Source organism: Palaemon carinicauda, chromosome 41, assembly GCF_036898095.1.
Source record: "Palaemon carinicauda isolate YSFRI2023 chromosome 41, ASM3689809v2, whole genome shotgun sequence".
In the NCBI taxonomy this organism is placed as follows: Eukaryota; Metazoa; Arthropoda; class Malacostraca; order Decapoda; family Palaemonidae; genus Palaemon; species Palaemon carinicauda.
In genome coordinates, this window is record NC_090765.1 from 39,131,307 (window position 1) to 39,203,395 (window position 72,089).

At 39.6% G+C, this 72,089-nt stretch overlaps 1 protein-coding gene across 1 annotated transcript; it reads right to left on the minus strand.

Moving 5' to 3' along the window:
• Positions 1-38,075: 38,075 nt before the first annotated feature.
• On the minus strand, positions 38,076-56,461 carry LOC137632266 (sialin-like). The gene is made up of 9 exons (XM_068364159.1): positions 56,032-56,461; positions 49,186-49,400; positions 47,775-48,014; positions 44,412-44,499; positions 43,542-43,768; positions 42,365-42,514; positions 39,901-40,033; positions 38,969-39,210; positions 38,076-38,364 (listed from the first exon to the last, which is right to left on the minus strand). The coding sequence occupies exons 1-9, from the start codon at positions 56,273-56,275 to the stop codon at positions 38,128-38,130; spliced, it is 1,776 nt and encodes a 591-aa protein (XP_068220260.1). The 5' UTR covers positions 56,276-56,461; the 3' UTR covers positions 38,076-38,127.
• Between the last annotated feature and the right edge of the window lie 15,628 nt (positions 56,462-72,089).

The following is a 72,089-nucleotide window of genomic DNA, read 5'->3' on the forward strand; positions in this document are numbered from 1 at the left end:
TCAATTCTATAAGCGAAAACCTATAGTTGTCTGTGTAGGTAATCTCCCCGGGAGATTTTGAACCACTTCTCAAACAGGGATGTAAGGTATCCCCTGAAGGGGAAGTGCTTGCCCTCTGTTGCCTCCTCTTGTGTTTACGAATGATAGGAATTAATCCTAACCTTTCCCAGACAGGGTCTTGTTCAGAAGGAGCCTTGGTTTTTAGGTATTCTTGATACCTGGACAAAACCTAAGGCTTAGGAGGAGGTAGATGAGGAGGTTGCTTAGCATCGCTACTGCTTCTAGGGTCAGACAGGCCTGCACTCCCTAGAGAGGATTCCAGCGGGATGAGAGGACTGCCAGGTGAAGAAACTTTTGGAGAACTGGTGGTTCATCCCAAAACCGCCTGTTTCAAAGCCTTAACAAGGTTGAGAAACCAAGGAGCATCCATCTAAAACGGAAGTGTTTCCAGTCGAGCTACTTGTGTTTGCTTTCTTGGGTTAGGAAGAGTCGCTTCGAAATGAAGGGGACGAGAAGATGGCAACTCGCGCCCCTGTCTATGCTAGTCTTCCCTTCGGAATGGGGTGCTGTCGACTTGTCTAACGGGGAGATCGACATGAGAGGGAAAACCTACTCTTTTTTTTTTTTTTGATAGATGCCGAGCGTTAGTGAGGTGAGTACCGATAGCACGCAATGTCATCACTTTGCACAGATAGGTCAAATACTACCTCTACGTATTGGTCTACCTGCACGCAGTACATGTTAATGAGGTAGCACATGTTGAAAAGGCATCACTAGCCTTTGTTAGACTTGCTAGGAGCAGCAATGCGCATAGTGTTACAGGATTAACAGGTGTACTTGTAGATGTAGACTTGCTGTGAGGAGCAGAGTGCGTAGTACTAGCATGCATGCGTCAAGATGAAGAAGCTCGCTAGAAGTAATATGCGTAGCAACAGCGCACTCTCCTTCCAGCAGAAAAGCTTCTCCTTCCATCCTAGTGGATGATAGACTACGCAACACTGCACAAGACTCGTCTGCCGAAAGTTGGCCAGCGTGTCCGCTTGCTAATGCGTCTGGGAGAGAAACTCTCCTACTCGCTTTATTTACGGTAGGAAAATGGCACGTTGTTTTCCTTACCCATAAGGAAGAGGGAGAACAGACAGTTGCTGCACGCTTATGCAAAGACAGCAAAGCAGGTTTCTCCTTACGAGATGGAGAAACTAAGGGAGGCAAGCTCGCAAGAGCTTGTCCTCGCATAGTGCGTAGCCTATGCTGTGTCCCACATGCTATGTTGTCCTATGGACACAAGGACGAGAGAGGGGGATCACAGCCAATTGCCTCCCACCATCATCATCCAGCTTCAAAAAGCTGCGGTTTGATGGGCTACAGCAGCCCCTGCACGACTCCAATGCCCTTCAGAGGAATCGCCGGGAGGGAGACCACTCAGGAGAAGGCCATTTCTCCCCCAGGCGAGAGTGACGATCAACCCCTTTTGCCTCTGACAGCAAAACTCCTACTACCTCCCCTCCCACTAACTAGCGGAGGGTAGTTACACCTATCAAAATTTAATGGCTGGTTTCAGATAGCACCGAAATAATAATACTATGTACAGAGCATAAGGTTTGTATCTAATTTTGGAACAAATGTAGTGTTTGATGTAGGTATATCAATTCTCAAAATTGTCTGGGTCAAAAGTAAAAAAAAAATTGTTACAATAGAAAAGTTATAAAATGGCCAAGCTTTTATTTTACTTGACACATGGAAATGTGAGATTTGTGTCATTTCAATTTAACTACTTTATTGGGCTTTAGTTACAATTTTTCAAATTAACTCGCCTCTCTCTAACAAACTACTGTATAAGACACTAGTAACTGACTCATTCTACTTAGCATATTTTAAATAATTTATTTTCAAACAAGTTACATCAACGTTTTGTGTCGTACCTAACTATGGAATGAAGATAGAAAGAAACTGAAGATTGTATTAGAAAGCGGAATAGATTTCCAATACTGTATAAGAAATTGAGGAGTTATCGTTGGATTACAGAAAATTTACGATAGAGTTTTTATATACAGTAGACATCATTATATTTTCATAGAATTTCATATCCAATGTGAAAGAAAAAAGTGAAGTCCTTTCAAATAATATATAAAACATGAACATTACAATTTTTTTACACAAGCACAAACACGCATAGATGAAATTATCTTTACTGTACTGTACTTGCATAAACTGAGGCCAATCCATGGGGCTCAACAGGTACTACAGTATACACAGTACAGTATATACACAGTATACACTTACATTTTTTCTAATTTATCCGTAAAATATAATGTTATGAAGAAAGTATAAATGGAAAAAGAAAGCTGAATAAATTTATATAACGGATAATTTTTATTTTTTATGTAAAGTAATTGGTATATTTTCACAATTTGCCATATACCATGAGAATTTGAAAGTACAAAGAATGACCTTTCGAATAGTACATAAAATATGAACACTGTGAGCATTTACACATGGTCAAACACAAGTACAGGAAATCATTTATGCATGCATCAACTCAGGGCGAACAATGGGGCTCAACAGGTATATAGTATAAACAGTCGACTCTCATTATCCGTACTTAGTGTATGAAAACAGGTGTGTATACTAAAAATGTTATTTTCATTAGTAAAATAAATTTTTGAATATACTTACCCGATGATCATATAGCTGTCAGCTCTGCTGCCCGACAGAAAAACCTACGGGCGGAATACGCCAGCGATCGCTATACAGGTGGGGGTGTACATCAACAGCGCCATCTGTCAAGTAGGTACTCAAGTACTCGATGTCAACATAGAACCAATTTTCTCCTCTGTCCACTGGGTCTCTATTGGGGAGGAAGGGTGGTTCCTTTAATTTATGATCATCGGGTAAGTATATTCAAAAATTTATTTTACTAATGAAAATAACATTTTTCAATATTAAACTTACCCGATGATCATATAGCTGATTCACACCCAGGGGGGTGGGTAGAGACCAGCATTACATGTTGACATTATTATGAGCTAAGTATTCCGTATTTCATTTTAGCAGTTATTCAAAATAACAAGCATAAAATAAATAAGTACCTGGTAAGGAAGTCGACTTGAACAATTACTCTGCCTTTTTAAGTACGTCTTCCTTACTGAGCCTCGCGATCCTCATAGGATGCTGAGCGACTCCTAGGAGCTGAAGTATGAAGGGTTGCAACCCATACTAAAGGTCCTCATCAAAACCTCTAATCTAGGCGCTTCTCAAGAAATGACTTTGACCACCCGCCAAATCAAGTAGGATGCGAAAGGCTTCTTAGCCTTCCGGACAACCCAAAAATATTAATAAAACATTTCAAGAGAAAGATTAAAAAGGTTATGGAATTAGGGAATTGTAGTGGTGGAGCCCTCACCACTACTGCACTCGTTGCTACGAATGGTCCCAGAGTGTAGCAGTTCTCGTAAAGAGACTGGACATTCTTAAGATAAAAGACGCGAACACTGATTTGCTTTTCCAATAGGTTGCGTCGAATATACTTTGCAGAGATCTATTTTGTTTAAAGGCCACGGAAGTTGCGACAGCTCTAACTTCGTGTGTCCTTACCTTCAGCCAAGCTTGATCTTCCTCATTCAGATGGGAATGAGCTCCTCGTATTAACAGTCTGATAAAATAGGATAAAGAATTCTCTGACATAGGCAAAGATGGATTCTTAACTGAACACCATAAAGCTTCAGACGGGCCTCGTAAAGGTTTTTAAAATAGAACTTAAGAGCTCTTACAGGACATAATACTCTTTCTAGTTCATTTCCAACCATACGATAAGTTTGGAATATCGAACGATATTGGTCAAGGCCGAGAAGGCAGCTCGTGTTTGGCTAGAAAACCAAGTTGTAGAACATGTAGCCGTTTCGGATGAGAATCCGATGTTCTTGCTGAAGGCATGAATCTCACTGACTCTTTTAGCTGTGGTTAAGCATATCAGGAAAAGAGTCTTAAAGGTGAGATCTTTCAGGGAGGCTGATTGAAGCAGTTCGAACCTGTCTGACATAAGGAATCTTAGAACCACGTCTAAATTCCAACCAGGTGTAACCAAACGACGCTCCTTCGTGGTCTCAAAAGACTTAAGGAGGTCTTGTAGATCTTTATTGTTGGAAAGATCTAAGCCTCTGTGACGGAAGACTGATGCCAACATGCTTCTGTAACCCTTGATAGTGGGAGCTGAAAGAGATCGTTCTTTCCTCAGATATAAGAGAAAGTCAGCTATTGAGTTACAGAGGTACTGGTCGAGGATACGGATACTGACTTGCACCAGTTTCGGAAGATTTCCCACTTCGATTGGTAGACTCTAAGGGTGGATGTTCTCCTTGCTCTAGCAAACACTCTGGTTGCCTCCTTCGAAAAACCTCTAGCTCTCGAGAGTCTTTCGATAGTCTGAAGGCAGTCAGATGAAGAGCGTGGAGGCCTTGGAGTACCTTCTTTACGCGTGGCTGACGTAGCAGGTCCACCCTTAGGGGAAGTGTTCTGGGAACGTCTACTAGCCATCGAAGTACCTCGGTGAGTTATTCTCTCGCGGGCCAGAGGGAAGAAACTAGCGTCAACTTTGTCCCTTCGTGAGAGGCGAACTTCTGCAGTACCTTGTTGACAATCTAGAACGGAGGGAATGCATATAGATCTAGATGTGACCAATCTAGTAGAAAGGCATCTAAATGAACTACTGCTGGGTCCGGGATAGGTGAGCAAACTATTGGGAGCCTCTTGGTCATCGAGGTTGCGAAGAGATCTATGGTTGGCTGGCCCCAGGTGGCCCAAAGTCTCTTGCATACATCCTTGTGGAGGGTCCAATCTGTTGGAATTATTTGTCCCTTCCTACTGAGACAATCTGCTATGACATTCAAGTTGCCTTGGATGAACCTCGTTACTAGTGAAAAGTCTAGACCTGTTGACCAGGTGAGGAGGTCTCTTGCGAACTCGTACCATGTCAGAGAGTAGGTCCCTCCTTGCTTGGAGATGTACGTCAAAGCAGGGTGTTGTCCGTGTTCACCTCCACCACTTTGCCTTGAAGGAGAGACCTGAAGCTTTTCCAGGTCAGACGTACTGCCAGTAGCTTCTTGCAGTTGAAATGCATTGTCCTTTGACTCGAGTTCCATAATCCCGAGCATTCCCTACCGCCTAATGTCGCACCCCAGCCTACGTCCGATGCATCCGAGAAGAGAACGTGGTTGGAAGTCTGAACAGTCAGGGGAAGACCCTTTCAAAGGTTGATAAAGTCCTTTCACCAAGTCAGACCAGACTTTATCTTTCCGGAAACCGGGATCGAGACCGCTTCTAGCGTCTTGTCCTTTTCCAGTGAAAAGCTAGATGATACAGAAGAGGACGGAGGTGTAGTCTTCCAAGTGACACAAATAGAACCACGGATGACAGTGTCCTAACCAGACTCATCCACAGCCTGACAGGGCAGCGTTCCTTCTTCAGCATCTTCTGGATGGATAGCAGGGCTGGGGGTTGATCGTCTTGTTCAGTAATGTCCTCATCAGATTGTTCCTCATCCGAAACTGATGAGGAAACGGCAACGGAGTGGGCAACGTCTGACTCGCTGAATCCGGTCGCACTGGTGGATGCGAGACGGAGCCGGACACAATATCATGGTACTGCTGCACAGTCTGTGAACTGTCAACCATGGAGACGCGAGGAAGTACAGCGTCAACCCGAAACTGTCTAGACTGTCTGGGTTGTGCAGTCAACCCCCTACTGGGTTGCTGAGGTTGCCGCACTGCGTCACAACAAGTCACCTCTGCTGGTTGTTGAACGTCTTCCTAGTGACACACTGAACGTCCACAACTACCTCCGAGAGTCGCTTAACGTCAACGTGCGACTGGCAACCCACACTGGGTCGCATCGGTGGAGGAACCACCTCAACTGGCGGACGCGAGAAGGATACCTCAGCGTCAACAGGGCGCACAACCAACCGGTAGGAAGGTTGTTGGCCAGAAGGTTCTTCTCCGTAAAAAAGCCTCTATCAAGGACACAAGCTTGGACTGCATGTCTTGCAGCAAAGCCCATTAGGGTCTACGGGAGCAGGTGTGGCAACAGACGGGGTTAGCGACTGAAGCGGAACCATTTACCATCCCTGGAAGCCTTGTTACTCTTTAATTAAAGTCCATAGGAGGCTAAGCAGCTTAAGGCTCCTCTCCAAATGACAGAGTCCTCAAAGGAATATCAGTAGGAGGGAGAACAGCACTTTCTCATCAACAGGAACCATGTCCGAGAAAAGCTAGGTTATCTCAGTGAGGGTCTCACTGGTGCATAAGCAGCAGACCAGAAGGCAACGTTATGTAACTGCTTGACAGTCTGTGAACTGTCAAAAACTGAACTGTCAACCACAACAGGTGCGTGAGGACATACAGCACTGGTGCATTAGCAGCAGACCAGAAGGCAACGTTATGTAACTGCCTGACAGTCTGTGAACTGTCAAAAAACTGAACTGTCAACCACAACAGGTGCGTGAGGACATACAGCACTGGTGCATTAGTAGCAGACCAGAAGGCAACGTCATGTAACTGCTTGACAGTCTGTGAGCTGGCAACAACCAAAGCTGTGTGGGGAAGCCTCAACTCCTGACTGACTAGTCTGCTGCGGGCGAGTGGCGGTAACCACAGTGGGTTGCGGAGGCTGACACACCATGTCAAAACACGGCAGCTGGTGGTAGCTCACGCACGGCAACGGAGTGCTCCGTGTGTCTGTGGGAGTCAGCATGCGTCTGGCAGGGTTGACTGCGCATGGGTGGAGGAGCTCTCACAACAAGAGTGTGGGAGCAGGCAGCCGCAGCGTCTGCTGGGCGCACAACCGTGGCAGGTTGTAGGCAAACGGGTGCATCGTCAACCTTCTCCGCAGTCGGAGTGTGGGAGCAGGCAACAACCAAAGCGGAGTGGTGGTGCGTGGTGGGGACTGCCGTGGGTTGCGGAAACTAACGCATCGCGTCAAAACACGGCAGCTTGACTCCACCTTCCCACTGCTGATGCGGTAGCTCACGCATGTCAACGGAGGGTGCCGCACGTCGGCTAACGTCAACATGCGTCTGGCAGGGTCGACTGCGCATCGGTGGTGGAGCTCTCCGCAGCCGGAGTGTGGGAGCAGGCAGCCTCAGCGTGAGCTGGGCGCACAACCGTGGCAGGTTGTAGGCTAACGGGAGCAGTGTCAACCTTCTCCGCACGAAACTCCTGCATAACCACAGCTAACTGAGTCTGCATAGACTGCAGTAAAGACCACTTAGGGTCTACAAAAGCGGCAACAGACGGAGCTACTGTCCGTTGTGACTGAGGGTCTAAAACAGCTGGTGCGGCAACAGACGGAGTTACTGCCTGTTGCGGTACCACCTTGCCTCTCTTGGGAGGTGTGCAGTCGTCGGATGACTGCAGCGAGTCCGAACTGACCCAGTGGCTACACCTGGGCCGTTGGACTTGCGCGGAAGGGACCGACTTGCACTTAAAAAGCTGCGAGATGTGGTCCATGGTTTCTTACGAGAAACCTCTTCCGCAGACGAGGAATAAATGGGCTCTCTCGTCTTTGTGTGGGTGGGGCGATCTTGGGTAGATACGCCCGAAACCACGGAGGGAAAAACGTCTGTTCGTTGATCAAGGCCTGTGGAACCCATAAGTCGTTCGACATTACTTCTCCCCTGGGCTTGGGAGCTTGTAAGAGGTCCCAGACTAGGTGAACGACTGGCACGAACAGACGAACCCTCGGACGCAACACTGTAACACTTTGCGCATATCACTTTATCACTTTGATTTTCTGTTCTGCACTTATTTCACTGAAATCGAAACTTTAACTGATTTCTACCTGAAACACGCAATCCTATCCTTCATTAAAATGTAGTAATTGCGAAAACAGTCGTACAATGCAACAGAAAACATAAATAAAGATAAAGAATTCAGTGGCTGGGAAAGAGACTAAACACTAGATCAAATAAACTACGTTTACAATCTCTCACCGCACATAGCCTGGGAACAAGAATAAAACCCCAGAAACGTTTTACCTTCTTCCCCTACAGCGACTAGGGAGGAGAGTAAAAAAAAAAAACGAGAACAACATTACCAGCTTGAACGAAACGTTTATTCTCCTCTCTCTCCCTCCGTCTCTATCTCTCTCTCTCTTTCTCTCTTGATTTCGCACCTGAGAGAAGAGCCCAATTATATATCGTTAAAACATGTTATTTGCTAAAGGAAAAAAAAAACTGAAAGATTTTCCAAATAAAAAGTTCCTTTAATTTAGAATTTAAACCATTTAAGCTAAGAAAGAATGAACGAAACGCCAGAATCGGTTTACTCTTACTGCAAAGTGAAACCGTGATACACTCTCTCTCTATCGTAACGATAGAGCGCATGTTGAACGTCCTGACCGTCAACAACTGCGTAGACTAAAAACTAAACGTTAGTTCATCTTTGAAAACAGTACGAGACTATCAAAGAAATTCTTTCATAAAACATTAAAATTTAAAAAGTATTAAATTCTTTAAAGGTTAAATACGATATAACGGGCTCAATGTTAATTAACTTCGGTTCCAAGTTAGGACCGCCTACTATCAGGAAAGGTCGCATCGAAGAGGCCTATAAAGGCGGAGAGATATAAAATATATAGATCTATAACGTGTTAAGCAAAATCACCAAAAACCTAAACACACTTCCGTCTAAGGGAAGGGTCGGCCATTTAAAAGTGAAAGAGAGTCCATACTCTCTTCGTCACCATAATTAAATCTATCCAAAACGAGTTCAAGTTTTGAAATGAAGATAAAACCCCTGCATAGCGAAAGCTCAAAACCGGAATAGTGTACTTCACCAAATCGTTGTGAAAACAAATCCAGTTAGTAACAGCGTATTTAGTAGGTCTTGCCAGTGGCACGACAGAGAGAAAATTGGTTCTATGTTGACATCGAGTACTTGAGTACCTACTTGACAGATGGCGCTGTTGATGTACACCCCCACCTGTATAGCGATCGCTGGCGTATTCCGCCCGTAGGTTTTTCTGTCGGGCAGCAGAGCTGACAGCTATATGATCATCGGGTAAGTTTAATATTGAAAAAAAAAAAAAAACTTTAACTGATTTCTACCTGAAACACGCAATCCTATCCTTCATTAAAATGTAGTAATTGCGAAAACAGTCGTACAATGCAACAGAAAACATAAATAAAGATAAAGAATTCAGTGGCTGGGAAAGAGACTAAACACTAGATCAAATAAACTACGTTTACAATCTCTCACCGCACATAGCCTGGGAACAAGAATAAAACCCCAGAAACGTTTTACCTTCTTCCCCTACAGCGACTAGGGAGGAGAGTAAAAAAAAAAAACGAGAACAACATTACCAGCTTGAACGAAACGTTTATTCTCCTCTCTCTCCCTCCGTCTCTATCTCTCTCTCTCTTTCTCTCTTGATTTCGCACCTGAGAGAAGAGCCCAATTATATATCGTTAAAACATGTTATTTGCTAAAGGAAAAAAAAAACTGAAAGATTTTCCAAATAAAAAGTTCCTTTAATTTAGAATTTAAACCATTTAAGCTAAGAAAGAATGAACGAAACGCCAGAATCGGTTTACTCTTACTGCAAAGTGAAACCGTGATACACTCTCTCTCTATCGTAACGATAGAGCGCATGTTGAATGTCCTGACCGTCAACAACTGCGTAGACTAAAAACTAAACGTTAGTTCATCTTTGAAAACAGTACGAGACTATCAAAGAAATTCTTTCATAAAACATTAAAATTTAAAAAGTATTAAATTCTTTAAAGGTTAAATACGATATAACGGGCTCAATGTTAATTAACTTCGGTTCCAAGTTAGGACCGCCTACTATCAGGAAAGGTCGCATCGAAGAGGCCTATAAAGGCGGAGAGATATAAAATATATAGATCTATAACGTGTTAAGCAAAATCACCAAAAACCTAAACACACTTCCGTCTAAGGGAAGGGTCGGCCATTTAAAAGTGAAAGAGAGTCCATACTCTCTTCGTCACCATAATTAAATCTATCCAAAACGAGTTCAAGTTTTGAAATGAAGATAAAACCCCTGCATAGCGAAAGCTCAAAACCGGAATAGTGTACTTCACCAAATCGTTGTGAAAACAAATCCAGTTAGTAACAGCGTATTTAGTAGGTCTTGCCAGTGGCACGACAGAGAGAAAATTGGTTCTATGTTGACATCGAGTACTTGAGTACCTACTTGACAGATGGCGCTGTTGATGTACACCCCCACCTGTATAGCGATCGCTGGCGTATTCCGCCCGTAGGTTTTTCTGTCGGGCAGCAGAGCTGACAGCTATATGATCATCGGGTAAGTTTAATATTGAAAAATGCAGTTACAAAACTAATTTTTCTATGTTACGTGGTAAGTTTCTGTCTAACGAGGACCCCTTTTTCCATTTTTAATTATATGAACCTTTAAGAATGAAATTAACATCATGTAGTGAAAGGAACAAACAATAACACGACATTCGATGTCATCAGGTGGTCACACAATACATACATATAGGTACAGCAGAAGAAAAAATTCCTTTAAATACAGCACAAAATAACTTTATACTTTGTATAAATCCATTTTCAATCGTAGTTTAAAACACAGCATTTGATTTCGTCAAGTTACCACAAGTTTTAGCAAACGACATTATCGCTTCCTATAAAATCATAATTTTTGAAAAGTTAATTATGCTCTATTAAACTATTTTTGTACCTTTGTTTTAATATTTTTATTTTACTTTTGGTTATGATCAGCTCATCTCAAGCTGGCGCTATAGAGAATATGTTATATACGAATAACAGACTACTGTATCAGTATATATAATTTCTTGACTTATTCAAAACTTCTTAATGAATATTACATTATCACCAATGTTATAGCCTATTAAAAGTTTTTCATACAGTTTGTTTATAGCTATTATTATTATGAGTTATCACTTGGACATATAAATACATTTTCTCTCTCAGGATGCCCCAAAATAACATCCATATAGCAGAAAACAATTCTTTGATTCCTTAAAAAAAAAAAAAAAAAAAAAAAAAGAGGTATCAATTAAATGCTACACATAAAATAAATTTACACTTTGCTTAAATCTGTTTGATAGCAGGCCAAGCTAATACGGCATTCAATTTCATCAGATGAGCTCCAGTTTTAGCTAACAACATAACGTACATGGCCTGAAAGCCGATAACACATTGCATACGTAATGATTTTGGATGTTAACCGAGATTCATTTAAGGGATTTTGACGAAGGAAAAATCTATTTCTGGGCTCAACCTGTGCCGCCCAGTGAAATGCTCCTATAGCACCATTTCTAAGGAATATAACTGCTAAAATATTACCAGAGAAAAAATGCATAGGAATGCTAGGTTGAACTAGCTCGCTCACCTATTGGTGTCGGTATAATCTAGGGCGTAACAGACCAGAGGTCTCGTACCATTTAGATATCTCCTCTTCAAAATCCCTCAATAGTGAGGTACGGTTCAACCTCCCCTGCCGTGCAGACTAGTACTACTAACTCTACCCACGCTTGCCCAGCACTCCCTGTAGCACCCCTAAGTTTGGGGTCTGATCAGGGGGGGGACAACTAGGGTGGATTCACTGGGCGGCACAGGTCTCTCGCCCAGAAATAGATTTTTCCTTCGTCAAAATCCCTTTTCTGGGCTCAACCTGTGCCGGCCAGTGAAATATTACCGGAGAAACAAACCCAAACTTCAGTAAATATAAAGGAACGAATTAAAATCAACATAACATAACAGTAGTTTAATCAAGAGTTGTAGTAGTAGACGATAGTCTTTTATAACATCAAACACTGACAGGGTATAATATCCCAGGAAGGGATGACAAAATGTAAAAATAAAACTTCCATATCCATATACCAAAGGCACTTCCCCCAATTTTGGGGGGTAGCCGACATCAACAAGAACAAAACAAAAAAAGGGGACCTCTACTCTCTATGTTCCTCCAGCCTAACCAGGGACTCAGCCGAGTTCAGCTGGTACTGCTAGGGTGCCACAGCCCAACCTCCCACATTTCCACCACAGATGAAGCTTCATACTGCTGAGTCCCCTACTGCTGCTACCTCCGCGGTCATCTAAGGCACCGGAGGAAGCAGCAGGGCCTACCGGAACTGCGTCACAATCGCTCGCCATTCATTCCTATTTCTAGCACGCTCTCTTGCCTCTCTCACATCTATCCTCCTATCACCCAGAGCTTTCTTCACACCATCCATCCACCCAAACCTTGGCCTTCCTCTTGTACTTCTCCCATCAATCTTGCATTCATCACCTTCTTTAGCAGACAGCCATTCTCCATTCTCTCAACATGGCCAAACCACCTCAACACATTCATATCCACTCTAGCCGCTAACTCATTTCTTACACCCGTTCTCACCCTCACCACCTCGTTCCTGACCCTATCTACTCGAGATACACCAGCCATACTCCTCAGACACTTCATCTCAAACACATTCAATTTCTGTCTCTCCATCACTTTCATTCCCCACAACTCCGATCCATACATCACAGTTGGTACAATCACTTTCTCATATAGAACTCTCTTTACATTCATGCCCAACCCTCTATTTTTTACTACTCCCTTAACTGCCCCCAACACTTTGCAACCTTCATTCACTCTCTGACGTACATCTGCTTCCACTCCACCATTTGCTGCAACAACAGACCCCAAGTACTTAAAACTGATTCACCTCCTCAAGTAACTCTCCATTCAACATGACATTCAACCTTGCACCACCTTCCCTTCTCGTACATCTCATAACCTTACTCTTACCCACATTAACTCTCAACTTCCTTCTCTCACACACCCTTCCAAATTCTGTCACTAGTCGGTCAAGCTTCTCTTCTGTGTCTGCTACCAGTACAGTATCATCCGCAAACAACAACTGATTTACCTCCCATTCATGATCATTCTCGTCTACCAGTTTTAATCCTCGTCCAAGCACTCGAGCATTCACCTCTCTCACCACTCCATCAACATACAAGTTAAACAACCACGGCGACATCACACATCCCTGTCTCAGCCCCACTCTCACCGGAAACCAATCGCTCACTTCATTTCCTATTCTAACACATGCTTTACTACCTTTGTAGAAACTTTTCACTGCTTGCAACAACCTTCCACCAACTCCATATAACCTCATCACATTCCACATTGCTTCCCTATCAACTCTATCATATGCTTTCTCCAGATCCATAAACGCAACATACACCTCCTTACCTTTGGCTAAATATTTCTCGCATATCTGCCTAACTGTAAAAATCTGATTCATACAACCCCTACCTCTTCTAAAACCCCCCTGTACTTCCCAGATTGCATTCTCTGTTTTATCCTTAATTCTATTAATCAGTACTCTACCATACACTTTTCCAACTACACTCAACAAACTAATACCTCTTGAAAACAAAATATGATCTGAGGTCAGAATATCTTAGATAAAACCATATAAAACTGGATATAAAAGAAATATAGTTCGCAGGACAAAATGTAAATATGACAATTAATAATAGAGATAAACAATATCTAAGACATGGGGACACCCATGGGTGACACAACAAACTGAACTCAAGTAGGAACTGTAAGTGAGGCAGGTAAGAGGAAGAAGATGGCAAGACATAGTACATTCAGGAATTAATTAGGAATTAATTTGTTCGGGGGATACCACGCTCCCTGCGGCTACGGTAGCGAGCTGAAGGGCCTCTACATGTTTAAGATAATGCCACCTGAACACTGATGGGGATTTCCTTCCGGTATATTTAGTAAGATCTGCAAAGTTCATGTGATGGAAAAAATTTATTGAGGTTGCTACTGTCCGTATGTCATGGACGTGAGGGAAAGACTCAGGATTAGCCTGTTTGATAAAATACAAAATCTGTTGTCTGATCCCTTTTTAAGTTATAGTCCCTCCCTGTTCTCTGACGAACAAGGGTCCTGAGGTCTTATAGGAAGTCCTTGATAGAAAGGACTTTAGAGTGGTAACAGGACACAAGGAAGGATCCTGAGGGAGCGGGATAATTTTCCAGGAGGACCATCTGTTCTGAGGGTCTTCATTTTTGGCCAAGAAGACTTTGTCTGGGGAGAGGAGAACTTCTCCTGATGGAAGGAACTCGATATGGCCTGGATCTCTTGACAAGGCCGCTAATTCCGAAATTCTAGCGCCAATGCTAAACTCATAAGAAATAGAGCTTTTCTGAGTAGAGGTATATACTCACATGAGTCGTTGATGGTTTCTGACGCCAGTTTGAGGACATCATTGAGAAACCAGGAAACAGAGTTAGGACGAATGGATGGTTTCAGTCTGGCACAAGCTCTTGGAATTGAAGCTAGCAATGAGTCTGTTAGATCTATATTAAACCCGACCAGGAAAATTTTCTTCAAGGCAGATTTAATGGTAGTAATAGTGTTAGCTGCCAAACCTGACTCAAACAAGGTCCTGAAAAAGGTAACTGTTAGGTTTAATGTCATAAAGACATTAGAATCCTTCAAAAACTTTGCTAGTTTTTTGACTGCTGACTCATATTGACGAAGAGTGGAGTCTCTTTTATCTGATTCTAAAAATAAAGTATTCTGGGGATCTATGTTAGTCCCTTTGTGGGCCGCAAACTTCATGAAGTCCATAAAGTTAGGACGTTCCGAATGTTTGAGGAAGCGAACACAGTGCGCGTTTGTACTATTTGGGTCAAAGTCGGGTTGGGAATCTGGCGAGGGCGGAGACTCAGCTCCAGTAAAAGAGGAAACCAATTGCTCTTGGGTCAATTGGGGGCCACCAAGGCTACTTGACCTTTGAAGGTTCGAAGTTTGTCCAGCACCTTCATCAATAGGTTCACCGGTGGGAAAAGATAAATCCTTTCCCAGGTGTTCCAATTCAGAGACATGGCATCTGTGGCGTAAGCCCGAGGGTCCAGGTTGGGGGCCACATAACATTTCAGTTTGTGGTTGGACTCCGTCGCGAAGAGATCTACCTGGAGGTCCGGTACCTGGGAGAGGATCCATTGAAACGATTTTCGGTCTAGTGACCATTCTGACTCCAACGGTGTCGTCCTTGAGAGTGCGTCTGCCACAACGTTCCGAACTCCAGCCAGATGGACAGCTGATAGGTGCCATTGGTTCGAGGCTGCTAGGGAAAAGATTGCTACCATCATATGGTTGATGGTGCCTGACTTGGAGCCCCCTCTGTTTAGGCAACAGACTATAACTTCGTTGTCGAGAACTAGTCTCAGGTGTTGCTTCTTGGCCGGGGAAAGACGTTTTAGAGTTAGTAAGACCGCCATGGCTTCTAGGACGTTTATGTGGAACTGTTGGAACATTGTGGACCAAAGGCCCTGAACCTTCCTGTGTTGGGAATAACCTCCCCAACCTGATAGGGAGGCATTCATGTGGATGACTATCTTTGGAGGAGGGTACCGTAGCGGGAACGATTTCGACAGGCTCTTGGTGGTTGTCCATGGGAGAAGCCTCTTCCGAAGAATGGGAGGAAGACGGGTCTTCTCGTCTCGAAATTTGTTGTTCGCTCTGGAGCGCCAGACCCAGTTTATGTCCTTCAGTTTTGCTTTCAGAAGAAGGTCTGTCACTGAAGCAAATTGTAGGGATCCTAGGATCTTTTCTTGGTTCCTTCTGGATGTTATCTTTTCCTTGAGAAAGCGTCTGGTATTCTTCGCAATCTCTACTCTCTTGGACCTGGGAAGACATAGGGTGTGAGAGCGTAGGTCCCACTGTAATCCCAGCCACTGAAACTTGGTCTTCGGTGTTAGGCGGGACTTTTTGAAATTTATTTTGAATCCCAGAGACTGAAGATACTGGATCACTTTGTTTGTCGCTTTGAAACAATCCTCGACGTTGTCTGACCAGATTAGCCAATCGTCCAGATATGCGACGACTTGGACCCCTTGGGTTCGAAGTTCTTGAATGACTGATTCCGCCAGTTTCGTGAAGATTCTGGGCGCGATGTTGAGCCCGAAAGGCATCACTTTGAACATGTAAGCCTTGTTGCCTAGTCTGAATCCTAGGAATGGGCGGAAATGTCTCGTTATTGGAACATGATAGTAAGCATCGGTAAGATCGATGGAGGTGGTGACGACCCTACGGGGAAGTAAGGTCCGTACCTGCGAGACGGTAAGCATGTGAAACTTGTCGCATTGAATGAACAAGTTTAGCCGGGAAAGATCGAGGATGACTCTCCGGCTGTCTGAGTCTTTTTTCGGGACGCTGAATAAGCGACCTTGAAACTTCAGATGTTTTGTTTCTTTGATCGCGTTCTTGCGCAATAGATCCTGGGTAAACAGGGTCAGATCAGGTGTCGGGAGTTGATGGAATTTGTTCGGTGGAGGAGGCCCTTCTATCCAACTCCACCCCAGGCCCTTGGAAACTATGCTGAAGGCCCAAGGACTGAACCTCCAGCGACTCCTGAATGCATAAAGCCTCCCTCCTACCTGAAGAATCTCAGTAGGTGGAGGATTTTCCGCCACGGCCTCCGCGTGATCCCTTTCCACGGGAGAAATATCTCCCCTTGCCTCTGTTCTGAAAGGAGCCTCGTGTACCAAGGCCCCTGCCTCGCTGGTATCCTTGAGAGGAACCCCGGGACTCATAGGCAGGGTTATAAGCCGGTGAGGTGAATGAACTCGAAGCCACTTGGCTTTTAGGGACGAGAACATATTCCTCTTGGGGCTGAGGCTTGGAGGTGGAGGGTTGGATGGTCTGAGCAACCGGGACTGGCTGGACTACCTGGAGAGGTAGGCGGAGCTGGGCAGAGCTATAAGGACGTAGCCTTTTCCTGCCCCGGGATTGAACGTTCGACTGTTCGAACTTCCGTTTGGGAGTGAGACCCCAACGGACTTTGAGGCTCTGGTTCGCCCTGGCAGCTTCGCTTAACACCGAGTTGACCATGTCCTCCGGGAACAGGTCCGGGCCCCAAGCGGAGGCTTTAATGAGTTTATTCGGCTCATGGCGGATAGTAGCCTCTGATAGAACATGTCTACGGCAACGTCTTCTGGCTACCAAGAAGTCATAGCAATCCGATAACAAGGATTGTAAGGTGGCCTTTGTCATGACCTTAAAAGCATGTTCCTCATCATACTTGAGGGAAAACATCTCCGCCATTGTCGAGACGTTTAGGCTCCTGCTAAACCTAGACCGGGACTTGAACTCGAGTTGAATTAAGGTTTCAGGAAGTCTTGGAAGTCGTTCGCTAAATTGCGTCGACGCACAATCAGCAGATAACTTACCAGAGGTAAATGTTGACTGGAGTGATGGGCAAGCGTGGGTAGAGTTAGTAGTACTAGTCTGCGCGGCAGGGGAGGTTGAACCGCACCTCACTCTTGAGGGATTTTGAAGAGATATCTAAATGGTACGAGACCTCTGGTCTGTTACGCCCTAGATTATACCGACACCAATAGGTGAGCGAGCTAGTTCAACCTAGCATTCCTATGCATTTTTTCTTAGAAATGGTGCTATAGGAGCATTTCACTGGCCGGCACAGGTTGAGCCCAGAAAAGCATTTTTTATTTTTGATTATCCATTTAAGGTAAATTTTAACAACAGCAATTAATGATGGTTTTATTTATTTAGATTTGTTGTTAAGGTGGCAGTATCAATAATATGCTTACATTTAATAATTATCAGAGTAATGTTGAAATAATTTCCTAACTTTTACAATATTGCAGATTTATAGTGCTAAATTTCACGTTTTGACTTGCTTTCTTAGACAATTTTTAATAAGATGCTGTACAGTATTATTTGCTAATTTCTAATGCTAAATTTTATGTTGTGACTTATGCTTTTTATCATTACCCTGTATTTGGTGATTTTTAACTTTTTTTTTTTTTTAATCTTGTTCTCTGGTGATTTTATACAGTTCAAAAATTTGGTGTCAAATTTAGTCTTTTCTTGTTGTGAGAAAATTGCGAATACCAAAGATGTGGATAATACGAGTTGACTGTATGCGCTTATATGTTTCCTGATTACTCCTAAATAAATAATGCTATGAAAAAGTAAAAAAGGCAATGGAAAGCTGAATAAATTTCCTATTGAATGGTTAGATAAAATCAATAGGTATCCCAACAAACAATTGAGCAATTATAGCCAAAAGAGGGAAAGGATTTTTTTATGTAAAGTAAATTTTCAATAAAGGAATTTTATATACTGTACATATACCCATTCATATTTTTTACATTTTGCCATATATGTCAAAATACAAGAATAGCCTTTAAATGCTATATGAAACATGAGCATTGCAATTATTTACACAATCACAAACACAAAAAAAAAAAAAAAATGAAACGACAAGGCTCGATGCGCTCTTGGGTGTGCATATTTAAAAAAAAAAAAAACTATTAAAATAATGGTGTGGAAAAGTTAAAAAGTGGCAATAGAAAACCAGAATAAAATTCCTATGCATGCCACAGATAAAATTAGTAGCTGTTCTATTTTACAATTATAGATGAAAGATAAAGAATTTTTTTATATCCAAGTCAATTTTACGATAGTTTTTGGCCCTATTTCAAGATTTTTTCGTGTACTGTGAGAAGAACCTAAGAAATACTCTTTAAATGTTATATGAAACATGACCATGTGCATCTTTCTCTCATCTCCCACATTATGGGCAATTCTTACATACCATTTCAATCACATCATAACAGTAGAACATTCTCTTATCTTCCTTCGCTAAATATCTTTAGTTTTCCAGAGTTATTATTTTAGTTTGAGACATAAGGACTCTTTTGCCGTTTGTAAACTTTGTTCACTAAATTTTGATGTCTAAGCATAACTCTCAACCCATCTTCTCGAGATGATATTTTCTTTATGATATGAAAAATTGTTAAGGTATTTTTACATCTTTGAGCCAATTTTCATTTTTAGCCCTTTTGAATTTGGAATTTCCATGTTAATTGACACTTAAGGCACCTGTCGTCAAGCTGTATTTTACAAATATCTCACAGATTGACACACCAATATTTGCAAAGACTTTGTTAATTATTGAATATATCTTGCATAACTGGTAGCAAAATTTGGAGGACGTAAGTACTGTAAATATCTCTTGGTGGTAAATTGGGATTTCATTAAGCTTATTTTGCTTTAAATGAGGTCATGTGTCTGTTGGGAATACTTGTCTATAAATTTCTAAACAAAATATTTCTGTTATAACCTAAGTACACTGTAACTGCATTTTGAATTTGCATCAGTGATACTGTAGTTACATGGAATAGGTAAAAGCTCGAGTAAAAATGTCTTCATTGATAGTACAATAAGGTTAGAGTCACATTACGAGATAAAGTGATAGAAAAGAAAGGGATGGGTAAGAGTTTACAAAACAAAAGGAAAGATACATTTTCGTATTTCATGACTTTGTGAAGGATTTCTTCTTTATATACACTTATCAAGACATTCCATAGCTATGTATAAATATTTTTTTTTCTTTATTTACAGTATTTTGAAAGTGAAATTCTTGCACTACCTATTAAAGTAACTATAAGTAATTAAATACTACTTTACTTATTTACACAAGTTTGAGTTTAAATAATGTAAAGGTCATAATTGCCCTCACTTGCAAAAATAGAATTCTTGACTTGGAGCACAGAGGGTAGACATGTCTGCCAACCAGTGTTTTTTCAAGAACATTAATAAAATGTTATTTTCATTAGTAAAATAAATTTTTGAATATACTTACCCGATAATCATGTAGCTGTCAACTCTGTTGCCGACAGAAATCTAAGGTCGGGATACGCCAGCGATCGCTATACAGGTGGGGGTGAACACCACAGCGCCATCTGTGGTCAGGTACTCTAGTACTTCTTGTCAACACCACCTCAATTTTTTCCTTGGTCCACTGGTTCTCTATGGGGAGGAAGGGTGGGTCAATTAAATCATGATTATCGGGTAAGTATATTCAAAAATTTATTTTACTAATGAAAATAACATTTTTCAATATTAATCTTACCTGATAATCATGTAGCTGATTCACACCCAGGGTGGTGGGTGGAGACCAGCATACATGTTAACACAGAAGCTAAGTATCCCGTATTTTATTTTATTAGTTATTCAAAAATAACATAAAATAAATAAGTACCTGGTAAGGAAGACGACTTGAACCATTACTCTGCCTTTATTAAGTACGTCTTTCTTACTGAGCGTAGCGGTCCTCTTAGGATGCTGAACGACTCTTAGGTGCTGAAGTATAAAGGGCTGCAACCCATACTAAAGGACCTCATCACAACCTTTAACCTCGGCGCTTCTCAAGAAAGAATTGACCACCCGCCAAATCAACAAGGATGTGGAAGGCTTCTTAGCCGACTGTACAACCCATAAAAAGTATTCAAGAGAAAGGTTAAAAAGGTTATGGGATTATGGGAATGTAGTGGCTGAGCCCCCGCCTACTACTGCATTCGTTGCTACGAATGGTCCCAGGGTGTAGCAATTCTCGTAAAGAGACTGGACATCTTTGAGATAGAATGATGCGAACACTGACTTGCTTCTCCAATAGGTTGCATCCATAACACTCTGCAGAGAACGGTTCTGTTTGAGGGCCACTGAAGTAGCCACAGCTCTCACTTCATGTGTCCTTACCTTCAGCAAAGCAAGGTCTTCTTCCTTCAGATGAGAATGTGCTTCCCTAATCAGGAGCCTGAATAGGTAAGAAACTGAGTTCTTAGACCTTGGAAGAGAAGGCTTCTTGATAGCCCACCATAAGGTTTCTGATTGTCCTCGTAAAGGTTATGACCTTTTTAGATAGTACCTAAGAGCTCTAACTGGGCAAAGTACTCTCTCCAGTTCGTCCCCCACCAAGTTGGACAGGCTTGGGATCTCGAACGACTTAGACCAAGGACGTGAAGGAAGCTCGTTTTAGCAAAAAACCGAGCTGCAAGGAACATGTAGACGTTTCAGATGTGAAAACTATGTTCCTGCTGAAGGCGTGGATCTCACTTACTCTTTTAGCTGTTGTCAAGCACACGAGGAAAAGAGTTTTTAATGTGAGGTCCTTAAAAGAGGCTGATTGGAGAGGTTCAAATCTTGATGACATAAGGAACCTTAGGACCACGTCTAGATTCCAGCCTGGAGTGGACAACCGACGTTCCTTTGAGGTCTTAAAAGACCTAAGGAGGTCCTGTAGATCTTTGTTGGTGGAAAGATCCAAGCCTCTGTGGCGGAAAACCGCTGCCAACATACTTCTGTAACCCTTAATCGTAGGAGCTGAAAGGGATCTTACGTTCCTTAGATGTAACAGGAAGTCAGCAATCTGGGTTACAGTGGTACTGGATGAGGAAACTGCATTGGCCTTGTACCAGCTTCGGAAGACTTCCCCTTTAGACTGATAGACTCTGAGAGTGGATGTCCTCCTTGCTCTGGCAATCGCTCTGGCTGCCTCCTTCGAAAAGCCCCTAGCTCTTGAGAGTCTTTCGAAAGTCTGAAGGCAGTCAGACGAAGAGCGTGGAGGTTTGGATGTACCTTCTTTACGTGAGGTAGACGTAGAAGGTCCACTCCTAGAGGAAGAGTCCTGGGAATGTCGACCAGCCATTGCAGTACCTCTATGAACCATTCTCTCGCGGGCCAGAGCGGAGCCAACCAACGTCAGCCGTGTCCCTTTGCGAGAGGCGAACTTCTGAAGTACCCTGTTGACAATCTTGAACGGCGGGAATGCATACAGGTCGAGATGGGACCAATCCAGCAGAAAAGCATCCACGTGAACTGCTGCTGGGTCTGGAATCGGAGAACAATACAACGGGAGCCTCTAGGTTATCGAGGTAGCGAACAGATCTATGGTTGGCTGACCCCACAGGGCCCAAAGTCTGCTGCAAACATTCTTGTGAAGGGTCCACTCTGTGGGGATGACCTGACCCTTCCGGCTAAGGCGATCTGCCATGACATTCATATCGCCCTGAATGAACCTCGTTACCAGCGTGAGCTTTCGATCTTTAACCAGATGAGGAGGTCCCTTGCGATCTAGAACAACTTCCACGAATGAGTCCCTCCCTGCTTGGAGATGTAAGCCAAGGCTGTGGTGTTGTCAGAGTCCACCTCCACCACCTTGTTAAGCTGGAGGGACTTGAAGTTTATCAAGGTCAGATGAACCGCCAACAGCTCCTTGCAATAGATGTGAAGTGTCCTTAGCTCCTGATTCCATGTTCCCGAGCATTCCTGTCCGTCCAAAGTCGCACCCCAGCCCGTGTCTGATGCGTCAGAGAAGAGACGGCGGTCGGGTTTCTGAACAGCCAAAGGTAGACTTCCTTGAGAAGAAAGCTGTTCTTTCACCACGTGAGAGTAGACCTCCTCTCTTCGGAAACAGGAACTGAGATCGTCTCTAGCGTCATGTCCTTTATCCAGTGAGCCGCTAGATGATACTGAAGGGGGGGAGGTGGGGTCTCCCTAACTCAATGAACAGTGCCAGCGATGAAAGTGTCCCTGTTAGACTCATCCACTACCTAACTGAGCATCGGTTCCTTCTCAGCATGCTCTGGATGCAATCTAGGGCTTAGTATATCTTTGGGGCCGACGGAAAAGCCCGAAAAGCTCGACTCTGAAGATCCATACCCAGGTAGACAATGGTCTGGGATGGGACGAGCTGGGACTCCTCAAAATTGACCAGGAGGCCCAGTTCCTTGGTCAGATCCATAGTCCATCTGAGAATCTCCAGACAGCGACAACTTGTGGGAGCTCTTAAAAGCTAGTCGTCTGACAGAGCCGGACACAAGATCATGGTACTGCTGCACAGTCTGTGAACTGTCAACCATGGGGAAGCGAGGAAGTACAGTGACAACCCGAAGTTGTCTAGACTGTCTGGGTCGTACAGACAACTCCTTATCGGGTTGCTGAGGTTGCCGCACTGCGTCACAACAAGACACTTCTGCTGGTTGTTGAACGTCTTCCCAGTGACACACTGACTCCGTAAACAAAAAATCCTCTAACAAGGACTAAGCTTGGACTGCATGTCTTGCAACACAGCTCAAGGTCTATGGGAGCAGGTGTGGTAACAGACGGGGTTAGCGACTGAAGTGGAACCATTACCCTCCCTGGAAGCATGCTATGCTTAAATAAAAGTCCATAGGAGGCTAAGCAGCTAAAGGCTCCTCTCCAAATGACAGAGTCCTCAAGGGAAAATCAGGAGGGAGAATAGCACTTTCTCAACTACAGGAACCATATCCGAGAAAAGCTAAGTTCTCTCAGTGAGGGTTTCACTGGTGCAAAAGCAGCAGACTAGAAGGCAACGTATGAAACTGCTTGACAGTCTAGTGAGTTGGCAACAACCAAAGATGTGTGACTGAGAAGCATGCGGTAAGGTATGCAGAGCATGCTGTATGTAGAGCATGCTGTATGTAGAGCATGCTGTATGTAGAGCATGCTGTAAGGTAAGCAGAGCATGTTGCATGGCGTGCGGCTTATGCTGCATGGGATGAGGCTCATGCTGCATGGGATGAGGCTCATGCTGCATGGTATGAGACTCATGCTGCATGGGATGAGGCTCAAGCTGCAAGGGATGAGGCTTATGCCGCCTGCGTTGAGGAGGATGCCGCATAATATGAGGCTCCTGCCTCATGGGTTGAGGCGGTTGCCGCATAGCATGAGGCTTTTGCCTCATGGTTTGAGGAGGATGCCGCATAGCATGAGGCTCCTCATAAGCATGAGGCTGCCTCATGGGTAGAGGAGGATTTTTTAAAGAAATCTGAACCTGACACTAATCTAGCTGTCCGAGGATTTACCTGGTGAGACATCAGTCTCTTTACCAGCGAGTTTTACCAGATTTCCCCGGGCCACCACGAGACACAATTGGTAGTAATTCATTCAAATTACCCCTAATGAGTCAATATGGATAAATATCAACACAACATCGTGTTCAAATAGAAATAAATTTCTACCTCATACTTGGGATCGAACGCTAGCCCCTTCTAATGAAAGGCCAGGTCGAAACCAACCATGTCACGAGAGCCCATTCAAGAGTTGAGGTTCTTGCCTCAAGAGTGGAGGTGGCTGCCGCAAGAGTTGAGGTTGCTGCCTCAAGGATGGTGGAGGTTGCCGCAACGCAAGAGGTTGCTGCATAGCGCTGGTATCTGGCAACTCCCAATGCGGCAGCTCACGCGTGGAGGTAGGTTGAGGAACCTCAACATCATACGTCTGGCAGGGTGGACTGCGCAGAGGTGGAGTTGAGGTTGCTGCCTCGAGGATGGTGGAGGTTGTCGCACCGCAAGAGGTAGCTGCCTCGAGGATGGAGGAGGTAGTCGCAACACATGAGGCTCCTACCTCAAGGGTAGAGGAGGTTGCTGCAAAGTATAAGGCTCCTGCCTCAAGTGTTGAGGAGGTTGCCGCGTGGCAAGAGGCTCCTGCCTCAAGGAAAGTGGAGGTTGCTGTACAGAGCTGGTATCTGGCAACTCCCAATGCGGCAGCTCACGCATGGAGGTAGCTTGAGGAACCTCAACATCATACGTCTGGCAGGCTGGACTGCGTAGAGGTGGAGGAGCGCTCGCAGGAGGAGGTGTGTTAACCTTCTCTGCCTGAAACTCCTGCATCAACACCGCAAGCTGAGACTGCATTGTCAGCAGCATAGACCACTAGAGTTTAAGAAAGACAACAACAAACGGAGCTACTGTCCGTTGAAACTGAGGGTCTAAAACAGCTGGTGCGGCAACAGACGGAGTTACTGTCTGTTGCGATACCACCTTGCCTCTCTGGGAGGTGTGCAGTTGTCGTACTGCAGCAAGTCCGAACTGACCCAGTGCTAATGGCACCACCTAGGAGTTGGACTTGCGCGGAAGGGACCGACTTGCACTTAAAAGCTGCAAGATTTGGTCCATGGTTTCTGCGAGAAACCTCTTCCGCAGACGAGGAATAAATGGGCTCTCTCGTCTTTGTGTTGGTGGGGTGATCACGTCGGCTACGTGAGTTGGTTACATCCGAAACCACGGAGGGAAACGTCTGTTCGTCGATCAAGGCCTGCTGAACCCATAAGTCCTTCGACATTACTTCTCCCCTGGGCTTGGGAGCTTGTAAGAGGTCCCAGACTAGGCGAACAACTGGCACGAACAGACGAACCCTCGAACGCAACACTGTAAAACTTTGCGCTTATCACTTTATCACTTTTGATTTTCTGTTTGCACTTATTTCACTGAACTCGAAACTTTAAGTGGTTTGTACCTGAAACACGCAATTCTATCCTTCATTAAAAGTTAGTAATTGCGAAAACAGTATTACAATGTAACAGAAAAACATAATGAAAGATAAATAATTCAGAGGCTGGAAAAGAGATTAAACACTAGATCAAATAAACTACGTTTAAAATCTCTCACCGCATAAAGTCTGAGAACAAGAATAAAACTCTAGAAACGTTTACCTTCTTCCCCTAAAGAGACTAGGGAGAAGAACAAAAACGATAACGTTACCCGCTTGAACGAAACGTTTATCCTCCTCTCTCTCCCTCCGTCTCTATCTCTCTCTCTCTCTCTCTTGACTTAGCACCTGAGAGAAGAGCCCAATTATATATATCGTTAAAACATATTATTGTTAAAGGAAAAAACTGAAAGGTTTCCCAAATAAAAAGTTCCTTTATTAGAATAGAACCATTTAAGCTAAGAAAGAATGAACAAAACGCTAGAATCGGTTTACTCTTACTGCAACGTGACACCGTGAATGCTCTCTATCGTAACGATAGAGCGCAAGTTGAACGTTCTGAACGTCAACAACTGCGGAGACAAAACAAAACGTTAGTTCAACTTTGAAAACAGTACGAGACTATCAAAGAAATTCTTTCAAAAACATTAAAATAGCATAATATGTTAACAGGTAAAAACGAAATGACGGGCTCAAAGTTAATTAACTTCGGTACCAAGAAAAGACCGCCTACTATTAGGAAAGGTCGAATATAAACATATATAAAAATTAATTTAAATAAGTTTATAATAAAAGGAAGTTAATCAAAGAGGCCTATAAAAGGCGGAGAGATATAAAATAAATCTATAACTTTGTTAAGCAAAATTAAGAGAGTCTATACTCTCTTCGACACCAACACTTCCGTCTAAGGGAAGGGTCGGCCATTTAAAAGTGAAAGAGAGTTCATACTCTCTTCGTACCAAAATTAAATCCAATTAATTCCAAAAACTTGCTAAGCTAATGATATAGCTTCCTGAATAGCGAAGGCTAAACTCTAGAGCAAATACATCACCAAATCGTGAGCAATAACTCCAGAATCAACAGCGTATCCATGTAGGTCTAGCCGGAGGCACGACAGAGGAAAAATTGAGGTGGTGTTGACAAGAAGTACTAGAGTACCTGACCACAGATGGCGCTGTGGTGTTCACCCCCACCTGTATAGCGATCGCTGGCGTATCCCGACCTTAGATTTCTGTCGGCAACAGAGTTGACAGATACATGATTATCGGGTAAGATTAATATTGAAAAATTTCTTTTACTTTTTATGTTAAACTGTAATTAGTTTGATTCTTTTTTTAGAAAAGCCACTTGATAAACTTTGACATCACTGCATTCATTTTTTAAAATTGTTAGAATTTTTTCCCCAACTTAACCAATAAAAAGGTTTGTACACTAACAAATATTAATGCAATTCATATTTCTAGATGCCATTATTCAGATCCTTCAAAAAGTGGAATTAGTTGATTACGATAAAAAAAAATAATATCAATGTGTTGTATTTTAATTTCATGGCGATTCAAATCTTAGTTATTTTTATATTGTATGCAATTGATATTTCAAGTATTTTGTATATACTGTACATATTTTAGGAAATTAATAATTTACAATAAAAATAAGCTAAATTATTGTATTTTTACCCCAAAATACTTATGAAAAAATCTAAGTTTTGACTCATTACATAAACCTTCACCTATCCCCCAATGCCCAACTACCCAAACAAGAAAATGTATGACAATATCAATGTCTCATGGTAAACTACAATTCATCATCACTTCAACAAAAATGATTTAGTCGTCTATGTAACTAATCGGACAAATCCCCAAAATTGATGCTTACTGGAAAAAATACATAACAGAATTCAGAACTTTTTTTAATAGCTTAACAAAACACTTGTTCATGTGTAGCAAATAAAGTATATACCCTTATTATAAAAATTAATATATTATAAATATTAAGAGGATAATTCTTAATATGAATTTTAGTCATCTTCCTCTTCTGGCTCATACAGAGATGCAGCCTATCACTAACATAGTACAGTACTGTAACATTTACCATTAGTATTGATATGGTTCTTTAAAAGTTTTAGTCCATGTCCAAAGGTATAAAAAAAACAATTTTCTAAGTGATTCGTATTTTTCCCAACTATACAAACCCAAGTCCTTTAATAGGCCTATGCTTTCAGCATAAATGAAACTTGGCTGTTGATTTATAACAAGGCGTCACAATTTACTGGCGGGAAGGGGGGAAGCCCTCATGACCACACTGAGAAGCCACTTTGACCTTAAACCTAAGACTTGCGGGGTGGTTGAGGCAGGAAGTGTAATTTAAGACACAAATGACTAAGAATTTGTGATCTGTTCTTACATGGATACAACTCTTGTGTTTTAACAGGAGACTTATCCTTAGGAGGAAGAATTCCTATTACAGTACTGACGAGCTGGTTTGCTTTCCCACGAATGTCAAAGTACTAGGTCCTGTGTAGGAGCAAAAGTGGTATCTCCTGACAACCTCAAAACAACCTGGGGATGAAGATAAGGCAGGTGTTAGGCTAGATTACTACCATTGACTGGTATATGGTCAAGGCACGAAAATATACATTGGATCTAGTCTCCAGGGTGTGTTAGCAAGAGACAGAATGCTCATAATCCTGTTCATGCTAAGGTGTGGGCAGAAACAGGATAAAGACAAAAGTCTTGTGAATGTTCGCTAACAGCGAGACCTCGTGGGTACTGGTAGACACGCACAGGGAAGAAATCCCCAGAAGCAGCTCAACAAGAGCTTCCCCGCTCTGAATAATGATCATGTTCATCATCAGATGTCAATTCAAGTCTTTTCCATTTAATGGATGAATGATCAAGTGGAGAGCAAGGTTTTCCACAAATTCTTTGGACCTTTGAGAAGAGGGAAAAATATTCTTCTTACGTCTCAAAGGTTGGAGAGCTTCCAAGAATGGTCGTATAAGGGCAACAAGGTCCTCGCACACAAGGGCGGCACCACTCTTTACATGAACCAGCAAGAGTCGACATCTATCTTTGTTCGGAAGGAGTACCTTCCAAACCCAGAGACCACCAAAACGTTTAACATCTGGAAAGGATTTAAAGGATTTGCTCTGAGGAGGAGGTTCACTAGTTCCCCGCCCCCTAAAGCTTGTCCTCAAGTTAGAATAAGACTGTTGCCCTTCCTGCATCACCACAAGAGGAGGCTGATGAGGAAGGATCCAAGGGCAGGGCACCAGGGGTCAGTTAAGAGGTTCACTAAATATCTTAGAAATCGAGGAAGCCCCCGAAGGAGAGGGTTAGCTCTTAGATTTTTTCTTACTTCGCCTGCCGTTCACCTGTTGCTAGGAGGATGGCCAATCCCTACATTCGTCACGGGCAGAAGCTTGAAGCTTGTGAACAATTATGGCTCCTGCAGGATGGACACAAGGAATGGTGATCAATCAACAACCTGCTCATAAAGGTCCTGCAGCTCCGATCAGTAACTCCATGGCAGATCCGCATGTCTACTTTCTATTTCTCCATCACTTATACACCTTACAGACAATCTGAAAATAAAAAGCCAAGAAAATGTATTCAGGTAAGCTAGGGCTAAGGCAAGGGGATTACACGAGTACACAGTGGCAGCTGAAATCAAAGTGGCTACTCTGTGAACCGGCTGCGGGTAACTACCAACACCTTGTTATAATCTTAACAGCTGAATTTTCTGGCTTCACTGAAATCATAGTCCTATTACAGGACAACCATTTGTTGTATTTGTGTAAAAACAAACAGTGGTTGGAAAGCCCATAAAGGTAAGGTTCAAGATAAAATACCATATCAAGATTGGCAATGCATGAAAAGAACACTAGAGTAACAAGAGGTCTGCTCAAGAAAAGATACTGTGAAGAGCATAATCATAATTTTCATTAAATGTAAGAATTTAATTTTTCTCTGCGCACTCCAGTGCCGACAAGTTGAGACACTTCATATGGTGTAGTAACATACTCATACTGAACCATCTAAGATGACTGCATGCATATCCAATGAAGGCTACAGTGCCTGTAACTGGTATGGTATTCACTAATTTTCTTTTCTTTTATTGAGACAGTACTGTAATGGATTAGGCTTTTCAGTGCAGATACCCTGAAGAGAGTTTCCCTAATATCTCAACCCATTATTACTTTTTTCAAAGCATCTTTTACCATAAAACATACATTATTAGTAAAGTTTTCTATGGAGCATGGCCAACTTTCTGTTCAGAAACTGACATCAAAGTGGCTGTGAGTTGGCAAGAGAAGATTTGGAAAATCATGGTAAAATCTTTCAGCTCTGGCAAATCATTTATCAAAACATTGCCGTTTTTAAGTGCATGTGTCTACTCCCCAGTCCGAGATCTTTTGGCATGAAGAGATCCTTTAATTCACCGTTTGCTAGACACTCAACACTTTCCGACCGCTCGTCACTCACCAGCTGTTCGTGGTTCGTCAGCTGCTTGTCCTTTTCCAGTTGCTCGTCACTCTCCAACTGCTTGTCACTCACCAGCTGTTCGTCATTCGCCGGTTCAAAGGCGTTCACCGTCGAGCCATTTGCAGATCTCCCAGCACTCGCCTCCTCGCACTTCCGCCTCGCCGTTCACCAGCTCCTCGTGGTTCACTAGTACAACGGCGTTCGCCTGTACATCGACATTTGCCAACTCCTTGCCATTCACCTAGATGCTCTGCTTCGCTAGTCAACTTCCGGCCCATAAGCGCCGATCGCTAGGACTAGATCGCCACTCGCCTAAGCAAGATCATAATTCGACTCACAGGTCAGCTTGTGATCAACGTGTGTGATCGCCGCAGAGACGACTCCCGTCCTCCTCCCCCTCTCCTACATCAGTGTTCTCCGGTCTGTCAAGAGGAACCTTGTGTGCACAGGTATATTTCTGAGCCTTTGTACCCGAATGTCACTTGTTCCCCCAGGGCTAGGCCAGCCGGGAACCAACTACCCAAGGATCCTCAGCATGGCGATGTCCGGTCCCATTTCCTTCCAAGAGAGCACCTTCGAAGGTCAAGCATCCTTCAACTTCTAGGTCTCGCTCATCTAAGTCTGAACTTGGAATTATGTCAACTGGACCAGGTATGGATTCTAATCCTGCTTCCTTTGAGAAAGAGCAGCAGCCAACAAAACCGCCGACTAACAAGACTTCAAACGACTCAAAGGGTGTCGAAGAAGCCCTTCCCAGCTAGAGAGTGAGGGGCTCTAATCCCTCTCGTGGAGGTAAGAGTAGCCGTGGGAGCGGCGTAAACCACACCCGGTAGGATGGGCAATCCTCCCACTTGTCCATCAGTGGGGGGATGCCTGCAATGCTGCTGGCAGAGGTGGCTGCAGCTCAGGACCAAAGCCTGGAAAGTCTCTGTGATTCGTTCAGGGTATTGCGTCCTGTTCATTCAATCACTAACTCCACTGACTCGGAATCCAGTCCCACTGAGCTCCTATGGGAAGGGATCCGTAAGGAACTGGTCCTTTGGGCCGAAGTCCAGACCATGTTGCGGAAGGGTGTTCTCCGAGAGGTCCTCAATGGTTCCCCAGACTTCTTTGGTCAACTCTTTCTTGTGAAAAGGCATTTCGAGGCTGGAAAACAGCCATCGACCTCTCAGCACCGAACAAGTTTGTCAGCCAAACGCTGTTCAGCATGGAGACGGCAGACACGGTCAGACAAGCAGTAAGACCACAGGACTTCATGTGCCCACTGGATCTCAAGGACATATACTTCCAGATTCCAGTTCATCCATCTTCAAGGAAGTATCTAAGGATCAGAGGTGACAACAAGAAATACCAGTTCAAGGTGCTGTGCTTCGAACTTTCCACGGCACCTCAGGTCTTCATGAGAGTGTTCGCCCTAGTGTCATTTTGGGCTCACAGGGTCATCATCCGTCTCCTACGATATCTGGATGACTGGCTGATCCCAGGAGACTTGGTGGCAAACCTTCTTCAACACCGAGACAGACTTCTGGAGCTCTGCAAAGATCTGGGGATCGTGGTAAACCTCGAGAAGTCATCCCTGTTGCCCTCTCAAAGACTAGTATACCTAGGGATGATCATCGACACCGTTCAACAGAAAGTCTTCCCAACAGATGATAGGGTACAGAGCCTGATTAAGGTAGCAAGATCCTTCCTCAGATGAGAAGAGCTTTCAGCCCAGTGATGGTTGTGTCTCATAGGTTACCTATCATCCTTGGCCCGTCTCAGTGCCCAACAGCCACCTTAGGACCCGATATCTCCAATGGTAGCTGAAGTCCAGGTGGAATCAGACCTATTCCCCAGACATTCTAGTCTCCATAGGACTAGAAGAGCAGATGGACCTCAGGTGGTGGGTGGTAACTCTCCTTCGGAAGGCGAAATTGCCCAAAACTTGGTGGAGGTTAACTTTCCCTCAGAAGGGAAGGTGTCCAACACAGAGAGGTTGATCTCTTGGCATACACTCTCTGCTTCCCGTCAACGAGCTGAACTCGAACTGATGGTAGTCCTCCAGCGCTGCCAATGGTGTATGGGCAAGAGGGCATGCGCCACTCGTGACGTTCCTGTCCACCAATTAAATGAAGACGTACACTTTTAAGGTAACAAAATACCAAAACAACTAACCTAAATGGGTAGAGACAGAGATAAGGAAGCAACTGATTGCCAACGTCCAGGAAACGCCAATCCACAAGGAGCGGAAGCAGTCGTAGCCACAGCAGACGAGGTCGGAAACGAACGTTTGAGTGTGTCAAACGTTTGCGAGAGCTGACAAGGGGAGATGAATTGATGTAAAGGTATTCACATCCGAATGCACAAGCTATACAACCCGTTCCACGTGGTGAGTTTGGTTAAGAACGAAGGTTGAAGAGTGTGTGGCACCACTCCTACCACTGGCGAGTGCTGGTTAGATTCCAAGAAAATATTATTTGCTGAACTCCCCTATGGATAAACTGTGAGCGAAACCGAAGTAGAGGGTATTAGTAATCGTAGATTGAAGTTTTGTACATTGTCGAAGGAAAGGGCACCGCATAGTAGAGCGCACCAGCATTGATGTGGTTGCATTTGTTCCTGCTCTGAACAGAAGTCTAGCGCGTGTATCATTTGCGAGCACTACAGAAGTAGCGCGCACTTGCGTTGATGAAGAACACCCGCTCTTTCTCTAAACAAAGTCTAGCATGAGTGTCCTCTAGCTGAGGAGACTCTCAAAAAGACTCGATGAAGAGTTCGTTGCAGCAATAGCGCTTGAAGAAATAGTGCGAGCGAGCTAGTACGTCCGTCTATTGTTTTCTACTACAGGTGGCAAGCTCACGCTCCTTGCGATTGGCTTGCGGTGGTCATCATCCTACTGGAATCCCATAGAACACGCATTGTCTTCAAAATTGCGTCACTCGTCAAAATACTCCCGAAGAAGTTTGGCTGAAGTGTGGTCACAAGCTGATGGGCGCTCACGAGCTGACAAACGATCACAAGCAGAGGAGACATCATAAGGAGAGGAGCAGTCATAAGGTGGACTGTTGTTGGTCTAGAAGTTCCTACTGTTGGCGCTACGAGATGGGGGTGGTGAGCGCTGGTCGAGGTCGATGGCCTCGTCGAACTCGCTGGGGGCGAGCAACCTCCTCACGATCTGAGTCACGCTCCAAGGGGCTAGTGAATGGCATGAGCGAAACTGGACGCCTTCTCATATTCCCGCATGGCGGAGACCACTCCAGAGAGGAACGAACCTGCGTACAGGAAAGGTGTCCCCTGAAAGGAGCAGGAACAAGTTTCCACCTTTTGCACTCCCTCCGCCGGCCGACATCTCGAAATGAGGGAGTGTGGCGTCGTCGGCAATGAAGGTATCACTCTGGGGAGGACCAAACCAGCGTATGGGAAAGGTGTCTACCGTGAGTAGCAGGAACAAGCATCAGACTTTACATTCCTTACGCCGGTTGAGCTAACTTAGAACAAGGGAGTGCAGTATCGTTAGCGCTAACAAGACCACTCAGAAGACGTAACCCGTGAACGGGAAAGGTGTCCCCCTGAGAGGCACAGGAACAAGCCTATACTTTTGCACTCCCTCTGCAGGTTGAAGTCTCAAAATGAGGGAGTGCAATTGATTTCCAACTTCTCTGATGACAAAAAATACATAAAGCATAGAGAAAACCACTACATTTCTGTTCACATACTGCCCTTTACCTATTCAAATGAGATAATGAATGGAAAAGTCAAGTTAAAGGGTGTCTGTGTTAGAACACTGGCAAAGTACTAGGTCCGTGAGCTCCCGAAGTAGTTGGGATGCATATTAAATCCACAAACAATAGCACAAATTATTTGGATCCTCTTCCCAATATATTTATTTAACTCTTTTGTTTACATTTTCGATGTCGAAGGTATGTGCTCCCGTTTGCGAGTTTGTGCATAGCTTGCTTTGAGGTAACAAATTTATACTTCCTGCACACAAGCCCTCCCACTTTCTTTCTACCAATGGAATTACTCCCGATCGTTCATTTGTAAGTACTGTAACTCTTCTTCCTTCCTTCCCCTACCATATGAGGAAGTTTACCATATTTGGGCTTGTATGTATGCTTGAGAGTGACGTAGGCAGTTCTGTGACACACCCAGTTTTCTTAAGACACCTCTTCAGTTCCTTTGTAGCTAAATTACGTGTCGGGTGTGCTTTATCGGGCCCAACATAACAAAATGTAATGGCTGCTCTTATGGCTATTTCGATGCTATAGCCAAGTTTCCCAGTGATTATCATGGTACCCCTGGTCTAGTGAATAATTTCTTAAAAGCTCATTGTGTCTTCCGTCAAAGATTAAAGTGTCCCAAGTGTGATTCTGACTTGGCTTATAAGGATGACCAGCACATTTTCTACAGCAAAGCTTCTGTAACAATTGCCAAGACAAATACAAGAGATGTAGGTGTCTATCGTAATGTAAGGATTTATTTATAATTAACTTTTAGTTTGTGACAAGGGAAGGGGGGGGCGGGTTCAGGGGAAGGAGCTTTCCCTCACATCTGCGACCTGGGAAGGGGGGTCCTGGGAAGCTTTGTGACATGGGAAGGGGAGTCTGGGAAGGATTGACCCCTGTCTAGGGGGGTCTGGGGAGGATTGACCCCTGTCTAGGGGGGTCTGGGGAGGATTGACCCCTGTCTAGGGGGGTCTAGGGAGGATTGACCCGTCTAGGTCCGTGACCTGGGAAATACTGTACTAGGTTAGGTTAAGTGGGTTTGTTAGGTTCTGTGGTCTTTTAAAAATCTCGAAAGCGTTAAATAATCACGTTTTATCCAGTTTTCGTACACCCAAAAGTACCAGGTTCCCATGTGTCCGTTGGGAGGGGGGGTCCATGATGGTAGAAAGGTTTATTTGCAGTGGAAATAAAGGTCAAATTCGTTGCAAGCACACTACTTGCTATTTAATAAGTAATTTTTCCTATTAGAAATGTTGTCCCATGTTGTTCAATAATTTTACTGAAAACTCTTTAGGTTAATAAATTTTTTCTCTCTTATTACGTATTTCCGCCGATAATGTATTCATATGAACTTTTTTTATGTGCTTTACCCAACAAAAATATAAATTACAACAAAAGCGTTGGGTGGGATTCTATCGTAATATTTCCCTAACCGGTTCCAAGATATGTTCGCAATGAATATAGATATGTCATTCTAACAACAGATCACTTTACATCAGAGACGAGCGTCTTCTGGTTAGGTTAGGAAATACCAAGAAATTTCAACGGTTACCGTTTGTGGTTAAGGGTAAAATTTTAACCTATGCAGTCATAAAAATGGATCGCTCTCATCTCACTTCACCCAACATGAGACGCAATGTCAAAATTACCCTTCAGCTTAACTAATCCATACAAAAGTTTAACTGCTTAGCCTAAGTCTAAATTAGTAAACTATGATCCCCTCTTCTTCCGAACACCTTGTTTTCTCCTGAGTGAATGACCAGACCAACTCATATTTCAATGAGTAACCTAATTTGATCTACATATACTCCAAAACATGTTGATGTAAATAAAAAGGATATCTTACCTTACTTGATATTTTGGAAATGACCGAAGAGATATAATAATATTATTTGGTAACTTTAGTAATTCAACTTTGTGTTAAAATCTATGATTGACATCTACGGATGACAAACATGAGAGACACGAATGAATTGCGCCATCTGCAGGCACTGGTCTCGCCAAATTGCCAATCCTAAGACAATAACATCTTTGTCAAAAAAAAAAAAAAAAAAAAACTGAAGAAAAAAAAATTATGCGTAAGAGGACCACATCTTATAGCAGAATAGATCAAACAAGTCAATAATGCAAAGTCGTCTATGTTAACTTACCGAAAAAGGCTATTAGATCAATGACAAAAATGTTATATACTGTGTATTACAATATAATACTGTACATAAAAAATTTGTTGTTGATGTAGCTTTTATATATATATATATATATATATATATATATATATATATATATATATATATATATATATATATATATATATATATATATATATATATATATATATATATATATATATATATATATCATATTGTAGTACATTGTGGACTACATACACTATACTCATTCTAGTGTAAAAAAATTTCCATATGCAAACTCATTCCCTTAGCATCGAAATGTGTCTCTTAGGTCTATATACCGTAAGGGGGGGGGGGGATAACCGTATATTAGGGGAAATACTACAGACTCCATAAATTAATATTTAAAAAAATATATATTTTCACGTCAATATTCTGAGTAAAACCATTTGTTGGAACCCTGGAAGAATAACTTTTAAGCGTTTCTAAATACTTTAAAATATTTATCGTCTACAGGGGTTATGTAAGCCCAGGGGTCCCAGCAGGGAAAATAGTCCAGTGAGGAAAGGAAACAAGGAAAAATAAAATATTTTAAGAACAGTAACATTAAAATAAATATTTCCCATATAAACTATAAAAACTTTAACAAAACAAGAGGAAGAAAAATTTGATAGAATAGTGTGTCCGTGTGTACCCTCAAGCAAGAGAGGTGTTCGTTTTAACGAGAAACTAGGCTACAGTACATTGTGTTATTTGATAAATTACCCATAATTTGTAAAATGATTTCTATATCCACTTTTATTTTAAATGGCGAGATATTCTATCTCTGGGCTATATATAATTGAGGTTTGCTGTCACTTCTATTCGGAATCATAAACTTGATAGGTTTTAAATCTAGTTTTCTAATCGGTTATCTGAGTGCACTGCAAAAAAAATTTAGTATAAAACACACACACACACACACACACACACACACACACACACACACATATATATATATATATATATATATATATATATATATATATATATATATATATATATATATGTATATATATATACTGTATATGTATATACATATATATATATATATATATATATATATATATATATATATATATATATATATATATATATATATATATACTGTATATGTATATACATATATATATATATATATATATATATATATATATATATATATATATATATATATATATATATACATACATACATAGATATATGCATACCAAATGAAAAGTAACCTTTTGATAGAATACTAATTTTGATAAATTGTTTTATCCGGGTAAAACAAAAAATATCAAGATTTTGGAGTAAATAATAAACACATTGTGACATCGAATGACAAGTCCTACAAGACGCCTGAAAGTCCAATTAAATAGTTTATGTGATAAGGATATATAGGACTTAATATTTCTAAATCCTATATCGAGAGAAAGAACGCTTTAACGCAGGGCAACTTGAAACTATTATCAAGTGTTTTGCAGATTGAAATGGATGTATGAATTAAATCAGGATTGATGGAATAACTCTATTAATCCTGGAATTAAATTTGGGGTACGTGGTGTGACATTATGGCCGGATATCAGAGCGAGGGGAGAACCAGTCAGTTACGGAATGAAATTAAAATTAAGGATTCGGACAGTAATAAGGCAGAAGAAAAGCACTGAGAGAGAGAGAGAGAGAGAGAGAGAGAGAGAGAGAGAGAGAGAGAGAGAGAGAGAGAGATTAAAATTAAGGAGTCGGACAGTAATATGGTAGAAAGAAAGCACACACACATACAGAGAGAGAGAGAGAGAGAGAGAGAGAGAGAGAGAGAGAGAGAGAGAGAGAGAGAGAGAGAGAGAGAGAGAGAGAGAGAGAGATGAGGGGGTAAAGAAGAAGAAGAGAGAGAGAGAGAACCCGTCAGTTACAGCATGAAATTAACATTTAGGAGTCGGACAGTGATATGGTAGAAAGAAAGAACCCACCCACACACACACACACACACACACACAGAGAGAGAGAGAGAGAGAGAGAGAGAGAGAGAGAGAGAGAGAGAGAGAGATATGAAGGGGTAAAGAAGAAGAAGAAGAAGAAGAAGAAGAAGAAGAAGAAGAGAGAGAGAGAGAGAGAGAGAGAGAGAGAGAGAGAGAGAGAGAGAGAGAGAGAGAGAGAGAGAGAGGGTAAAATGGTATGCCATAAAATGGATTCAGGTAAGAGACGAAAAAACGAAGCAAAGACCATTTGATAAATGTATACAGTGGAACGGATCACGGTCTAGATATATTAGGTCTATGTACCCAAAGTCTTGTATATACCTATACCTAGCACCGGATAAGTTACACCGATGGCTCTTAGCCTCTACATATAATAATGGATGTCAAGATTGTTTTCGTACGAACTTACGACAGAAGTTACAAGTGTTTCATGAGGAGTAGGCCTAAAACATTTATGAAAATCTCTTTCGGGTACCTAAGATCCTAATCATCGTTTCGGGACAGATTTTGTCGACAAAAAATATTCTATGGATTATACACTGATAAATAGTTCTGAATCATTGTGTTAGTCATAGAATTACCTATAGTTTAAATAAATAATGATGCACATTTTAATTTCACTTAGACAAATAAAACAAATGGCAATTCAAATGGTTTTCTTTATAGCCTACTTTTCAATTTTAAAGTTTTTTCTCTTTACATATTACAGTTCTGAATTTTCGTCTCTATCTTTCTTTTCTGTTTGAGTTATATTGACGGCTACGTGTTGAGGTTTCTCGCTTGACGCATGTGAACTTACGTTATTCTTCTTCTTCTTCTTGAATTCTATTGCATTCCAGGGCTGAATTTGGTTCGTTGAGAATACGACGAAGAACGTTGTACTGATGAATACTACGACAGCAGAAATAAGGAATACCAGCCTCCATGCACTAAGTGTTTGCTGAAAGACAGATTTAGATATATTATCAAAGTTCTTTCATATCCTTATCACTGTATCATTTTTGTAATTCCTGGTTATTCTATTCTTGACTGAAGGTCTGATCTGGGCTATCCTCCCTTCTTAGTAAATTCTTAGATTAATGTTTCTATCTCTGAAATGTTTAGAAATAAAAGAAAGGATTAATGTCCGTGAAATTTCTAAAAATAAATATACTCGGTGTAATGTTCATGGACAAAACATGTTAAAAATCAATCAGTATAAAAAGGAGAGTTGATATTTCTATCTTTGAAATGTTTAGAAACAAAGAGAGGATTAATGTCCGTGAAATTTCTAAAAACAAATCTACTCTGCGAAACATTCAGGGACAAAACATGTTAAAAACCAGTCAATACAAAAGCGAGAATTAATGTTTCTATCCTTGAAATATTTAAATATAAACCTACTCTGTACCGATCAGAGACCAAACATGTTAAAAATCAGTCAAAACCAAAGTGAAAATTAATGTTTTTATCTGAAATGTTTAGAAATAAACCTACTCTGTAACATTCAGGGACAAGACATGTTATAAATCAGTCTGTATAAAAGGGAGAATCATAGAACCTACGTTCCCCTGAATAATGAGACCCGTGACCCCGGGGGCCAAGATCCCAGTGAGAGCACCGACGGTGTTGGTCAATCCGGCCAACGTCCCACAGAGGTTGGGGGCGATGTCTTGGTTGGAGACCGGGTAGCCGCAGTAGCTGGCGCCCGAAAAGGCCATCGTTATGCATAAGATGCAAAGTGCCAAGAAGGCGTCGCATCCCAAGAAGTACATGGAGATGAGTCCTACCACTTGTCCGTAGCCACCTGTAAGGTCCGTAATTTAAAGTACTTGATTACAGCTACTTATCACGAACTTCTGTTTATGTACGCTGGCATCACTAATTCTGTTTGGTTGACTAAGTTGATATGTAAGTTCCAAGTTGTTTAGTGAGGAAACCGAACTATTTTTTTTCTTTAATAACCCCTTCCCCTTTCTTCAACATATCTTTCTAATTATTGCTTTCCAAGAATTGAGGTAACCACCTAATTACTGTGCAAGAACATGGGAACTGCAGGATTGCATTATTTTGGAGTAAATGGGGAGCGTGGTGTTGCAAACAATTACCAAATTAATCATGAAACGTCTTGTTGAGAGTAGGGTTCCCCTGCAGTATAGGGCCAGAAAAAAAAACAGCCCTTAAAGTAAAGTAAAATGTGTTCATGTTTTTTTTTTTTTTTTTATTAATCCTCATTTCAACATGAAACATCAAACAACATATAGTAAGTTTATCCGTTCGTGAATTGAAAGTAATTAAATAAAATGACGTAAGATACGAATAAAGGCCTAAAGATGAAAATAGTCACACACATAAATTCAATAAAGCTAATCAGTACTGCATAGCTCAATTCAAGAGATATAGTGGCATATTGAATTGTTCATATAACAGTTAAAAAACTACTTAGAATTAAAAGGATTTATTATGAACAATACTAAAGTCAAGACTGAATACTAACCAATTGCTGCGGACAGTTTTCTAACAGTCCCAATTGAAAAAACATTTTTGTGTGTGCATATGTCCATCAAGGTTCCCCAGAAGATGATAACAACTGTCAAGCCTAAATAAGGCAAAGCTGACAATACTCCATTCTGCAAGGAAAGCCCTGTTATAATCTTATTATGTTCACTGGAAGAATAAATGAGGAAAACTAAGTGAAACTTTTCAGGAAGGTTGATATATTTTCATTTTCAGTAGGCTCTAGAATGAGGCCCCAAGACTGTACAACAAGCTCCCACTAGACGTTCGAAAGATTGAAGATAATAAGGCTTTCATGATGAAACTGAAGACTTTCTTGTTTTCCAAGTGCTTCATTAACATGGATTCGGCAATAATTGCTTAATACGCAGTGTTATACTCTAAATTCCTAATATACAACTAAATCTTTTAGGCCTTGTAGGGCACAGGGTTTCCATGTGTGATAGGTCAAAAAAAAAAAAAAAAAAAAAAAAAAAAAAACCAGCCCTACAAGTAAAGTAAGTAGGCCTACTTAGTTCGTTTTCGCAAATTCAAATGTGACCATAAGGTAAAGAGAGAAGTGGTCAATAGTGACTAAAATTAATTAATAGCCTCAGTTTACAATCAAGTATTCAAATTTATGACAGAATATTGTAAGAAACGATTTGTTCCCTACCACTGTCAGTATGAGGTTATTTATCGCCACTTTCAATATATGTATGTATGTATGTATGTATGTATATATATATATATATATATATATATATATATATATATATATATATATATATATATATATATATATATATATATGGATCTGGAGAAAGCATATGATAGAGTTCATAGGGAAGCAATGTGGAATGTGATGAGGTTATATGGAGTTGGTGGAAGGTTGTTGCAAGCAGTGAAAAGTTTCTACAAGGGTAGTAAAGCATGTGTTAGAATAGGAAATGAAGTGAGCGATTGGTTTCCGGTGAGAGTGGGGCTGAGACAGGGATGTGTGATGTCGCCGTGGTTGTTTAACTTGTATGTTGATGGAGTGGTGAGAGAGGTGAATGCTCGAGTGCTTGGACGAGGATTAAAACTGGTAGGCGAGAATGATCATGAATGGGAGGTAAATCAGTTGTTGTTTGCGGATGATACTGTACTGGTAGCAGACACAGAAGAGAAGCTTGACCGACTAGTGACAGAATTTGGAAGGGTGTGTGAGAGAAGGAAGTTGAGAGTTAATGTGGGTAAGAGTAAGGTTATGAGATGTACGAGAAGGGAAGGTGGTGCAAGGTTGAATGTCATGTTGAATGGAGAGTTACTTGAGGAGGTGGATCAGTTTAAGTACTTGGGGTCTGTTGTTGCAGCAAATGGTGGAGTGGAAGCAGATGTACGTCAGAGAGTGAATGAAGGTTGCAAAGTGTTGGGGGCAGTTAAGGGAGTAGTAAAAAATAGAGGGTTGGGCATGAATGTAAAGAGAGTTCTATATGAGAAAGTGATTGTACCAACTGTGATGTATGGATCGGAGTTGTGGGGAATGAAAGTGACGGAGAGACAGAAATTGAATGTGTTTGAGATGAAGTGTCTAAGGAGTATGGCTGGTGTATCTCGAGTAGATAGGGTTAGGAACAAAGTGGTGAGGGTCAGAACGGGTGTAAGAAATGAGTTAGCGGCTAGAGTGGATATGAATGTGTTGAGGTGGTTTGGCCATGTTGAGAGAATGGAAAGTGGCTGTCTGCTAAAGAAGGTGATGAATGCAAGAGTTGATGGGAGAAGTACAAGAGGAAGGCCAAGGTTTGGGTGGATGGATGGTGTGAAGAAAGCTCTGGGTGATAGGAGGATAGATGTGAGAGAGGCAAGAGAGCGTGCTAGAAATAGGAATGAATGGCGAGCGATTGTGACACAGTTCCGGTAGGCCCTGCTGCTTCCTCCGGTGCCTTAGATGACCGCGGAGGTAGCAGCAGTAGGGGACTCAGCAGTATGAAGCTTCATCTGTGGTGGAAAATGTGGGAGGTTGGGCTGTGGCACCCTAACAGTACCAGCTGAACTCGGCTGAGTCCCTGGTTAGGCTGGAGGAACGTAGAGAGTAGAGGTCCCCTTTTTTGTTTTGTTTCTTGTTGATGTCGGCCACCCCCCAAAATTGGGGGAAGTGCCTTGGTATATGGATGGATGGATGGATGGATATATATATATATATATATATATATATATATATATATATATATATATATATATATATATATATATATATATATTACTGTACTCCAAACATTGCTTCATCTGACATAGTCTTATGCACATGTTAACACTATGGTGGCCATAAAGAGAAAATTGTCGATTTTTAATTTTAACAGTTTTAAGCCAAAATGAAATGACCCTAGACAAAAGCACAAAGGAAATGAAAGGCCTTCGATGTTACTGGTGATAATAAAAAGTCTATGTAAAAACAAACTTGATTCTAGAGACTGAAAACTTACCTCCTTCAGGTCAAAGAAGAGTATGTTTGAAAAGTACAGGGGGAGACCACTAAGTAAGGTGTGGAAACCGAAATTGTTGCCGAAAGAGGCTATGGCGATTGCCCAAAAGGGAAGAGATTTCGCGATGTCTCTCCAGGGGACGGAGTTCACCTGAAATTCAGCATGAAAGTTAATTTATAATTGGTGTAATGCAATGCCAAATGTGCAATAAGTAACAAGAATGAAAAAAAAGTTTCAAGGTTTCTGGTGTAGACCCATTGGAACATTTTCAAAATTTCTGGTGTAGACGCCTTGCAACATTTTCAAGTTTTATGGTGTAGACCCCTTGGAAGAGTTTCAAAATTTCTGGTGTAGACCCCTTGGAACAGTTTCAAGGTTTCTGGTGTAGACGCCTTGGAACAGTTTTAAAATTTCTGGTGTAGACCCCTTGGAACATTTTCAAGGTTTCTGGTGTAGACCCCTTGGAAGAGTTTAAAGATTTCTGGTGTAGACCCCTTGAAACAGTTTCAAGGTTTCTGGTGTAGACCCCTTGGAACATTTTCAAGGTTTCTGGTGTAGACCCCTTGGAACAGTTTCAAGGTTTCTGGTGTAGACCCCTTGGAACATTTACAAGGTTTCTGGTGTAGACCCCTTGAAACAGTTTTAAGGTTTCTTGTATAGAACGTGATCAGCAACCTCGATCACAGTTTTGGTCCTCTTAAAGTTTTGTCATTTTACTATCTTATAATCAAAAGGGCTCCCAAGAGTAGTTGTAGGAGAGTGAAGCTCAACAGCCTTCATATAATCATAGTAACCTAGAAATGTGCTGTTAATTGAAGCTAAAATCTGAGTTTATATCACCATTATTGTTTTATCTTAATTTTCATCCCCTCCACTTTGAAGTATAAAACTCGATTGTTTGCCATAAATGCTTGTATGTATAAATACTTTATCTTATCCTTCTTAAATCTGATAAACATCTATTTTTAACTAAAAGTTCTTCATAATAATTCGAGCCTGGAGCTTCTGGATTTTGGTGAGATCCTATTGCTATTATGAGCCCTCTTATATATTCATTCCAATAACTATTATGATACCAGCTACCATTTACCGGAAAGGCTCAAAAGTACTGTAATTCCCATTTGACTAGAAATACAACGTTTGAGGTTTAGAACCATAAACAACAAATCCGTCTTACCATTTGCTGTCTGACAGAGTCTTTCTCTTGTGCTATGTAATCAATCTCCTTTTGGGAAACCCTTGGATGAGTGCTATGCCTGTCATGGACGAGGACAAACCAAGGAATTCCACAGGCAAAGCCCAAAACCCCGGATGCATAGAATATGGATGGCCAGCCGCCGAAGAGGTTTGAACTGCATAGCCATCCACCACCGGACATTGCTACAACTGTTCCCAGATTGCTCCCTGAAAGAGTTGATTGATCATTTGATTGTACAGATAAAATTCTTAATAGTATATAAGGAATTAATCATGTTGTTGACTCGATCATACTGATGTTTTCATAGATACAGTTAGACACAGGAATTTCTGGTACACCTCGGTCTGAGAAATTGCAGCCAGCATACCAAACAGCTTGTGCTGGGAGAGATGGCTGAGGTGGTGGGTAGGGCAACAAACAAGAAGTCGCCGTGCAGGAAGGGTGGGACAGGTTACACTTCTTCGGAGCGAAGTGTGCCAGAAATTCTTGTATCCAACTGTACTTTTTTTTTTTAAAGAATACCGACAAACTTTTATAGATATTCATATTGACTTTTGATTAAATATGGATGGTTAATGTTACGAAGTTAAAGGCTATTGGCAATCAAAATATGTTCATTACAAGTTTGAAGGGTACTTTTGTTGAAGAATAGGTCTGTCTATAACTCAAAATATTTAGCCTTGATGGTAGAGAAATTTTTTCTTTATTTCAACTCTACAAATAGACAGTTTTTCAAGCTGAAAAGTAAACATTTCAAAGGAAATTGCAACAGAAGTTTTGTCTCAAAATGGAGGCATTCAATGGCAATACCTATACTTGAGTAAAACATTACGACACTTGTGGCCTTACCTGCATAAATGAAACTTGTAAATTTAGACCGTTCTTTGGGTGATACCCATGTGCTTATTAGGACCACTAAACTTGGAAATAATCCACCCTGCAAAGAGAAAGAACTGGTAGTAATTTTCTGCAGCCACCCGTTGAGATACTACCGCTAGAGAGTCATGTGGTCCTTTGACTGGCCAGACAGTACTGCATTGGATCCCTCTCTCTAGTTACGGTTTACTTTCCCTTTCCCTACACATACACCGAATAGTGTGGCCTATTCTTTACAGATTCTTCTCTGTCCTCATTCACCTGACAACACTGAGATTACCAAACAATTCTTCTTCACCCAAGGGGTTAACTACTGCACTGTAATTGTCCAGTGGATACTTTCCTCCTGATAAGGATAGAAGAGACTCTTTAGCTATGGTAAGCAGCTCTTCTAGGAGGACACTCCAAAATCAAACCATTTGCTCTCTAGTCTTGGGCAGTGCCATAGCCTCTGTACCATGGTCTTCCACTGTCTTGGGTTAGAGTTCTCTTGCTTGAGGGTACACTCGGGCACACTATTCTATCTCGTTTCTCTTCCTCTTGTTTTGTTAAAGTTTGCATAGTTTATATAGGAAATATTTATCTAAATGCCATTGTTCTTAAAATATATTATTTTTCCTTGTTTCCTCTCCTCACTGGGCTATTTTCCCTGTTGGGGCCCCTGGGATTATAGCATCTTGCTTTTACAATTAGGGTTGTAGCTTAGCTAATAATAATAATAATAATAATAATAATAATAGAAATCCGTGATAACAATTTGACTGCGATGAGCACATCAGCTAAAAATGGCCATTACTGATGATCATTATAAAGTTAGTTCTAAAAATATCATTAGTTCAAGAAATAATAAATCTTGCTAAGAAATATCAAAATCTTGATGCAAGTGTCTATGTTATTATTATTATTATTATTATTATTATTACTTGGTAAGCTACAACCCTAGTTGGAAAAGCCCAGGGGTTCCAACAGGGAAAATAGCTCAGTGAGGAAAGGAAACAAGAAAAAATAAAATACTTTAAGATCAGTGACGACATTAAAATAAATATTTCCTATATTATAAACTATAAAAACTTTAAAACAAGAGGAAGAGAAATAAGGTAGGATAGTGTGCCCGCGTGTACCCTCAAGCAAGAGAACTCTAATCCAAGACAGTGGAAGACCATGGTACAGAGGCTATGGCATTACCCAAGACAAGAGAACAATGGTTTGATTTTGGAGTGTCCTTACACCTTTTGGGTGATATTTCAGCGCCTTTATTAATCGTAATCAATTCACAAATTTCGAGGATTAAAGACCAGAAAACGGCCAATCGGGCTGACAAGAGAGACGGTTAACAAGACCTTAGCGCGTGAAATACCCCCATCCTTCTAGGAAAAATAATAAACAAAATCAATTGACTTTTGGCAGTGCAGAATCCATGTATAGGATCCATGATAAATGAGTCAGCTTATTAATGCTATTTTATGAGGAAAACTTAAGACTTCTAAATATAATAACCGTTAATATGATCGTGTACACGATGCTAATGAAATATCTTCCAGCAGTATTTTTCAAAATTACTGTTTACACCGAATGATCTATAAAAAATAAATTATTTCAAACCAATTTTAATGATAAATTGATAACAAGCTTTGACCAGAAACAGGATATGGGATTAGTCTAGATATTTTTCTTTCTAGAAGAGTTTGTTATTTAGCGTTCTTTTTTTTAACGTTTTAGGCTACTATACTAAATTTTTTACAATGAGGCGCATTTGCACTGACTTTCAGCGGTGCCCTCTTCGCTCGGAAAAGTTTCCTGCTATCTGATCGGTTAGAATAATCTTGTTCAACCAATCAACGAGCAGGAAACTTTTCCGAGCTAAGAGGGCACCCCTACAAGTCGGTGCAAATATGACTCACAAAAAGAATTGACTATAGATGGCAACAAACCTGCTCATTACAAAACAACCCTCATTCGGATCACAAGTTCTGACAACATTGCATTGTTGTAAAAAAATCATATTGCCTACTTGTATCATACGAAGAACACTATTCATTATTAATACTCTTCTTTATTTCTATTTTTCTCTTACGATCATAGATGGCAAAACTAAAAGAAAAAATAATTGAAAAGACTTTTGGAAGAACAACGATCAATTGTTATTTTTGTTGTCTCTGAAGTATTGAAATTAAATCCTTTTGTGACAGGGGGAAGGAATTTTTAGGCAGTTATAATGACGGGTAAGATACCCTTCCTCGGAGGAATTTGTAACCGGTTATAATGACGGGTAAGATACCCTTCCTCGGAGGAATTTGTAACCGGTTATAATGACGGCTAGGATACCCTTCCTCGGAGGAATTTGTAACCGGTTATAATGACGGCTAGGATACCCTTCCTCGGAGGAATTTGTAACCGGTTATAATGACGGCTAAGATACCCTTCCTCGGAGGAATTTGTAACCGGTTATAATGACGGCTAAGATACCCTTCCTCGGAGGAATTTGTAACCGGTTATAATGACGGCTAAGATACCCTTCCTCGGAGGAATTTGTAACCGGTTATAATAACGGCTAAGATACCCTTCCTCGGAGGAATTTGTAACTGGTTATAATGACGGCTGAGATACCCTTCCTCGGAGGAATAAGATACCCTTCCTCGGAGGAATTTGTAACCGGTTGTAATGACGGCTAGGATACCCTTTCTCGGAGGAATTTGTAACCGGTTATAATGACGGCTAGGATACCCTTTCTCGGAGGAATTTGTAACCGGTTATAATGACGGCTAGGATACCCTTTCTCGGAGGAATTTGTAACCGGTTATAATGACGGCTTAGATACCCTTCCTCGGAGGAATTTGTAACCGGTTATAATGACGGCTTAGATACCCTTCCTCGGAGGAATTTGTAACCGGTTATAATGACGGCTAAGATACCCTTCCTCGGAGGAATTTGTAACCGGTTATAATGACGGCTAAGATACCCTTCCTCGGAGGAATTTGTAACCGGTTATAATGACGGCTAAGATACCCTTCCTCGGAGGAATTTGTAACCGGTTATAATGACGGCTAAGATACCCTTCCTCGGAGGAATTTGTAACCGGTTATAATGACGGCTAAGATACCCTTCCTCGGAGGAATTTGTAACCGGTTATAATGACGGCTAAGATACCCTTTCTCGTAGAAATTTGTAGCCAGTTATAATGACGGCTGAGATACCCTTTCTCGGAGGTATTTGTAACCGGTTATAATGACGGCTGAGATACCCTTTTTCGGAGGAATTTTTAACCAGTTATAATGACGGCTAAGATACCCTTTCTCGGAGCACCCACAGCATTATTAGAAAAAAGACTATTCGTACCTGAGCTGCTCCTGTCAACAGCCTAATGGCAATGAAGAGCACTGTGGAGAGGCGGGCGCAAACCGGAGACAAAATACAGAAGACAGAGGAGAGGATGAGACTCCACCCAAATGCAAGACGGCCGCCAAATCGCTCGGCTGCTAGTCCTCCAAGGAGGTTGGTTGTTGAGTATCCCCAAAAGAACGCACCCAATAATAGTCCCTGGGTTTCCTCGTCCCAGTCGAATTCTGCGTTTGCAGGCTGATAGAAAATATAGATAAAAATAAAAGTATTTTTTTTTTCATTTTTGCATGTATACCAGCCACTATTGATCATTCTTACTCTTAAATAAAAACTGAGTATTAAGGCATATGTTGAAAGCCTTTAATCATTTTAAATTTTAAAATCAAAGGGTAAGCAATTTAAACTGTACATTGAGTTTGCAATTCATGTACATATAAATACACATGTATATAATATATGTAGTCAAACACAGCCTAATATATATATATATATATATATATATTATATATATATATATATATATATATATATATATATATATATATATATATAATATATACTATATATAAATATGTATATATATTATATATCCATATATATATATATATATATATATATATATATATATATATATATATATATATATATATATATATATATATATATATATATATATATATATATATTGTATATGAGCTGAGGTAAAACTACATAAAAATGAATCGGGAATAGTGCATATATAAAGCAAAAGTTGATTAAAGGATCCCTACTTTTTTAAGAAAATATGACAGACTTTTGATTCCCTTTGTTTGATTTATATAAAATTTTTGCATGATACAGTAAGTAAAAAATTGATTAATAACCTAAATAACCTTTCTTAGTTTTGTATTAGAAAAAAACTGAGTTATAATCTAATCCTTATATAACTCCAGTTCACCAAACTTTCAATTGGGCTCCAAAAGGCACTAGAAGAGTTGGAACACCCAGGCCTACATGGCTGCGGACTATGGAACGTGAAGTAGGAGATGATGAATGATTTAAAATCTCATGATAAGAGATGACTTGTGAAATCTAACCGAGGCCCTTTGCGTCAATAGGCGTGGTGGGAGATGACGATGATGAATCTAATCCTACATGCAATTTTCAAAGAAAAATAGTCTATTAACACAACACACTTGACTAATTGCAACATTAACATGTACGCTTAGAGATATATTCAAAAGAAAAGAAGGTGCTGGTTTCGTAAATGGCCTACCTTTTTTATTCTGGTTTAGTATGTGGCCTACCTGGCTTGTTAGGTTAGGTTAGGTTAGGCTACATACTAAAACAGATAGGCCATGTTCGAAAGGTAGGCCACACACTAAACCGGCACCGAAAAGAAAACATAAATACCACGTAGATAGCTTACAATTTGCTCTTGGTCATTCAACTCCGGACTCTGAGTATATGGGGCAGGGCAAACCTCGCTTTGATTACGTTGGATGAACCGCGTGGCATTTTTGACTCCGGTGCCCACCATGGCAACGATCGCGATGGAGAGGTTGACTCGCATGGCATAGGAAACAACAAGCCCGATGAAGCTCATTACGGCTATGGTGTGGCGGCAACCCCACCATTCCTTTCCTAGAAATAAGATTATTAGAGGAGAATAGTTACAGATGGCTTCAAACTGTTGGAACCTAGATATATGTCTACTTTAGCCTCTAGAGCCTTTAAATATGCGGCCCCGAGACTATATAATAAGCTCCCACGAAACATTCGAATGATTGAAGACATTAAGGCTCTCAAGAGGAAACTGATGACTTTCTTATTTAAACAATCCTACAACAGTGACGATTTAACAGTAAATGAACAATACGTGATCTGAAACGATAAATATTCTGAACGAACAAGGTAAAACGGCAGCGGAGGTCCTTACCTTATTGCCTTATTTTTTGTTTGGGTTCCCCCAGGTCCCTCAGTGTGAGGCCCCTCGTATATCCACCAGAGAGTTGCTAATACATCTTCCGGTGTATTTTGCATCTTCCAGTCTTGGATGGTCTGGGATGCATCTTAGGTATTTATCGAGCTGATTTTTAAACGCATCTACGCTCACTCCTGATATGTTTCTTAGATGAGCTGGCAGCCCATTAAATAGTCGCTGCATTATCGATGCTGGTGCGTAGTGGATTAATGTCCTGTGCGCCTTTCTCAGTTTACCTGGAATGCTTTTTGGTACTATTAATCTACCTCGGCTTGCTCTTTCTGATACTTTAAGCTCCATGATGTTTTCAGCAATTCCATCTATTTGCTTCCATGCTTGTATTATCATGTAGCGTTCTCTTCTCCTTTCTAGACTGTATAGTTTTAAAAATTGCAGTCTTTCCCAGTAATCAAGGTCCTTAACTTCTTCTATTCTAGCAGTATAGGACCTTTGTACACTCTCTATTTGCGCAATATCCTTTTGGTAGTGTGGGTACCATATCACATTGCAGTACTCGAGTGTACTACGCACATAAGTTTTGTAAAGCATAATCATGTGTTCAGCTTTTCTTGTTTTAAAGTGTCTGAATAACATTCCCATTTTTGCTTTACATTTAGCCTACAGTGTTGCTATTTGGTCGTTGCATAACATATTCCTATTTAAAATTACACCAAGGTATTTAATTGCTTCCTTGTTTGTGATTGTCTCATTATTAGGTCCCTTGTATGCATACACCATTCCTTCTCTGTTTCCATAATTTATTGATTCGAATTTATCGGAGTTAAATACCATCCTATTTATCTCCGCCCATTCATATATTTTGTTTAGATCTCTTTGTAGTGAGTTCCTATCTTCATCACAAGTAATTTCTCTACTTATTCTTGTGTCATCGGCGAAACTTCTCATTACGGAGTTTTCAACATCACAGTCTATGTCTGAGATCATAATAACAAATAGCAGTGCAGCTAATACTGTACCTTGGGGCACACCAGATATTACCTGGGCTTCATCTGATTTCTCGTCATTTGCAACCACTATCTGTTTTCTGTTTTGCAGGAATTCTTTTACCCATTTTCCTATCTTTCCCACAATATTATGCTTTCTCATTTTTTTCTCCAATATGTTATGGTCTACCTTGTCAAAGGCTTTTGCAAAATCTAGATAGATCACATCTGTGTCTTTTTCATTTATCATATTATTGTATATGTTTTCATAGTGAGCTATCAGTTGGGTCTGTGTACTTTTTCCAGGTACGAAACCGTGTTGACCCATATTAAACAAATTATTTTTGACCAAATGGTTCATTATTTTCTTTTTTATTACCCTCTCATACACTTTCATAATATGTGATGTTAGACTAACAGGTCTATAATTGCTTGCCTCTAGTCTTGATCCACTTTTGAAGATAAGGGTTATATAAGCTAATTTATGTTTAACATATATCTCGCTCATATCTATACTCTGTCTTAGCAGTATTGCAAGTGGTTTCGCGATAGTGTTTGCAGTTTTTTTTAACAAAATCGCTGGAACTCCATCTGGTCCGGCTGCCGATCCATTTTTAATTTCGTTTATAGCCGTGACAATATCTGCTTCATTAATATCTATATCCGTTAGATATTCAACATTTTCTTCTCTCATTTCTGTTTCATTATTCTCATTCGCAATTCTTGGCGTGAACTCACTCTTATATTTTTCTGCTAATATGTTGCATATTTCCTTTTTTTCATTCGTTAGCCGTCCTTCAATTCTTAGAGGGCCTATTTCTATTCTCCTTTTATTCATCTTTTTTGCATATGAGTAAAGTACTTTGGGGTTTCTTTTTATATTTTGAAGTGTCCTTTCTTCTAAGTCCCTTTTTTCATTTTCTTTCGACTGTATAATCTTTTGTTCTGCATTTTCTATCTTACATTTTATTTCCCTCATTTTTCACACATTTTTTTCTTTTGCAAGATTTTTCTTCCACTTTTTAATTTTCTGCAATAAGATCCTTCTGTCTCTTGGTATGCACGTCTTTTGTTTATTGTTTTTTTTCGGTACATATTTTTCAACAATTTTCTCCAGTATTTTGTACAGTATATCCGTATTTACCTGTATATTATCACTTATAAACACATTTTTCCATTCTTTATTCAGTTCTTCATTTATTTCTGACCATTTTATATTCTTACTGTAAAAGTTATATTTTCCATATCCTTCCCAAAGTTTTGTGCTTTTATTAATTCTGTGATCACTTGCTTTGGAATGAACTATCAATTCTATGACATTGTGGTCTGAAATTCCCGTGTTATACACTATTATTTCTTTAACATAATTCACCTCATTCACAAATACTAGATCTAGGACATTTTCCTTTCTTGTTGGAATGTGGTTTATTTGTTGCATATTATGTTCTAATAGCATATCTTGAAGCTTTTCAAATTGCCTCTTATCTTCTGCGCTACTATTACTATCTTTTTTATATGTATACATACAACCACTTTCTTCTATCCGTTCTTTCCAATCCACGAAAGGAAAGTTAAAATCTCCGGATAGGAGTATATTCAAGTCTTTATGGTTTCTACATATATCATCTATTTTTTCTATTATTATGTCAAACTCCTTAGTGTTTGGGGGTCTGTAAACTACAATATTCATATTTTTCACATACTTTTCCTTGATTTATGTCTCTTCCATATATTGCGGTTCCCCCTTGATTCCTATTTTTTCTGTCTGATCTATAAGTTTGGAAACCCTTTATCTGGTCATCACTGCCAGTCTCTTGGGAATACCATGTTTCACTTATATTTAATATATCTATTTTTTCAATTTGGGTTAGTTCTTCTAAGAACTCTATTTTCCTTTTAGAGTTACTCGTGACTAAACCCTGTGCATTCATTACTATTATGGTTTGTGTTTCATCCCCATTATTTAATATTGGTAATAATATGGATTCTCCCATGCTTCCTTCCTGTTCTGATATGATGTTCTTTTCTTCATTTCCCGGAATTCTGCCATTAAAAAATCCAACTTTTCTATTATATTTGCTCTTTCGCCTTCATATTTATTTGTGTGTGTATACCTGCAACTGTCCCCATATCTGCACCAACCCCTGGCATTATAGATGCATTCTTTGTAGTTGGGCTCTAAATGTGCAGGTTTGGGTTGAAAGGCCTCATATCTTGGGGCTCTTGGTTCAAAGCACGGTATATACACGGCCTGCTTTTTTGTTTCTTTTTTGCTTTCATTTTTCTTTTCAGTTTGCTGAGTTTTCTTACTTTCATTCATGGTTGCAGGATGCATATATCGACATTTTTTGTTGTAAATGCATCCTTTTCCTTCTTTTAGGTTTTTGCATATTTTTGGATGGAGATCTCTGCATTCGTCTCCATATCCGTCTAAATACGCACATTTACCATATGGGGTTCTCCTGCTGTATGGGACCGGAAAAGCAGCTATCAAAGTGAAAGTGAGAATAGGGAACCGAAGTATGACATCAAATTACCACGTGCTAGTTCACAACAACTGCTTTAGTCGCTCAGACGCTCACAGACCTAGGAACTTGCCAGTGTTCTAACAAATCCACCCTTTAACTTGACTTTTCCCGTCATTATCCCATTTGAATAGGAAAAGGACAGTGTGTAATCTGAATTGTAGAGTTTTTTAACACACTTTATGTATTAAATGTTATAAGAAAATTATTAAATCAACTGTATCAGTCTGAAAGCAACCATCCCGCACAAGGATCATTTTGAACAATGTTTACGCCTGAACCAGTTTGGCCGGTGCCATGGTAACTGACGTCATGACTTCGGCTTCCTATTGGCAATTAGGAATTAGAGAATCGTGTGGGGTATTTGTCTGAAAGAATTATGATGATGAACGGCTTCAGCTGGATGCTGTAAATTTTTGATAATACAAAGGGCTTTTCTGTAAATATCTGCAATGGGATAATCTCTACAAAAAAAGTTAAATAATGAGTATGGAGTTTAAAATTGAACTAATATTGTCCGTTGGTGAGCTGCTGTAACTAGGAGCTGTAAATTTTTAATAAAACAAAGAGCTTTTCTGTAAATATCTGCAATGGGGTAATTTCTTCAAAAAGAGTTAAATATTGAGTATGGAGTTTAAAATTGAACTAAGATTGTCCGTTGGTGAGCTGCTGTAACTAGGAGCTGTAAATTTTTAATAAAACAAAGAGCTTTTCTGTAAATATCTGCAATGGGGTAATCTCTTCAAAAAGAGTTAAATATTGAGTATGGAGTTTAATTTAAAATTGAACTAATATTGTCCGTTGGTGAGCTGCTGTAACTAGGAGCTGTAAATTTTTAATAAAACAAAGAGCTTTTCTGTAAATATCTGCAATGGGGTAATCTCTTCAAAAAGAGTTAAATATTGAGTATGGAATTTAAAATTGAACTAAGATTGTCCGTTGGTGAGCTGCTGTAACTAGGAGCTGTAAATATTTAATAAAACAAAGAGCTTTTCTGTAAATATCTGCAATGGGGTAATCTCTTCAAAAAGAGTTAAATATTGAGTATGGAGTTTAAAATTGAACTAATATTGTCCGTTGGTGAGCTGCTGTAACTAGGAGCTGTAAATTTTTAATAAAACAAAGAGCTTTTCTGTAAATATCTGCAATGGGGTAATCTCTTCAAAAAGAGTTAAATATTGAGTATGGAGTTTAAAATTGAACTAAGATTGTCCGTTGGTGAGCTGCTGTAACTAGGAGCTGTAAATTTTTAATAAAACAAAGAGCTTTTCTGTAAATATCTGCAATGGGGTAATCTCTTCAAAAAGAGTTAAATATTGAGTATGGAGTTTAAAATTGAACTAATATTGTCCGTTGGTGACCTGCTGTAACTAGGAGCTATAAATTTTTAATAATACAAAGAGCTTTTCTGTAAATATCTGCAATGGGGTAATCTCTTCAAAAAAAGTTAAATATTGAGTATGGAGTTTAAAATTGAACTAATATTGTCCGTTGGTGACCTGCTGTAACTAGGAGCTGTTAATTTTTAATAAAACAAAGAGCTTTTCTGTAAATATCTGCAATGGGGTAATCTCTTCAAAAAGAGTTAAATATTGAGTATGGAGTTTAAAATTGAACTAATATTGTCCGTTGGTGAGCTGCTGTAACTAGGAGCTGTAAATTTTTAATAAAACAAAGAGCTTTTCTGTAAATATCTGCAATGGGGTAATCTCTTCAAAAAGAGTTAAATATTGAGTATGGAATTTAAAATTGAACTAAGATTGTCCGTTGGTGAGCTGCTGTAACTAGGAGCTGTAAATATTTAATAAAACAAAGAGCTTTTCTGTAAATATCTGCAATGGGGTAATCTCTTCAAAAAGAGTTAAATATTGAGTATGGAGTTTAAAATTGAACTAATATTGTCCGTTGGTGAGCTGCTGTAACTAGGAGCTGTAAATTTTTAATAAAACAAAGAGCTTTTCTGTAAATATCTGCAATGGGGTAATCTCTTCAAAAAGAGTTAAATATTGAGTATGGAGTTTAAAATTGAACTAATATTGTCCGTTGGTGAGCTGCTGTAACTAGGAGCTGTAAATTTTTAATAAAACAAAGAGCTTTTCTGTAAATATCTGCAATGGGGTAATCTCTTCAAAAAGAGTTAAATATTGAGTATGGAGTTTAAAATTGAACTAATATTGTCCGTTGGTGAGCTGCTGTAACTAGGAGCTGTAAATTTTTAATAAAACAAAGAGCTTTTCTGTAAATATCTGCAATGGGGTAATCTCTTCAAAAAATTAAAGACTGAATATAAAATTATGATAGTTACACTTAAAGGATTAAACTCGGGAATTAATGCTCCCACTATAATACCACGTATGTTAAGTTATATAAGGACCCTTATGTAAAAATACCACAAGTTATTTCTTTTCTTTCATTTAAACAAAGATCTCTTGCTTGAGGGTACACAAGGGTACACTGTTCTATCTTGTTTCTCTTGCTCTTGTTATTTTTAATATTTATCCTCTTGTTATTTTCAAGTTTTTTTTATAGTTAATATATGAAAGACTTATTTTAATGTTATTATTGTTCTACAACTTTTCTTGTAGTTTTTCCTTATTTCCTTTCTACACTAAGCTATTTTCCATGTTGCAGCCCTTGGGCTTATATCATCCTGTTTTTTAAACTAGGGTTGTAGCTTAGCAAATAATAATAATAATAATAATAATAATAATAATAATAATAATAATAATAAGATGGAGCTGCTAAAATATCAACGGGAACATGCCTTAGGGAGTTCTAATCATATAACATCTTTATAAAAAAAAAAATATATTGAGACATACCTTCATTAAACTGATTCTGCGCATTTTCAAAATGGAGCTTCTCAGTACTTTGAAGCGTTAAAGCAATTTTTTTACTGCCATTTCCTAAAGACGAAGAAGAATTGTTACCAGGGCCATTTTCTTCGTCTCTCTCAAACCCGGCGTTCATTAGGCCCACAACTCTCTCTTTCAAAGTCTCCGTCGTATTTGTCAATGCTGGCTCCATGCAAAGGCCGGTCTCTATGTTGTTTAGCTTCTCCGTCATCTTGATACTTTACGTTTTCTTATTCTTGTTTTCAGAGATTTTAAATGATTCCTCCCCTTCCTTTCTCAACTTTATATCCTCAAGAAGATTTCTTTATCTAAGGCAATGACGAAGGAAAGCTTAAGTCCAGCCAGAGTTTAGTTGCTAGGTAAACAATTGAGAGCTGAGCATGTCTTGGTGAACGGCTTCGAAGTCACGCTCAGTCTGAAGGCTTGGGAACATGTAGCAACGTAGTTAATAAAGTCCGCCTACTTTCGTCATCATGACACGCCTCTGACTGTGATGAAGACTTTATGATTGCCATTCTTTTTCTCATCATTATTATATTCGTTATCACGATTCAGTAGCAATATTGGAAGTTTGGAACCTGAGTGAAATTAAGAGTGTAAATAATTAGGTGGCTTGTTTGAACTTGCTTTATTACGGGGTGCCAACGCAAGAGCCCGTGTCTTACTATAGGTACTCATCATCATCTCCTCCTACGCCTATTGACGCAAAGGGCCTCAGTTACATTTCGTCAATCGCCTCTATCTTGAGCTTTTGATTCAATACGTCTCCATTCATCATCTCCTACTTCGCGTTTCATAGTCCTCATCCATGTAGACAAGGGTCTTCCAACTCTTATGGTGCCTTGTGGAGCCCAGCTGAACGTTTGGTGAACTAATCTCTATTGCGGAGTGCGAAGAGCATGCCCAAACCATCTCCATCTACTCCTCCTCATGATCTCATCCACATATGGCACTCGAGTAATCTCTCTTATAGTTTCATTTCTAATCCTGTCCTGCCATATAGGTAGGGGAATCTAAAACGAACGAACGAATATGCTTTCAGACTCCAACATATTATTGGTCACCATTTGACCTCACTGGAAAGGTGGATACTCAATTGACCCTTCTAATTTAGTTGTAGCTTTACGGGAGATTAACATCTTTGTCATCTGAGCTGTTTACAAAAAAAAAAAAAAATAAAAATAAAAAAAAAAATAAATAAATAAATAAATAAATAAAATAAAGAGAACAATTTTTTTTCTACTAACAGAGATTTCAACACTGACTAATTTTCTTTGTGACAATATTAGTTAAGATACAATGAAATTGCAATGCTAACATTATTATTATTATTATTATTATTATTATTATTATTATTATTATTATCAGCTAAGCTACAACCCTAGTTGAAAAAGCAGGATGCTATAAGGCCAAGGGTGCCTTCAGGGAAAAATAGCCCAGCGAGGAAAGGAAATAAGGAAATAAATAAAATATATGATTTGTAATGAACAATTAAAATAAAATAATTTAAGAACATTAATAACATTAAAACAGATCTTTGAAATATACACTATAAACTAAAACATCTGTCTTTCACCGTATTTGGCATGGATTCCAAGTAACTATACATGTGGTGGCCAATGTGGTAACATCCCTGACTGGTGATCGCCAGACTGGGGTTCGAGTCCCGCTTAATATCGTTAGTTTCTTTGGTAGCTGCAACCTCACTATCCTTGTGAGCTAAGGAGGGGGGTGGAGGTGTTTAGGGGAGCCTATAGGTCTATCTGTTGAGTCATCAGCAGCCATTGCCTGGCCCTCCTTGGTCCTAGGGCGCAGGGAGGATTTGGCAAAAGGTCGAGTTATGTAAATAGCGAATGACCTTAACTGAGTAAAAATTCTAAATGTCGGGAATTTCATAATGTCAGTAACGCCATCTATTGGCTGGATTTAAAGTTACAGTATTTGCGAAGTTTCTGTTAACGATTTTGTCCTTGTATTTTCAGTTCCATAATAGACTTGGAAAAATAAATTTTGTATTTTCTTTAGTCACGTCATAATCACCTAGCCGTGCAATAAGTAGATTAAGTGCCTGTGTTTATAAGGAATATTGTTATATCAGTTTTTGTGAAATATTTATCTTTAAAGTTTTATGTCTTTAAAAGTGTTTAAAATTGTCTAAATTGCACTAAGTCTTTACGAATTAAGTTATTAATCATAAGTGTAGTTAAATTTCACAAGGTATGTTTCTTTCCTTTTTGTTTTCAGCTGGGGTAATCCTTGACCCTTGGGGAAACAGTGCAAGACCTTAAACAATCCCGGACCAATTGATGCACTTTTCACTTTTTGGAAATACTCGAACTATAATCACAGGTTCCCGCTGTTACATCGAAGCATACGTTATATAAGTGACTCTGAATCCGAAATCCTAATTGGTGTGTTATTTAGCGTATGCTAAATGTCATAGAGACCCATGAACAGTGACTTGTGTTATGTACTGTGTTGTAAGGTTTATTTTTTCTTGAGCAATTGTTGAGGTTTTTATTCGTAACAAGACATTTGGTGATTTATTAATTTTGTAATTGATATTAAAAAGATGTCAGACAGATTAGTTACTTAAAATTTTTGTTGTTCGTTATTTATTTCCTTATTTCAATATATCTTTTAATTTCATAATCCATAGGTGTTAATATATTATAAATTGTAATTAAACGTTATTTCTAAATTTCTGAATTTGTTTTACCATACCTAATCACAAATAAGCAGTGCTATCTTTACAAGGGAAAAATGTCTAAGGAATTCCCTGACACTAAACGTATTAACATAAATATATTAATATTCATGAAATATCAATAGATTACTGTATTTGTTTTTATTGACGACAGATCAAAGGAATGTATAAGTGAAAGATTGATGCGATGGTCACGTGTAGTATGATATGAAGTAAAACACATTAATTCATACTCATAATAACAGATGGTATTTACGTTGCTCCAACACTTGAAAAAATCCGTAATTTTAATCGAAAATTCTCCGTTAAATATACTGTTCTCAGCCGTATTTCAGTAAAATACAGGCGACTGTAATTTTAACCTACTTTATCTTTTACGGGTTGGTGACCGTAAAATCCCTCATTTAAGGTTAATATATCAGTTTTTAAAATGGTAAATGCCTGGCAATATTTATCCCCCCCCCCGTTATGTATGTATACTTGCGCTCACGTTTGCTAAAGCCTGCAGTACGGGATCAACATATAGAACACTTAAACAGCTCAAGGTAGTGCAATGTCACTTTACCTTTAAAGTAAACGTGCTTATGCATGAGTAAAGTGAAGGGTGTTGAGGGCTACCTATATTCCTTCAAGGTTCGGTGGAACAAAACACGTTCTTGTCTAAGTAACAAGAGAAAACAATTCTTAAGTTGGATGAAGAAAGCCATTTGCTACTCTATAAAAAGCTGATTGTTAACATACAGATTAAACCATTTTATCTATTCGATGTCCAAAAGTTTAAGTAACTCGTACGCTACAATCCTTATGGAAGAGACAAGATGAGTTTTATTTTCTTCAAACGTGGAAATATTTTGAGTGAGTGCTAAAACAAGTAACTTGAAACTGCCTTTAAGGCCACTGAAATTGACTAAATTAGTGATGCATTGACAAAACCAAGAGTTAAAGACGACCAAAAAGGTTAATGGATAAGTGAAAGATGACGAAAATGGTGACTGGAAAACCTTATTGTGGGCTACTGATAAAGGGAAAGGTAGATAAAACAAAATGCATTGGACCGCCGAGGAAATTGAGAAGGTGCAAAATGTGTAACTGCCAGCTGTTACAAAGTTGTGGAATGATCTTCCTAATCGGGTAGTTGAATCAGTAGAACTTCAAAAGTTAAGTTTGGGCAAATGTTTTTATGTTGACCAGGCTGACATGAGTCTTTTTATAGTTTATATATGACATATCTGCTTTTGACGTTAATAGTTTATATAGGACATATCTGTTTTGACGTTGTTACTGTTTTTAGAATGATTTATTGTTAATTTATTTTCATCTATTTATTTCATTATTTCCTTTCCTCACTGGGCTATTTTTCCTTATTGGAGCCCTTGGGCTTATAACATCTCGCTTTTCCAACTAGGGTTGTAGCTTGGCTAATAATAAATAAATATATATATATATATATATATATATATATATATATATATATAAATATATATATATATATATATATATAATATATATATATAATATATATATAATATATATATATATATATAATATATATATATAATATATATATATATATATAATATTTTAATCCTGACAGAATACTTGGTTTACACATTTTACAAAACTATAAAATTTAAAGAATTACGATGGCTGAATACCAGGAATGTTTCAATTTACTTATAAATGGTAAATGTTAAAGAATAGGGTTGTGCTGGTCTATTGGAAAAGTCCCCGTCTGGGGATTTGCCGGACTGGGGTTAGTCACACTTAAGCTCGATAGTTGGGGGAGGGGGGTAGAGTTTTACCTGCTGAATCAAAAGCAACCATTGCCTGGTCTCCCTAGTTTGATTGATTTGAGATTTTCTGCCATCCTGACTGACCTCCCGGGTCATAGCTTGGTGACGAGATGGTTTGGGGGCTAATTGTATATATGGTCAAGGTTTGGGGGCTAATTGTATATATGGTTAATCTCTATGGCATTGTCCTGCTAACCAAGGCAATGTTACTGTCCCTTGCCTCTGAGTGTCATGCGTTTGAAAGACGTGGGTGTGTAATCCAGCATGAAAACGGCCAATTTTGACATAACCACTTCATATTTATTGAAGTGTTTACCTGACTTTTATTATTTGAGGTGAAAGTAATTCAATTCATGCCGGTTGCGTTGTTCCCACCCTTGAATATTCAACAAAATTCAAAATGGCGGCTTTAATATCTACCAGCCATATGTAATTTGCAACCAATTCACTCAGGATGATTTTTTTACTAAACCTAGGTTTTTGGGGATGAGGAATCTAATTAGACCAAAAAAAAAAAAAAAAAATTAGCATAGTACCACTGTTTATGTGAAATCTGTCATAAGGTTTACATTATTTTTGCAAATTTGACGTATTTCTGGCAACGTGTTAAATAATCCGGATTTTATTTTCATATAGAACTGCCTTTAATATTAAGTCAGATATGCAAGAAAAAAAAAATAAATAATTAAATAAATTTCTAAGCTTTGGAGACCAACTTGAATGTTTCGTGCAATTGAATATTAAAACAAAAGTGCAGTTCCCTTGTCAGTCAAAGACTCAATCATGAGACAACGTGATGAAGGACAAGATAAATAAGCTAACAATAGGAATTAAAACTTCTGTTAAAAAAATGTATTCACGAGTCAATAAGTTTTATTTTTTATTTTCAAACATATTTAGATAAATAGTAAACATTGCAGTTGTAAATTCAGTATAGTTATTTTAAATAAAATATTCATGCATATACTATAATATATGTTATAAATTATAATTGTAAGTGTGTATTTCCCAATATAAGATAACAAAATAAGTCTCTCTAGAATATGCAGTAGGCGACCCCCATGCAGCAGAAGCTATATATATTATGAAGACTGCAGGCAGAGCTTTTACATAACAAGCAGAGGTTTAGAGGGATTCAATAGTGCAGAAGCACCAGAATGCACTGACAAAAGAACTGATTAAGACCTCACAAAGGTTACTGAAGAGGTTTAAAGGTTTAAAGGCTGCTCATGAATGGCAAAGGCAAGGGACAGTGACATTGCCCTATAACTAATATTACATATGATCATTGCCCAAGCCTTCTCTCCATCGAAGGTAGGACCAAGGAGAGCCAGGCATTGGATGCTAATGAGTCAGCAGATAGACCTTATAGGCTTCCCCAAACCCCCAATCCTTACCTCACTAGGATGGTGAGGTTACAGCGACCACAGGAACTTAACGAGTTTGAGCGGGACTCGAACCCCAGTCTGGCAATCACCAGGCAAGGACGCTATCACAAGGCCACCACAACCAAGATTTAGTAGCAAATATGGACGTCAGTCTTACTGTCGAACAGGGAGTATGGTGAGAGCATCAAGTAATGTTTAATCTATGTTTAGTTATTTCTGGAGTAATAAAGGAATAGTTTTCACGGTATTAAACATAAGTTAACAATGAAAGGGAAATAGCAGGTACAAATAACAAGAAATCTTCATGTAATTATAATGTAAATGTTTTATCTACGTTTATGATTCATGTTGTAGTGGGTGAATATAGTTTTCACGCTACTAAATCAACCTTAACAGTTAAAGTGAAATACCAGGTATAAATAACAAGAGCTCTTACTGTAATATTAATGTAATTATACAGTTAAGAACTCACGTCTAGCCCTTTATATGAATATATGTCTCAGCTTAAAGTTATCCTTATAAAGACTTTCGTCATAGTAACTTTACCTATGAGTATTATAAGTTTTGCAATTGTCTGTAGAACCAACAAAGAAAAATGAAATAATTGTAGTTATTCTCATCACAGCTGCAGTCGATAGCAACACCTTTTAAATGTAAAAGTGCACGCCTCATTTGCTGTCAAATCTATAAGAAAAAAAGAAAAAAAAAAACAAGCTTTGGAGACAAACGTAAATATTTCGTGCAATTGAATATAAAAACATAAGTGCAGTTCCTTTGTCAAAGACTAAATCATGAGACAACGTGATGAAGAAAAAGATAACTAAGCTAACAACGTCCTTACTATAAATGAAATAGGATTTAAAATTTCTATTGAAAAAAAGTATTCAAGAGTCGATATATTTTTTTATTTCAAAACATATTTAGATAAATAGTAAAAATTGCAATTATAAATACAGTATACTTATGTTAAATAAAAAATCATTCATATAAATATACTATGATGCATATATGTTATAAATTGTAATTGTAAATGTGTATTGCCTAATAAAAGATAAAAAATAAAAAATCTCTTATAGGCAATCTCAACACAGCAGGATCCATAGATATTATGAAGACTGCAGGCAGAGATTTGACACACCAAGCCGAGGTTTAGCGGGGATATCATAAAGACTGCAGGCAGGGATTTGACACACCAAGCCGAGGTTTAGCGAGGATATCATGGAGACCGCAGGCAGGGATTTGACACACCAAGCCGAGGTTTAGCCGGGATATCATGAAGACCGCAGGCAGGGATTTGACACACCAAGCCGAGGTTTAGCGGGGATATCATGGAGACCGCAGGCAGGGATTTGACACACCAAGCCGAGGTTTAGCCGGGATATCATGGAGACCGCAGGCAGGGATTTGACACACCAAGCCGAGGTTTAGCCGGGATATCATGAAGACCGCAGGCAGGGATTTGACACACCAAGCCGAGGTTTAGCCGGGATATCATGAACACCGCAGGCAGGGATTTGACACACCAAGCCGAGGTTTAGCCGGGATATCATGAAGACCGCAGGCAGGGATTTGACACACCAAGCCGAGGTTTAGCGGGGATGATATGAAGACCGCAGGCAGAGAATTTACACACCAAACAGAGGTTTAGAGGGAATATTATGAAGACTGCAGGCAGAGAATTTACACACCAAGCAGAGGTTTAGAGGGAATATTATGGAGACTGCAGGCAGATATTTGACACACCAAGCAGAGGTTTAGCGGGGATATTATGAATACTGCAGGCAGAGAATTTACACACCAAGCAGAGGTTTAGAGGGAATATTATGGAGACTGCAGGCAGATATTTGACACACCAAGCAGAGGTTTAGCGGGGATATCATGAAGACTGCAGGCAGGGATTTGACACACCAAGCCGAGGTTTAGCGGGGATATCATGGAGACCGCAGGCAGGGATTTGACACACCAAGCCGAGGTTTAGCCGGGATATCATGGAGACCGCAGGCAGGGATTTGACACACCAAGCCGAGGTTTAGCCGGGATATCATGAAGACCGCAGGCAGGGATTTGACACACCAAGCCGAGGTTTAGCCGGGATATCATGAACACCGCAGGCAGGGATTTGACACACCAAGCCGAGGTTTAGCCGGGATATCATGAAGACCGCAGGCAGGGATTTGACACACCAAGCCGAGGTTTAGCGGGGATGATATGAAGACCGCAGGCAGAGAATTTACACACCAAACAGAGGTTTAGAGGGAATATTATGAAGACTGCAGGCAGAGAATTTACACACCAAGCAGAGGTTTAGAGGGAATATTATGGAGACTGCAGGCAGATATTTGACACACCAAGCAGAGGTTTAGCGGGGATATTATGAATACTGCAGGCAGAGAATTTACACACCAAGCAGAGGTTTAGAGGGAATATTATGGAGACTGCAGGCAGATATTTGACACACCAAGCAGAGGTTTAGCGGGGATATCATGAAGACTGCAGGCAGGGATTTGACACACCAAGCCGAGGTTTAGCGGGATATCATGAAGACTGCAGGCAGGGATTTGACACACCAAGCCGAGGTTTAGCGGGGATATTATGAAGACTGCAGGCAGGGATTTGACACACCAAGCAGAGGTTTAGCGGGGATACCATGAAAACTGCAGGCAGAGAATTTACACACCAAGCAGAGGTTTAGAGGGAATATTATGAAGACTGCAGGCAGAAGTTTGGCGGGGATATTAGGAAGACTGCAGGCAGAGATTTTACACACCAAGCAGAGGTTTACTGGGAAATTTTGAAGACTGCAGGCAGAGATTTTACACACCAAGCAGAGGTTTACTGGGAAATTTTGAAGACTGCAGGCAGAGATTTTACACACCAAGCAGAAGTTTACTGGGAAATTTTGAAGACTGCAGGCAGAGATTTTACACACCAAGCAGAGGTTTACTGGGAAATTTTGAAGACTGCAGGCAGAGATTTTACACACCAAGCAGAGGTTTAGCGGGGATATTATGAAGACTGCAGGCAGAGAATTTACACACCAAACAGAGGTTTAGAGAGGATATTATGAAGACTGCAGGCAGAGATTTAACACGCCAAGCAGAGGTTTAGAGGGAATGTTATGAAGACTGCAGACAGAGGTTTAGCGGGGATATTATGAAGACTGCAGGCAGAGATTTTACACACCAAGCAGAGGTTCACTGGGAAATTTTGAAGACTGCAGGCAGAGATTTTACACACCATGCAGAGGTTTACTGGGAAATTTTGAAGACTGCAGGCAGAGATTTTACACACCATGCAGAGGTTTACTGGGAAATTTTTAAGACTGCAGGCAGAGATTTTACCACCAAGCAGAGGTTCAGACGGATGCAGTAGTGCAGAAGCATCTGAATGCACGGACAAAGGAACAGATGAAGACCTCACAAAGATTATTGAAGAGGTGGCGCACATTCGGTAGCAATTATGGACATCAGTCTTATTGTATGACAAGTATGTGGAGTGTGGCGAGAGCATCAATTAACCTACTTCAAGTTTCAGTAATATTTAATCTATGTTTATGATTTCTGGAGTAATAAAGGAATAGATTTCACGGTATTAAACATACGTTAAAAATTAAATGGACATACCAAGTACAAATAACAAGAGCCCTTAATGTAATTATAATGTAATGACACAGATAAGAATTCACGTATAGCCCTTTATATAAATAAATGTCTCATCTTCAAGTAATCCTTATATGTAGTAGGTTGTGGGTAGCAGGTTGGCCAGGGCACCAACCACTTGTTGAGATATTACCGCTAGAGAGTTACTGGTTCCTTCGACTGGCTAGGTAGTACTACATTGGATTCTTCTTTCTGTTTACGGTTCATTTTCCCTTTGCCTACACATGCACTGAATAATCTGGCCTATTCTTTACACATCCTCCTCTGTCCTCATACACCTGACAGCACTGACATTGATAAACAATTCTTCTCTCAAGGAGTTAACTACTGCACTGTAATTGTTCAGTGGCTACTTTCCTCTTGGTAAGGGTAGAAGACACTCTTTAGCTAAGGTAAGTAGCTTCTCTAGGAGAAGGTCACCCCAAAATCAAACCATTGTTTTCTAGTCTTGCCATAGCCTCAGTACCATGGTCTTCTACTGTCTTAGGGTAGAGTTCTCTTGCTTGAGGGTACACTCGGGAGCACTATTTTACCTTATTTCTCTTCTTCTCATTTCGTTAAAGTTTTTATAGTTTATATATAAAGTATCTATTTTAATGTTGGAACTGTTCTTGAAATATGTATTCTAATTGTTAATTACTTCTCTTATTTCCTTGGTCCCTCTACTCACTGGGCTATTTTCCCTATCTGAGCCCCTGGGCTTATAGCATCCTGCTTTTCCAACTAGGGATGTAGCTTAGCAAATAATAATAATAATAATAATAATAATAATAATAATAATAATAATAATAATAATAATAATAATAATATAAAGACTTTCGTCATAGCCACTTTAACTATAAGCATAATAATTTTTGCAAAATTGTATTCTAGTTCGCTTTTTCATAAAATTTTCTGTAGAATCAACAAAGAAAAATGAAATTATTATAGTTATTCCCACCACGGCTACTGGCGATAGCAACACCTTATACATATTGTAAAAGTACACGCCTCATTTGCTGTTAATATCTCCCAAGGTGAGATAGTAAGTGGAGATCACATTGCACCTGTATTAATTCCTCTCACAAACCTTCCAACTCTATTTCATTTCCTTGTCATCAATGCAGGACATTAATCAAGATTTTTCTATATCTTTGGAAACAAGGGCAGCCATAGATGATCTGATTATTTTGCGCAATTATTCTAAACTTTAAACCCAGAGAGAGAGAGAGAGAGAGAGAGAGAGAGAGAGAGAGAGAGAGAGAGAGAGAGAGAGAGAGAGACTATGCCTTATCTGAAGGTGGACACTTTCAAAGTTCATGGAAAGAGGAACATATAACAGAATATCAAGAGAGAGAGAGAGAGAGAGAGAGAGAGAGAGAGAGAGAGAGAGAGAGAGAGAGAGAGAGAGAGAGAGAGAGAGAGAGATAATATTATAGTAAAAAGTAAGAAAAAACAAAGAAATAGTTTCATATTTTTCTATAATTATATATATATATATATATATATATATATATATATATATATATATATATATATATATATATATATATATATATATATATATATATATATATATATATATATATAGAGAGAGAGAGAGAGAGAGAGAGAGAGAGAGAGAGAGAGAGAGAGAGAGAGAGAGAGAGAGAGAGAGAGAGAGAGAGAATAACATGGGCAGAAGTTTTCCTTACACATTACAAATCTCTTCGTTATTTTTCATAAAATTTCGCCAAGTGAAATATCCACAATCTATTATTCACTCTGACTACTACTACTACTACTACTACTACTATTATTACTAGCTAGGCTACAACCCAAGTAGGAAAAGCATGATGACATAAGTCCAAGGGCTCTAACAAGGAAAAATAACCCAGTAAGGAAAGGAAATAAGGAAATAAATAAACGATATAAGAAGTAATGAAATATTTTAAAAACATTAACAGCATTAAAACAGATATTTCATGTATAAACTATAAAAGGACTTATGTCAGCCTGTTCAACACACAAAAACATTAGCTGCTAGTTTGAACATTTGAAGTTCTACTGATTCAACTACCCGATTAGGAAGATCATTCCACAACTTGGTCACATCTGGAATAAAACTACTACTACTACTACTACTACTATTACTACTACTACTAGGATTTCTATTAATTTTGGTGCTATTGTTAATTTTGCTGTAAGAAATTTTGCATCTATTCTAATTTACTTTGAAAGAGAGAGAGAGAGAGAGAGAGAGAGAGAGAGAGAGAGAGAGAGAGAGAGAGAGAGAGAGAGAGAGAGAGAGTATATAAAAATGGGGATATATCATAATCACAACTTTAATTCTTTCTTCTTTACCTATCAGTGTTATTTGATACAAACCTGAGAATCCTTTTGTTACGCTATAATTAAAAGAAAATTAACCTTTGATTTTTCTTTTATAAAGTAATTTACCTAGAAAGGTAAATTATGTATATTGCCTTGTTGTGTTGTGATCGTCTATTAACATACAGATTTTCACTTATCTATAAACAAATATTTCTTAAAAAATGAACAATTAAAAAAAAAAACATTTTAAGAACAGTAACATCAAAACAGATCTTTCATATATAAACTATACAGAGATTTATGTCAGCCTGTTCAACATAAAAATATTTACTGCAAGTTTCGGTTGTATAGCATCCTGCTTTCCCAACTAAGGTTGTAGCTTAGCTAGTAATGGCAATAATAACAAAAAAACCAGAAAAGTAGGGTTTATAAAAGCTTAAGGCTAATAAATAAATATGAAAAATTATGATAGGGGAAAAACATCTCGATCTCCAGTTCCCTTATCAAGTTTTATTTCCTTGAGAGTCATTGGAATCCCAAGATTATTTGAATACACGTTTAAAGGTTTAAAGGCTGCTCATGAATGGCAGAGGCAAGGGACAGTGACATTGCCCTATCAAGCATGACAATGCCCAAGAGACTGACCATATACAGTATACTGTACATATGATCAGCGCCCAAGCCCCCTCTCCACCCAAGTTAGGACCAAGGAGGGCCAGGTAACGGCTGTGGATTCAGCAGACAGGCCTATAATTTCCCACAAACACCCCATCCTTAGCTCACAAGGACGGTGAAGTTGCAGCGACCAAAGGAACAAACGAGTTTGAGCAGGGACTCGAGAGGGAAGTTACCACATTGGCCATCACAAAATGTCAACTAACATCAAAGGCCATGATGTTAGATGATATTTTGGATATTAAATCTAATGACGTTGATGTAAATAAAATCTTGGAAAAGATATATAAAAAAAATCCCATATATTATTATTATTATTATTATTATTATTATTATTATTATTATTATTATTATTATTACTTGCTAGTTGGAAAAGCAGGATGCTATAAGCCAAGGGGCTCCAACAGGGAAAATAGCCCAGTGAGGAAAGGGAACAAGGAAAAATAAAATATAAGAAGAGCAACGATATTAAAATAAATATCACTTTATAAACTATAAAAACTTTAACAGAGGAAGAAAAATAAGAAATAAGATACAACAGTATGGCCGAGTGTACCCTCAAGCAAGAGAACTCTAAGCCAAGACAGTGGAAGACCATGGTACAGAGGCTATGGCACTACTCAAGATTAGAGAACAATGGTTTGATTTTGGAGTGTCCTTCTCCTAGAAGAGCTACTTACCATAGCTAAAGTCTCCTCCACCCTTACAAAGAGGAAAGTGGCCACTGAACAGTTACAATTCCAATTCAATAGCAGTCATGGGCGTCATAACGTTAGATGAAAGAAAGTAGGACCCTTGGAATGTGCTTGCGCGCTGATTTTATTGTTTTAGTAGACCTGACTGTAGAAGGAGTCGTCGAGTTGAAGCTAGAACTGTTGAGACAGGCACTTGAAGATAAGCTGAAGAGAGACGGAATTTTATATGGATTGGAGGAGACGGAAGACAGAGTACAGTGAAACTGGCCTTGAATGAAATAAAGTTATATTATTATTATTATTATTATTATTATTATTATTATTATTATTATTATTATTAAGTTACAACCCTAGTTGGAAAAGCAGGATGCTATAAGTCCAGGGACCCCAACAGGGAAAACAGCCCAGTGAGGAAAGGAAACAAGGAAAACTAAAATATTTCAAGAACAGTAACAACATTAAAATAATTATTTCCTATATGAATTATGAAACTTTAACAAAACAAGAGGAAGAAAAATTAGATAGAATAGTGTACCCGAGTGTACCCTCAAGCAAGGGAACTCTAACCAAAGACAGTGGAAGACCAGGGTACAGAGGCTATGGCACTACCCAAGATTAGAGTACAATATATCATAGAAGAGGGAGATATAGACTCAGAAATCAACCAAAGAATACAAGGTAACTGTATGAATTGAAGGCGGCCATCAGGAATCCTGTGCGACGAGAAAGCTCTACAAAAGTGCAGATAGACCCAAGGTCCTTTAATAGGACCTTGGGTAGACCAGAAATGGTTTACTATGTCGCAACGTATTTACCAGAAGAGTTATACCTACCAGAAGCGTCCGCAACCTCAATATCGTTGAATTGGGGATGAGGCACTTTGGGAAGAATCTGTATTAGGTGTACCTGCTGACTCATCAGTAGCTTACTCGGTCACAGCTGGGTGGAGAGGGTTAGAGGCTTACTTGGGCTCTAATCATATGCTATACACGGTATGGCACTAGGGCACTGGGTGTTCCCTTGCCTTTGCCACTTATGAGTAAGCAAAAAAAAAAAAAAAAAAAAAAAAAAAAAACCATAGAACCACGACACTCCGTTGTCCATTTCTATTTGAATTTGGTCCAGATGAGAACACGCAGTTTCTAGACCTATATGCCTCAGTGTGATCCACTGCACCGATAGTCTGAGTTCGAATGTTATAAAACTCCTCTGTATCCTATCTTTTTCTTAATTTACAATTACATATGAACTGACTTTCCACTAGAACTTCATGGGTTCACAATTGGTTTTGTATTGTAACTAAATAACTCAGCGTCGAAGTGTTGCAAGATCTACTGTACAGATCGATATGAAATCTATAGATTTTGATAGCATTTTTCAGATTATTCCTTCAAAGTTTGTGAAATTTACATATTTATGCCAGATTCATTTTTCATTTCCATGCCTACTTCAGACAGATCCACAAAATAACCCAGTGTTTGATGATAATAAACACAACAACGATAATAATAATAATAATAATAATAATAATAATAATAATAGGACACTACAAAATTAAACCATTGTTCTCTAATCTTGGATAGTGCCATAGCCTCTGTACCATAGTCTTCCACTGTCTTTGGGTAGAGTTCCCTTGCTTGAGGGTACACTCGGGCACACTTTTCTATCTTATTTCTCTTCCTCTTGCTCTTTTAAAATTTTTATAGTCTATAAATAGAAGATCTATTTTCCTTTGATTACTGTTCTTGATATATTTTTTTTATTGTATATTACTTATCTTATAGTATATTTCCTTTCCTTACTTGGCTACTTTCCCTATTGGAGCCCTTGGGCTTATAGGATCCTGCTTTTTCAACTATGGTTGTAAGTAGCAAATAATAATAATAATAATAATAATAATAATAATCGATAAATGTATTTTCCCCTTCTCTTCCCCCTACCCCCCCAAAAAATCTTATCAATAGGTTTTTGTATATTTCTATGTTTGTATTAATGTTATCATGGTTTGCTGTTAAGGTTTTGCTAACTGCATATATAATTGAGGAACTTGTTTCTGTAATATCCAGTCTTGCAGATTGGGGACTACCATCCCCAAAACGAAAATTGGAAATCATTTGATCCGAAGTGAATGAACTATCTTCCAAATACTTCAATCTACACTTTTCAAATTTAAAAAATTTAAGAGCCATTGTCTGCACTGAGTCATTTGTGCATTGGAAATGACAGACTTAGACAAACTTATTTTGATAAACGAGAGTTTTTGCTGTGAGGAAGATTAGAAAAGAAATTCATTTTAGTCTTGGTGTAATGAAAGATTGTAATTTCTATATTTCGTATCGTTTTCTAACTAATAGTATACTGTATGAATTTCAACGAACATAAGCACAAACTTGAAATTTTATTTTCAATTAAACGTCCTGCGGGTCCTGCTTTTTTCCAAAATATGTTTACAAATCCTACGAGACATCGGCAAAGAGATGGAGCTGGGGGGAGAGTGACTGCTCCCCGCACTCTAGTTTTGGGGTGTTTGAATGTGCGTGGATGTAGTACGATAGAGAGTAAAAGATGTGAGATTGGAAGTATGTTTAGAAGTAGAAGGATGGATGTATTGGCCTTGTGTGAGACAAAGATGAAAGGAAAGGGTGAAGTGATGTTTGGTGAAATGTCTGGTAGAGTGTCTGGGATTGAAAGGGGAAGAGCGAGAGAGGGTGTGGCGTTATTGCTGAGTGAATGGATGACAGGTAAAGTAGTGGAATGGAAGGAGATTTCATCTAGGTTAATGTGGGTAAGGGTTAGGTTGGGTAGGGAATGTTGGG

Bases quoted from the DNA above. Each gene is read 5' to 3' on its own strand.
- LOC137632266 (XM_068364159.1), bottom strand. From the start codon at position 56,275: ATGACGGAGAAGCTAAACAACATAGAGACCGGCCTTTGCATGGAGCCA. The intron at 42,515-43,541 runs GTAAGACGGATT...GCTGAATTTCAG, and splicing joins ACTCTGTCAGACAGCAAATG to GTGAACTCCGTCCCCTGGAG. The intron at 38,365-38,968 runs GTAGGTTCTATG...TCTGTCTTTCAG, and splicing joins GTCTCATTATTCAGGGGAAC to CAAACACTTAGTGCATGGAG.